Source organism: Microtus oregoni, unplaced genomic scaffold (genome assembly GCF_018167655.1).
Source record: "Microtus oregoni isolate MIOR12 unplaced genomic scaffold, Mior012 000052F_ref0000163, whole genome shotgun sequence".
NCBI classification, from domain to species: Eukaryota; Metazoa; Chordata; class Mammalia; order Rodentia; family Cricetidae; genus Microtus; species Microtus oregoni.
The window spans coordinates 14,163,894-14,235,982 of NW_024543828.1; positions in this window are offsets into that span (position 1 = coordinate 14,163,894).

A 72,089-nucleotide genomic window follows, 5' to 3' on the forward strand; every position below is an offset into this window, starting at 1 on the left:
ATTTGTCATTCTTTTAAACGAGGAAGATGTAGAACTCTCTTCAAAACAATTTTGTGTGCTTCAGAAGTGTTTAAAAAGATCACATTTTTAAAATGGAAAAGTTACTTTTTAACCAGCTGGAATTGCTTAAAAATGACCAGTTTCCTGCCTATTTCAGTATTGTCATTGCGTGTTAAAGGTTCATTATTTGAGGGAAACTGAAAGCATAGAAATGAATAGTATAGAGAGGAAGGGCAGGAGCTTCCTCCATAGAATCATTGTTTCCCAGGCAACAGTTTTCTGAGTCTATAAAAACCATTGCAGAACCTTTGGCTGTTAGCGCAAAAGGAGAAAAATGTGGCTAAGAAACCTTAGCTGTCTTTTTTTTCCTTTGGTATTTTTGAGACAAGCTTTCACTGTATAATGACTCTGGCTATCCTGGAACTAGCTCTGTAAACCAGGCTGGCCTTGAAGTTACTGGGATCCCCCTGTCTCTGCCTCTTGTGTGCTGAGATCAGAGGTGTGTGCCACTGTTGTCCAGCTGCCATCTTTTTTCCCTTTGGGTTTATTTATATTTATTCATTGACATGTGTGTGTGTGTGTGTGTGTGTGTCCATATCATCAGACTTTGGCTCCAAGTGCTTTACATCCCAAGTCATCTTGCGGACCCCCTTTTCCATTGACATTTGATCCCCATAGATAGTAAAATATGATGTGCTAGAAGTCACAGATGACGGTAGATGCTTCTTTGGTAAAAATGCCTCTGTAAACAGCTATAATAAAGAGAAATCAGAAATACACACCCAGCGCCTTAATCAGACGACTTATTCTTGCTGAATCCTATTTGAATAAGCCACTACAGAGGCTCAACAGAAACCCTCCGAGTGCGGCCCCCTTTGAGACTATTGCTGCGAGGGAAGGTCAGAAAAGTGTTGAGAAATACAGGGACGGCTGTCAGAAGCTGCAAATGTTTTCCTCTTTATACACCAAGCCGAGACACTTTTGCACGAAGACGTATTTCTTCACCTTAAGAAGGACAGGGTGTGATAACGAACATTCAGAGAAGAGCATTTTCAAAAATCAAGCCAAAAGATATTTCTGTAAGAGGCTGTAATTCATGAATAATGCCATCTGCTTTTCCAGAGAGAAAACAAATGAAGGCTAATAAGTGTTATTATGCAAGGGGACCACAGGCCTGTTTGTCACCATCTAGTATTACTCCTGACTTTCTGTAGCTCTGGTAGGAGCTGCTAGAGCAGTCTCTCTTACCCAAGCCAAGGACAAAGTAAATGAGCCCTAAATGTTGCATTACTTCAATTCCTGAGGTGTTCTCTTTCCTATATTTTTTTCCTCGTCTCCACATCTAGAATTCTGCCTCGCTCCCCTGGTTTGACTCTCCTGTTTCTCAAGATACTATGAATCGACAATTGGGTGGTTGGGGTTAATTTCCCAATTTGGCAGAATCTTAAATCACCTGGCAGACGAGCCTCCGGACAGGAGTGTGGGGGGATTATTTAGATTACATTAACTGAGGTGAGAAGAGCCACCCACTGTGGGCAGCACAATCCCTGTTGGAGAATTAGTGTTCTTTTCTTTCTGGCTAAAGACACAATGGAAGGAGCTGCTTCAAGCTCCGGAGACTTTAAATTCCTGTTACAGATAATCTTTTTTGTACACTGTGAAGATGTGTCCTTGCCAAGGCGCCTTCTTCTTGGTTTAATAAAGAGCGGAATGGTCAATAGCTAGGCAGGAAGAAGTTAGGCGGGAATTTCTGGGCAGAGAGAGGAGATGAATCTTGGTATGGGAGGGACACCAGAGGACATAGGAAGGAAACAGAAGGTGGAAGAGAAATAACAAGTTCCTAGGGAAAACAAAGATTAATAAAATGATTTAAGTTAAGTGAGTTAACTTAAAGTTAACTTAAATTAAGAGCGAGTGGACCATTTCTAAGCTACAGGCTGAGCCTTTATAATTATTAAAAAATCTCCATGTCATTTTTTGTGAACTGGCAACCCCAAGAAGCCCACTACAATAATGGACCACCTTGAACTGTGAACTCAAATCAAGTTGTCTATCTTCAATTCACTTCCTACCGCTCACTGTCCAGACTCACCCAGTAGACAGATGGAGCTGATGGCAGCCTAGATCAAGACTCAAAATTAGCTTGACATTTGGGCTGATGATTTCAACTGTCAACCCACTTTCAGAGGGAATACTGGGTTCTTTAACCCAGTATTGGCAAGGAGGAAAACTGATACTGCAATCTCAGCATGCATAAAGCTGAAGCAGGAAGACTGTTTTAAGTTCAAGGCCAGTCTGGGTTATACAGTGACTTCAAAGCCTGCTTGGTTATATAGCAAAATCCTGTCTCAAAAAAAAATCAAAAAACAAAAAAAATGTGCAAACAGTATTATCGAGAAAGTAAGAAGGCGCAAAATGGGGAAAATGTCTGCAATTCACTGATCTAATAAGGGTCCAGTATTCTGAATATATAAAGAATTTCTATAGCTCCATAACAAAAGACAGATAATTCCAACTAAAAATGGGCAAATCATAAGCTACAATGACCATTAAACACATGGGGGAACGTGTTCAACATGAATCACTGGGGACGTGCAAATGCAAACTATGGTGAGATACCGCTTCACAGCAACAAGAATGATTAGAAGAAGAAGAAAATAGAACTTAAAGCTTTCATACATTGCTTCTTCGAATATAAAATTGTGCAGTTTCTTTGGCATTTCTTTGAGAAGTTAAAGGTGAAGTTGCCATATGACCCAGTGATCCCAATTCTAGAGACACTGAAAGTACTCTATTAAATTCAAAGTATATGTCTAGAGCTAGAGGGATGCTCAGTTGGTAAAATGCATATCACATAAGTGCAAGGACCTGAATTCAATTCCTGGTGCCACATAAAAAAAAAATCCCTGAATTCAATTCCCAGTGCCCATATAAAGGAATCCCTGAATTCAATTACCAGTGTCACATAAAATATCTGGACTGGAGTGGGGAATCAAGAGATGTCTGAGGCCGGAGGGGGGGGGTGTGGGGGTGGCGCACGCCTTTCATCCCAGCACTTGGGAGGCAGAGGCAGGTGGATCTCTGTAAGTTCGAGACCATTCTGGTCTACAAGAGCTAATGCCAGGGACAGGCTCCAAAGTTACAGAGAAACCCTGTCTCAAAAAAACCAAAAAAAAAAAAGATGACTTCATGGTTAAGAACATGTACTGCTCTTGCTGAGGACCTGGGGTTAGGTTCCTAGCGCTCATGCGATGGCTCACAACCATTCACAATTCCAGTTCCAGGGGGTCAAATGGTCTCTTCTCTCCTCCAGAAGTACCAGGGACACACACATACATGCAAGCAAAATACTTATACATATAAAATAAACAAATTTTTAAATGAAAAGCTGGGCTTGGGGCTGGAGAGATGGCTCAGTGGTTGAAAGCCCTGGCTGTTCTTCCAGAGGTCCTGAGTTCAATTCTCAGCACCCACATGGTGGCTCACAGCCATCTGTAATGAGACCTGGTGCCTCCTTCTGATGTGCAGGCAGGCGTGCTGGTGGAACATTGTATACATAATAATAAATAAATCTGAAAAGACCGTGCTTGGTGGTACATGCTTAGAATCCCAGTGCTGAAGAAGCATAGACAGGCAGATCTCTTATCCTCACTGGCCAAGCGGCCTGGCCTACTCAGTGAATTCCAGGTCAATGAGAGACCCTTTGTCAAGAAATAACCTGACTGGCTTCCAAGGTTGATCTCTGGCTTCCACACACATACACTTCCACAAGTACGCGTGCATATGCATACACTTGTGTGCACGGGCACACACACAACCAGCTGTATAAAAAAGCAGAAGTTCAGAAGAAAATGTGTACATGAACATTTGTAACAGCGTGTTTATAAAGCTAAAAAGCAAAAAGGGCACAAATGTCTGTGGACTGATTAACAAAGCATCATACATTTAGACAATGAAATATTATTTGGCCCTAAAAATAAAAAAAACTTTCTAAAAAATCCACTAAATACTATGCATACAGATCTAATCTAAAGAGGAAAAATAACTTGATCACTTTCATAGATTCAGAAAAAGACTTCGGATCAGTTATTTCCATCAAAAAGAAATAAATATGTTACATTTTTAAAAAAATCCACTAAATAAAGGGATAGAGACAGAAAGTCTACATACTGATGTAAAATATTCAGAATACTCTCCACTGATGTAAAATATTCAGAATAGCCAAGTCCACAAGACAGGAAGAAGCAGGCATCCCGGTCACAGTCAAGTTAGTTAGGGTGATGGCATTTATATGTGAATGTCTCCTGTAGGCTCAGGTGTTTGAACACTTAATCCCCCATCTGGTGGCTCTTCCAGAAGGTTATAGAACATTTAGAAGAATGGGATTAAAGGCGTGCGTCACCACCGCCCGGCGGTGTTTTGTTTTGTAATTAGGAACTTGTAACGGTAATATAACCTTGTGGATAAAATGAAAAAAAAAAAGAACACTAGATTCGAAATATACATCAGAATAAACATTTATACATGAATTTTCAAGCTGGTTATTTATAATAATCAAAAGAGGTAAATAACACAAATGTCTATTACCTTATGAACAGATGAATCAATCATGGTATATCTAGAGCAGTGGTTCTCTACTTTCCTAATGCTGCGACCTTTTAATACAATTCCCCATATTGTGGTGACCCCCCCAACCATAAAATTATTTTCATTGCTACTTCATAACTGTAATTTTGCTACTGTTATGAATTGTAATGTAAATAGCTGTGTTTTCCAATGGCCTTAGGTGATCCCTGTTAGAAGGTCATGGCCCACAGGTGGAGTCCTATTCACCAGTCAAAAGAAATGAAGTCAGCTACATACTATAATATAGATGAACCTTGAAAATATTTTAGCGAAAAGAAAGCAGCCACAAAGACCACATCTTTTATGTATCCATATATATTAATTATCCAGAATAAACTAATTCATAGGAATATAAAACACTTTGGTGGTTGCTAATGGCTAAAAATTAGAAAGAAGTAACTGGGAACTGACTGCCAATGGATCATGGTTATTTCTTCATTTAAGGGGTTTGAAAGCGGCCTAAAAGTGGATGTTGGAAATGGTTTTACAGCCCTGTCAATGTATTAAAAATAATTCTTACTCTTTGAATAGGTAAAATGCATAGCATATTAATTATATTTCAATTAAGCTGCTAAAACTGAAAAAGAAAACATTGAACTATACTCTTCAAATAGGCGAGGCTTATGGCATGTGAAGTATATTTCAACTAGGCTGCTTAAGAAGGAAAAACAATCCCAAATAAATGAAAATAGAGTCTGCGTTCATGGGTTTGGAAATATTTACTAAGACATAAATACTATCCAATGTGATTCACCAACCCCAGTGACTTAAGTGTTCATAGATGGATGGAAAGATAAACAAATTGTTACATATCCATTTGTTGTGTGACAGACTTTTCCTGTGGAGCAGTCAACAAACCTCTCCTCACCCCAGATAGGGAGCCCATGACAGACCAAAGTACAGAAACCACCAAAGTCCAACGTGCTGAACTTAGATTTGGAGTGACTTACAGAAATGCGAGTGAGGGGTCACTTACTCAAAGGCAGCTGCAATATCAAAGTCTACCCCAGCCTGGGGGACATCTCACAAAGCTGGGAACCTAGAACACACTGCACAGCCTGCAGGTGGCTCAGTATGTTGGAGAGTGTCCTTTCCAGGTGACTCAGCTAGTCAGAGCCTTTAGAGGCAGCTCAGTCTCTTCTTGGCATGCAGGTGGCTTGTCTTTGGCTTGTCTGTTTATTCTAGCAGATCTCTGCTGTTTTGGTTGGTCTCTGCTTCTTCTAGGCCACTTGGGTGGTCTATTGCTTCCTTTGAGGTGACTGGGGTTGTCTCAGAGTCTTTGTAGCTTGTGTTATCTGAGAGCCTTCTGCCCACAGTCTTTGCTATTTATATAGTCTTGAACCCAGAGAATCTGGTCAGTTTCAGGAACTTCCCGTAGCTATTTTGAATTGTCTACTTTCCCATCTTAATGAGTTTTTGAGGAATGCTATTTGGTTATAAAAAGGGGTAGAAGGCTTAGATTAGTACCATGTACAGTAGCCTTCAAAACATAATAGTAAATGGAAAAGAACAGCTGTAAGATTAAAAAAAATACTATCTGAAGTAGTCTATTCATAGAGGCAGAAGGTAGACTGGTGGTTGTGAGTAGCTAAGTGACAGGAGATGACTTGTTTAATGAGTATAGACTTTCAGCGTTGTCAGAGGAAAATTTTTGGAGTGTGAAGTTTGGTTGCACAATAGTACAAACATGAGTAACATTGATCAACCGTAAACTTAAGTCCAGGCTTCAATTTTTATGTTTTCTTCTAAAACCCATAGTTAATTTTTCTTGGAAACAATAGAAAAAATGAAACTTCTCTTTTACATCCTAAACAGCAGAATCAGGGACATAATTAGTATCCTGGAGGTGGTCATTCCAAGCTGTAAAGAAATGTAAGCCTGGTATAAATATAATTATAAGTGTTAGCATTAAAGCAGATTTGGGGATGACAATTTGTGATGGCACCTGGGATCTTTCTAACGCTTGACACGTGGAGCCTCATCAGGCCGTCAAACAGCATCGCTCCAATACCCTGCCCATGGGAGAGAGACTGACGCCCCGAGGACTATTCTTGTGTGGCCACAAAGCTGCGAGTCCACAGTGCACTCCTTTCAGTAGTCAGTTGTGTAATAGTGCCTCGGAAGTGGAAGTTTGGGGGCTTTTCTTTTCTTTTTCTTTTTTAGATAAAGTGATTCTGCACAGAGCTGTGTAGAAACAACCAATATCTATATTTTAAAGTAAAAGAGCCCTTAATCATTATTTTATGGTTCTGTATTTTCATGGCAGATGTTGACATTTTACTATTGTTCCAGAATCAAATGTCAAGTTATTCCTGCTCAGAATTTTCCATTTCCATCTTCTAAGAAGTCCATCTGCAGCTGTATTTATAGCGAACTCGCTGCTTGCAAAGTCTCGGCGTCTTAAAGCAGGTTTGTAAATAGGTTTGAAGGAGAACATGTGCGCTCGGGAGACCTGCCTGGGTTAATTAATTCTCTTTTCAGGCATTAGAACTTACACAAATAGGCCAGCTGGAGGTGAATGTTGTCTTTGAAAGTGATAATTATATGCCTTACCAATTGTTTGCCGTCCCCCCTCTCCCTCACTCAGATTCCCCACAATCCATAAAGGAAGTATCAGGAGAGGTTTTTCTCCTCCCGAGAAAATGAGCATGTAGATGAGGTGAGATAATGATTGTGGATAATACAGATAGTTTGAAGGTCTGGATGATGCATACAGATAGCGCCGAAGAGGAGCCTGTGCTTTTGCTAAATATAGCCGAGAGTGCCTGCTATGGCATTGTGAACGCTTCTGTGCTTCGGTTCACATTTACTTTCTTTTATTACTTCTAGCATGCTTTGGTTTCACATAGCCCAATTTTCTTCCAGAGAGTAATGTGATGAATAGCTCTGTGCACCATCCAGCACACTGAAAAGCAAGGAGGGGGATCCTCTTGATGCATCTCCTGCAGGTAGCATGTTGCCCTGGCACCCGCAGGGGGGGAAGGCAGAAAAAACAGGGCGATGCTGGGTGTCCGCTGCACACCATGCCTTTCTCAGACAGAGCTGTCCTCAGCCAGGAGTGACTTCCCAGCGCATCACTGCCAGAAACAGAAAGGCTTGCCATTCTCTCTCCCGTGTGAATTCCAAGATGCCTGGTCTCCCTCAGAGGACCTGGCCAGCTGTGCTCCCTGAAGCAGTGAGCGCCTGGGGAGGGAGACTGGACTGTGTCCCACAGTACAGAACCTAACAGGGAGGGCTCTGCAGGCTTCTCATCCTTGGGTAAGTGGGGGTCCATGGTGGACAGCAAGTTGTAGAATGGACATCCCCACAATAGGATGAGATTGATGAAAAGGCAGGATGGAAAGAAGCTGCCAAGATCCCCTTAAGCCGGGCCCTTTTTTATTTGTTTATTGTCTATACAGTGTTTTGTTGGCATGTATGACAGCACACCAGAAAAAGACAGCAGATCTCATTGTAGATGGTTGTAAGTCACCATGGGGTTGCTGGGAATTGAACTCAGGAACTCTGGAAAAGCAGTCAGTACTCTTAACATCTGAGTCTTCTTTCCAGCCCTCATGTTTCAATTTTAAGGTACAATGAAGGGTCTGGCAGTGGTGGCATATGCTTTTAATCCCAGTACTCGGGAGACAGAGGCACACGGATCTTTGTGAGTTCGAGATCAGCTTGGTCCACAAGAGCTAGTTCCAGGATCAGGCAATGAAGGATAGATGGTCTTATCACAAATCAGATGGCAAACACATTTGATATGCAAAAAGAGAACCCTGCTAAAAGACACTAATACACATCACTACCATCTGACTAATTACTGATAGCAATAGTCTCAATTTACATGAAAGCAATGGTCAGAAAAACAAGAGCTTTGAACACAGAATGTCTCATCACAGCCAAACTGCTTCACAAACACCCACATACACACAACAAAGGAACGGCGACTGCCAGCAGAGTCCGTTTCCAAGTGGCTCACCTGTTAGTCATGCAAAGAGAGCTCCTTACCAACAGTAAGTTCATTAAATTGTATTTGATTGCAGTAGCTGAAGAAACGTGTCCAGAGAAAATTAACGTGGTTAAGACTTTTAGCCTGTTGGCCTGAACAGTTGCCTGAAGAACTGAGACTATTAGGAACGAATGCGTAGTGGGTTTAAAAACAAGACAAATAATATTCAGTGGTTTTCCTTGACTCTTGATGAATTGGCAGATGTTACCAGTACTGTTTAGTTATTGTTTGAAAAGTCAATGCCAACTTTTAAACAACTGGAGAATGAGCTTGTATGAGTGGTGTGTGTGGAAAAAAATCACAGAAGAAAATATTTTAAAAGAAGCTTTGGAGACACTAATAGAACACATTATAAAGTGGAATCAATGAAGATGTGGTACAGCTGATGGCAGCTAAATAACTCTGGAGAAAATAATAAGTTGGCCACATTCCGCTAACTTGTGAAAATCTGAGTTCTTTCAAGCTCACGGTTAGCACTGCCTTATTTGACAGCTGTATTGAGGAAAATCTTTGAATCTCTCATGTTACTGACCCATTGGTATCAGCAATAATCTTCATTCATTCTCATGGGCTTAATTGTCACCATTCATAAATCTGTTATCAGAAGTCAAAGCTGGACATCCTGACTTGCCTTTCCACGGAGCACTTGAAACAGTGACTTAGCAGTGGTCACATTTTATTGCAATGCTTTGAGTTTAGATTCAAAAATCTATTTAACTGTGTAGTCCCACAGCTTCTACCCAAACTTCAATTGGATATGATTAATCTGCAGTGTAATGACATGATACAAGGGAAATAGCACAAGAAGGGTATAATTCTATAGTAGCGTTCCAAGTGAAGGATAGGCTCCATTAAAATCATATTTTTATACCTGTCACCAAGGACTGTGCGGTTCCATCTATATGAAATGTCCACAACAGGTAAATCGATGAGAGAGGAAGTAGGTTGTTGATTACTTAGGGATGGGGAAGTGAACTTGGGAAAAAGAATGATTGGCAATAAGTATGGATTATTTTTCATGATATTACAAATGTTCTACAATTGGTCGTGGTGCACAATTCAATGAGTGTACCCAAAATGATTGACCTGCACAAAAAAGAAGGTTACATGGATCATGGAATGATAATCGGTATCCTTTTTAATATTTGTTAATTTTTTATTTGTTCATGTTTTTGTGCTTGTTAATGTTTGTCCATGTAAATGGACATGTTCAAATCTAATTAAGTAGAGTCTGCCCTTAGGTCAGCAATGATGCAATTATCTGTGACCAAATTTTTTGATACAGAACACTTATTTTGAGCTTCAATTAAATGAAATATTGCTACCATATTACTTGGTAAAATTAGCATGCCTATATTAAAAGCATGTATTCAGAAAAAGAATGAATGTGAGGCGGTGGTGGTGCACGCCTGTAATCTCAGCACTGGGGAAGCAGAGGGAGGTGGAGTTTTGTGAATCTAACGCCACCCTGTTCTGCAAAGCGACTTCCAGGACAGCTAGAGCTGTTATACAGAAAAACCCTTTCTGTAAAAAAAGAGAAATAAAAAAAAGCTGCACTCAGTTATTACTGTATTCTGAATGAAAATTTGTGGAACTGTGTTTTCTCTCTTATATACATACCTATGTACTTATATAATATCTATAAAATATTCTTAATTTTGTGTCTTGGCCCACATTTACAGTATTGCTGGGAAACTGTGGCTATGTCCTCTAAATTCTTCTTCTTATAGTCCTTTGTATTTACAGCCATCTCCTTTAGTCTTTTCTATTTTATAGTTAAAACTTTTAATTGTATTTATTGCTGGGATTCACTATAGCGTAACACATATGTATGGCACACACTGATCAAATCAGAGTAATTAGATTATCTCTCTCCTTTCACCCTTCCTTTATGTTGGAAGCCTTCCATCTCCTCTCTTTTATATCCTCGTAAAATATGTAATAGTTTTTTTTGTGACCTATAGTCAATGTAACTCATTCTTTCTAATTGTATTTTGCTACTTGTTACCCAGACTTCACACATGCCCCACCCCCTTCCCAGCTGCTCCTAATCACTATTCAACATTCAAATAGACCTCTTTTAGTGCCCCTTTGAACAGTTGTGCTGGGCTCTTTCTAAGACTAGGGCAACATGCTCAGACAATGTTTTACTTTTTCTGCAGACAGAACACAGAAAGGAGACAGAGTATCTACTATAGACAACAGGGTACCATCTGTTGGTTTCTGAAAAGTCGTAAAAGCTTGGGATGATTCTTGAAATTCTGCTACTAGGGAGATCTATGAGAAGGACATTGAAGGGACCTAATCTGAGTAGCAAAGAAAAAAAAGCAGATGATTGTAACATTATTCAAAGAAAATATTTTTATATCAAAAATAATATGGAGAAACAAAAAGGAAACCCACAGATTGGGGGCTGGAGAGATGGTGCAGAGGTTAAGAGCACTGGCTGCTTGCTCTTCCAGAGGTCCTGAGTTCAATTCCCAGCAACCATATGGTAGCACACAAACATCTATAATAGGATATGATGCCCTCTTCTGGTGATGAGCAGATATATGTGCAGAACACTTATGCATAAAATGTAAATAAATAAAATTAGAAAAAAAGAAATCTCACAGAAGCCAGGTGGCACACGCCTTTAATCCCAGCACTCAGGAGGCAGAAGCAGGAGGATCCTTGTGAGTTCAAGGCCACCCTGGTTCATAGAGTGAGTTTCAGAATAGCCAGGGCAACAGAGAGGGACCCTATCTCAAAACAACAACAATAACAACAAACCCACAGTAGAAAATGTCTGCAAACTCTATACCTAATGGTTTAATATATAGAAAGCATAAAGAATACCTATAACTCAAAAACTACAAAGAAATCGTTTGATTACAAGTGGACAAAGGTTTTACACAGTCATTTCTCTAAAGAGATGCAAATAGCCCATTAGCATAGAGCACTGTTAGCCACAGATGTACATCAGCTGTCCTGTAAAATACCACTTCATGTCCGTTAGGATGCATACGATTAAAAAGGACAGGAATTCACAAATATTGGCAAGACTGGGGAAACTGTAATTTTCCTCTTGTGCTGGGAGGAACACAGAAATGATTTTATCACAGTGGGGAACAATCTGACATTTTTCTATAAAGCTAAATATAAATTAGCATATGACTCAGCAATTCCGGGTCTAGGTATCTGCCCTGATGAGTTTTTTTGTCAACTTGACACAAGCTAGAGTTATCTGGGAAGAGGAACCTAAATTGAGAAAATGCCTCCATCAGGCTGTCTGTAGGCAAGTCTTTTGGGGGCATTTTCTTACTCGAATACTGACACAGAGGGCCCAGGCCAATGTGAGTAATACCATCCTTTGGCCGATGGGCCTGGGCTGTGTAAGAGAACAGGCTTAGCAAACCCGGGTGGGGGGTGGGGAATGAACAAGCGAGTAAACTGCGTTCCTTTGTGGTCTGTGGTCTGTTTCAGCTCTTGCCTCAAAGAGTCTGCCCTGGATTCCTAATTTGGCTTCTACTGATAATGGGCAATGACTTGCTAGCCAAAGAAACCCTTTCCTCCCAAGTTGCTATTAGCCATGGTGTTTTATCACAGCGGTAGAGATCTAACGAAGATAGGGTCATAGTGTCGATCCGAAATAATTAAAAACAGGGACTCACACAGTCCTCACTTAAGCATTATTCATAGTAGCAAAGAAAAGGAAACAACCCAAGTGTCTACCAATAGGCAAATGCGTAGCGAAGTGTGTACTGTCCATCCATCCAACAGAATTCCATTTAGCCACAAAGGGAACTAAGTTTGCTATATGCTACAGTGTGGCCTGATCCTTGCGAACATAATACTAAGTGAAATAATTCAGACACAAAAGGCGAGAGAGTCCATCTAAATGAAATATCTATAGCACACAAATCTGTCGAGGCAGAAACTACACTAGAGGCTTCTCCAGCACCATGTCTGCCCGCATGCTGCCTTGCTTCCCACCATGACGATAATGGACTAAACCTCTGAACTGTAAGGGAGCAAACGCGATTAAGTGTTTTCCTTTAGAAGAGTTGCCGTGCCCATGGTGTCTTTCCACAGCCAGTATGACAGCCTGAGTTAGGATCCCCAACATCTAGGTCACGAAGCTGGCTGAGGTATTGTCCACCGGGAATCCCAGGGCTGGCAGACCTCCAAAGTTTGCTGAGCAGTCAGCCTGGCCAGTCTGGCTAACTGAGGATACTGGGTTCAGTAAGATGTTGTCTTAAACAAGCACATAAATAAATAGTGATGGAGGATTCCCAAGATTGACTTCTGACCTCCATGCACACACATACAATGTGCCCTGCCATGTGCAAACACACACACACACACACACACACACACACACACACACGAGCTGGAGGAAGCTGGTCCTATTACCCTATGTCAGATGGTGGAGCGATGATTGCTGGGGCTCCCTAGCCCATGGAATGAGGCCTCCCAGACTAAAGGAGGTCTTCCCACCACAATGAACTTAATTTTGATAATTCCTCGCATACATGACCAAAGGCTGACCTAATCTATATATTTCCTCACAGATATATGGAGAGGCTTGTCTCCCACATGCCTCTGGAACCTGTCCAACTGGCGACATTAATCACTACATGGAATTACCCTTTTGTTTGTTTTGGAGATGGGTCTTTTGTAACTCAGACTGCCCTTAAACTCACTGTGTATCTCAGGATGAGTGTGAATTCTAGATCTTCCCTCTGTTATCTTCCAAATTCTGGGGTTACAAACACGCTCTCCTAGGCTTGGTTGCATGCAATTCTGTGGTGGAGGTTGAACCCCAGGTTTTGTGTATGCTACACAAGCACCCCATCAACTGAGCTACACACCCAGCTCTGTATCTGCCTTTTGGGACTGGATTAGGTCACTGAGCTTAATGGCTTCAAGTTTCGTATCTGCTGTAGCCTGGAGAATATCCTATTTCATGCATGTTTCACATTTGCTTTGCATTCGTCTGTGGATGGGTGTTTTCATTGCTCCCACCACTTAGCTGTTATAAATAATGCTGCTATTATATGGCTATGAAACTATTCTGTGGGCTTCTGCTTTCAATTCTTATGGATTTACACTCCGAAGTGGGATTACTGGATCATATGGTAATTTAGTGTTTAATTTTTTTTTCAGACTCTCCATTGAAGCAACACCATTTTGAATTCTCATTAACCTTGTTAGTGTTCCAATTTCTCCATATTTTTGTCAATAAATATTTTTAAATTGGGATTTTATTCTTGTGTGCATATGAACGTTTGTGTGAATGTGTGCGTGTGCACGCACGTGCGCACTTGTGTGGAAGCCAGAGAACAACCTTGGATGTCATCTTCAGGAGGGGAATCTGATTGGCTAAATTGGCTGGCCCGTGAGCTCCAAAGAGCCTCCTGTCTCTGCCTCCCCAGCAGGGGGATTACAAATATGTGTCACTACACTTGGCATTTTTATATGGGTTCTGGGGATTGAACTCAGGTCTTTGTTGGACTGACTGATGTTGGCAGAGGTTTCTAGTCCCACAGCCGTTCAGTCCCAAAGAAACATACAGAGGTCTACATTAATTATAAACTGGTGGGCCTATTAACTCAGGTTTCTTATTAACCCTTATATCTTACATTAACCCATGATTCTTCTCTGTGTTAGCCATGTGGCTTGGTACCTTTTATCAGTGTGGCATTTTCAATTTGTGTCCTCTCCGTCTGGGTGATGACTGCAGACTGAGCCTTTCCTCTTCTTAGAATTCTTCTGTTCTCATCATCCCACTTCTACTTTCTGCCTGGCAACTGGCCAATCAGCGTTTTATTAATAAGTGGCAAATCTTTACAGGGTACACGACCATTGTCCCTCAGCAGACTGAGCCATCTCTCATATATATATTTTTAAGGCAGCCATCTCAGTGGGTATGAGATAATAATTCACTGTGGTTTTGATTTGCATTCTCCTTTCTCTTGATTACAGGATTGCCATTTCTCCAAGAGGTGAATTCATTTAGCTGTTTTTCTGTCACACAGACACACTAACACTGATCAGAAACACCAGCCTCTATCCTGATACACAGAAGCATGCATACATGTGATGCAGCTAGGCATGCTTTTGAGGGATATTCTCGAGTATATCATTTGAGGCAGGAAGACCATCCAAAGTCTGGGTTATCCCCTCTGGTGGCATTCCACATCAAAAGTCATGAACCAAGGAAGCTTTTGCTTTTTGCTCTCTTGCCCTTACTCTTTCTAGCCAGTTCATCTGTCCTGTTGGTTGCTGAGATATTCCTTTGTTGGTATTAGAACCTACTTCTTCAGGATTCCCGGGTAGATTGAAGAAGACCAGCAGCTCTCTAGGACTTCCCTGGGACTCTGGCATCAGACTGGGGACTGCTGAGACATCCAGTCTCCTGGACTGAACAATTACCAGATCCTTGGCCTTTCCATCAGGAGAAGTCATTGTTGAGTTATTCAGACCACAGCCTGGAAGCATATTAATAAATAGGCTTCTAATAAGTCTCCCTTTAATAGATATTAATTTAATACATGTTTTACATAATACAATTTAAGTTCTTATATAAAATAATATAATTTAAAATATATCCATTCTATCAGTTCTATTCCTCTAGAGAGGCTGGACTAATACTAATACAGATGGATATGGTGGCATGTGCCTATTATCCTAGCACAGGGGAGGAACGGAGCAGAGAATCCTATATTGGTGACCTCCAGGTTCAGTGAGAGACCCTGCCACAAAAATAAGGAGGTAATAGAGGAATACTTCAATCTCTGGTCTCCACGCATCTATGCATTTCCGCACACATAATGCACACACAAGAACACATACATGCATACCCATACAAGAGGAGAGAGAGTTTTGCCTCCCTTAGGGAAGTGCGGGGAGGCTCCGTAGTGGCAGTCTTGTTGTTGGGACACAGTGAACAGCCTTCTGCCCCGAGAAGCAGCAGAAACAAATGAATAGGCAGTTTTACTGTTGTGCTCACAGGAGCTCGGGTTTCACAGGGTTTCACAGAGGCTGCTCTGTGCCTCTGGCGTGGTAGAATTCTTTTCTCGTTTCATCAGCACGGCAGTGTTCGCGCCTCTATTGATGCAGGGGGCTCAGGGTGCCCAATGTCTCTTGTCTGTTTTGTTTTCCAGGGCAAAGGATGTCGTGGTTCATAAAAGAAAAAGATCAAAGAATCCAGACTTGCTTGTTGAGAGGGAGGTTGGTCTAAAGGGCAAAAGAGTAGAGTGCCCTGCTGGGGACCTCTGGTGTCGGTCCACGGTGTGGCAGATGAGAAGTGAAAACCCAGCTGCCCCGCTTCACATTAACTCTTTCTTCACAGGATTTGGCCCCTTTGAGCCCCATTGTACAACTTGGTCGTGGGCTACCCTGTTTAGAGAGAAGAGTTCTGCCAGCTGCTTCACACAACTCTTGACACCGTCCTTTCCGTTTCCGTCTCTTATTATATGCAAAAAAAAAATCGGATAGCACGGGAATGGGGAGTGCCTGAAACTTGCCTGAATCAATAGGACGGGGACTTCACAGACGGAGACATTTTCCCCTTCTGTGCTTTTGTCGCTCTACTTTGGTGTTTGTAGTATGTAGCCCCAGCTGTCCTCGAATTCTCTATGCAGCTAATCATGGCCTTGAACAACGGGGATCTACCTGCCTCTACTTCCCGAGTGTTTCAGTTACAGGCAGGAGCCGCCACGCCTGTCCACAGAAGAAGACATTTTGAGACAGTGCACGAGCACACCTATCCCAGTTGGCATGTGGCACATAGGAAATATGCTATAGAGCTTTCAATAACAATACCTTCTTTCCAGGATCCCCTCCATCCTTTGCTGTAAGGTTTGGACTCCTTGGCTTCCCCTTTGAGAGGTAGAAAAAGCACAGCTGTATTAGTGTTTTTGCAGAGTTGGGGACTGGAAATCCTGTCAGATTTTCCATTTTTCTTACAGCATGATCTATTGCCAAAAGAAAGATTCTTGCAGCAACTGCAAGGGAGGTGGACCAAGAGTGATACATACCTTGCTTCCCGTGATGGAAGGTAGCCCCCGAGGAAAACTAAACAGAGGTAGTGGTAAAGGAATGTTGCTGCCCTCTGAAGTTCAGAACCTCTTTTTGAAGACTCAGATGCCCTGCACCTGTGGACTTTGAGAACATTTTCCTTTCTGGATTAGAAAAAAAAATATTAGAGGAGCCTTGGTGGTGAGGTTCTGTAATCCCTGCTACTCCGGAGTCTGAGGCAGGAGGATTGAAAGTTCAAGGGCTGACTGGTTTGCTGAATAAGACCCTGTCACAAAAGAAAAAATGTCAGAAGAAGGCTAGTCATTAAAAAAAAAAAGAGTATGAAGTTCTGTTGTTTGCAGGAAAATGGCTACAACTGGAACTAATTATATTAAGCAAGTGAAGTCAGTCCCACAGGGACAAATGGTGCATACTTTCACTCCTTTGTGGACCCTAGACTTTATACATACACAAAATCATATATTTACCAGTGACTTGAAAGTAGAAGCCAGACTGTCTGGGGAGCAAAGGAGACTAAAGGGAGTGGGAACTAGAGATAAGGGGATGGTAGTGGGGTATGAGGAGTTATGCTTAAAGCACAGTCTGTACCTGGACCACAATGACCTCGTGCAACTCAATATAATAATAATAATAAAAAACAGGGATGAGGGTGTAGTCGCTGAAAAAGTCCTTGTCTATCATGTGCCCTGGATTCAAACCCAGCAGTGGAATAAAACAAAGTACCAAACAATAAACATCAAATTAGTAAGTTTTTGTAATGAATAACTTAAAGATAGTTTTAGGTACAGAAGTTGTGAGGATGACACAGAACATGCTTGTATATCCTCTATTGAGTATTCACTGATTTCCTCTCCTGGGTCTTCTTTCTGTTCGAGGATCCCATCTAGGCTCCCACCTGTGTTTATCTGCTGGTTGCTACAACAAATGCCATAGAGTGGAAGGCTTGAACAACAGAACTCTTATATTTTACTACATTTCTGGTATGTATAAATCCGAGATCAAAGTATTGATGTTTTATTTCTTCTGAAGCATCCAAGACTGGTGAATGTATGTCTCCTCTGTGTCCTCATAGGGGCTTTTTCCTGCATTTGGCAATTCTCTCTCTCTCTGTTTATCAAGACGAGAGTTTCTCTGTGTGGTCCTAGCTGCCTTGAACTCAATCTGTAGACCAGGTAAATCCTCCTGCCTCTGCCGTTCGAGTGCTGGGATGTCCTTATAGTAAGGACAATAGTCCTGTTAGAGTAATACACACTAATCTCGTTTAAATTCAACCACCTCTTTTAATGATCCGTACACTAAGATTACATTGGGGACAATAATTCTAAGCCCAGATTTTCATCTGAATATTGTGGAAATCAGATTTTAACACTTGAGTCAAACCTGAAGCAAAATTCTTCTCTAGCTAAGCACCCGAGAAGCCAGATAGACTTTACACTTAAAAGTTGCAGTGGTCGAATGAGCGTAGGCTTGGCCTTCCAATTCAAAAGTGAGAAATTAGAAAGAAGAAAGCAATTGCAATCAAGTCCAAAACAAACATTATGGGTTGTTTTGTGTGTGTGTGTGTGTGTGTGTCGTGTGTGCGTGCGTGCATGTGGCATGACTTGAGCATGGATGTCAGAGGAGGACATTGTTGTCAGAGGAAGACATGGGTGTCAGAGGAGGACAACCCGCAGAAGGGGATCAGCTCTTTCCTTCCACCATGTAGATTATGAGGATCAAACTCAGCTTGTCAGGCTTGGCAGCGAGTGCCTTTACCTTATCTCACTGGCCTTCTTATTAATATTTGATGACCCTCTATTTCATTTGCATCATGGCTGAACTCATTTTCAGTTACACCAATAATGTATTCTCACTTTCCTCTACATGCTCACTCGTATTAGTTATCATTTGTGCTTTGGATGACAATTATTCTAAGGTGGTGCCTCACCGTAGCATTTTAATTCACATTTCCCTAGTTATTAGTCATAATTGAGTATTTCTCCAGATATCTAATTTAAATGTCTAGGGCTTTTTTTATTAGTAGGGCATATTAGTTACAGAGAATTATGAGCTACAACATGACAGTTTCATACATGCACAAATCATGTGTTGATCATGTGCACCCCTCATTACTGTGTTGACTTCTCTTTCCTTCCTCGCTGGTTCCCTTTCTTCTAATAATTCTTCTTCTAGGCCCAAAGTGTAATTATATTTGTTTTTTAAAATTTCATGTGCTGGGCGGTGGTGGCCCATGCCTTTAATTCCAGCACTCGGGAGGCAGAGGCGGCAGAATCTCTGTGAGTTCAAGGCCAGCCTGGTCTACAGAGTGAGTTCCAGGATAGTCAGGGCTACAGATAGAAGCCCCCTCTCAAAAAACCTAAATAAATTAATAAAATTCCATGTATGAGAGAAAATGTACATGGTTTATCTCGCCAAGTTTTGTGTGTTCTTTCTCATCTGTGGATTCTGGATTCTAGCTTCTGAGTTTTATATGCATTCATTTATGTGTGACACAGTGTGCGTATAGGCCGTGAAACTAGAAAGGAGACCAGGAGAGTGGGGAGAGGTTTTAAGGAAGGCGGGTATGGAGAGTGATAAAGCACATGAAATAATCAAATACAAGGGGCCTAGAGAGATGGCTCAGTGGTTAAGAGCATTGCCTGCTCTTCCAGAGGTCCTGAGTTCAATTCCCAGCAACCACATGGTGGCTCACAACCATCTGTAATGAGGTCTGGTGCCCTCTTCTGGCCTGCAGGCATACATGTAAACAGAATATTGTATACATTATAAATAAATAAATATTTTTAAAAAATAATAATCAAGTTGATCTTGTATCCTGCCACATTACTAAAGGTGTTTATCAGCTGTAGGAGTTCTTTGGTAGAGTTTTTGGGGTCGCTTATGTATACTATCATATCATCTGCAAATAACGAGAACCTGGAAACAACCTAGATGCCCTTCAATGGAAGAATGGATGAAGAAAATATGGAATATATACATATTAGAGTACTACTCAGCAATAAAAGACAAGGACTTCTTGAATTTTGCATGCAAATGGATGGAAATAGAAAACACTATCCTGAGTGAGGTAAGCCAGACCCAAAAAGAGGAACATGGGATGTACTCACTCATATTTGGTTTCTAGCCATAAACCAAGGACATTGAGCCTATAATTAGTGATCCTAGAGAAGCCAAATAAGGAGAACCCAAAGAAAAACATATAGGCATCCTCCTGAATATTAACCTTCAGCAAGCGAGGAAAGGAGACAGAGACAGAGACCCACATTGGAGCACAGGACTGAAATCTCAAGGTCCAAATCAGGAGCAGAAGGAGAGAGAGCACGAGCAAGGAACTCAGGACCGCGAGGGGTGCACCCACACACTGAGACAATGGGGATGTTCTACTGGGAACTCACCAAGACCAGCTGGCTTGGGTCTGGAAAAGCCTGGGATAAATCCGGACTAGCTGAACATAGCGGACAATGAGGAATACTGAGAACTCAAGAACAATGGCAATGGGTTTCTGATCCTACTGCACGCACTGGCTTTGTGGGAGCCTAGGCAGTTTGGATGCTCAACTTACTAGACCTGGATGGAGGTGGGGGTTCCTTGGACTTCCCACAGGACAGGGAACCCTGATTGCTTTTCGGGCTGAGGGGGGGACTTAATTGGGGGAGGGGGAGGGAAATGGGAGGCAGTGGCGGGGAAGAGACAGAAATCTTTAATAAATAAATAAATTGGGGGCTGGAGAGATGGCTCAGTGGTTAAGAGCATTGCCTGCTCTTCCAAAGGTCCTGAGTTCAATTCCCAGCAACCACATGGTGGCTCACAACCATCTGTAAAGTGGTCTGGCGCCCTCTTCTGGCCTTCAGGCATACAGACAGAATATTGTATACATAATAAATAAATAAAATATTAAAAAATAAATAAAATAATTAATTAAAAAATAATAATCAAATAGAAGAAGGAGTGCTGGAGGCCAAAAGATACAAGTGGGGTTTAGCAGCGAGTTATGGGTAGGAGCCAGGAAGGAAGATCAACCAAAACAAAGTATATATGAAAATAGCACAAAGAAATTTATTTCTTCGTATGCCGTCTTGGTCACTTTTTCCATGCTTTGATAAAATACTCGGGCAAAAACAATGTAAGGGAAAGAGGGCTTACGTTGTCTTGTAGTTTGAAGTTACGGTCTGTCATGGCAGGAAACGTTACAGCAACAAGAACATGAGGCAGTTGGGCACATTGCATCCACAGTCAAGAAGGAGCAAGAAGTGAGGACTTTTGCTTAGCTCCCTTTCTCGCTATCCCAGGGAATTATGCCTCCCACAGTGAGGGAGTTCTCCCACGTCAACTAACTTCATCTAGAGACTATCCCACAGGCATGTCCAGCTGTTTCCTGGATGATTCTAGATCTCATTAACTGAGATTAATCCATAACATTAACTTAAATAAATAAATAAATAAATAAATTAGATCGGGAAATGTTAATAACTATTAAAGCTGAATTAAACAACGGACTTTCTGCAAATGGGTTATTGTGTTTCATGTGATCGTCTCCAGTTTCATCCATTTTCCTGTAATGACGTAATTTTAGTCATTTTCATGGCTGACTAAATCTCCATTTTGGGTGTGATGTGTCTGGTTCACTTGTTAATTTATTGACTGGATCACTGGTTTTTCTGGTGATGCATCTTTTAGGGTGTGTGTTTGTGTGTGTACACGCATGTATGCACTGTACTAATTCTGGACATCAATACTCTGTTAGCAGAATAACTGATAAAGATTTTTTCCAGTTCTGGATGCTGTCTCTTTGCTTTGTTAACTGCTTCCTTTGCTGTGCAGAAACCTTGGAATTCAATGCAATCCCGTTTACCAATTCTTGCTATTTTTTCCTAGGCTGTGGGAGTCCTTTGTTGAAAGTCTTTGCCCATTCCTATACAGAGCAGGGCCTTTCTTATGTTTTCCTCTGGTAGTTTCAAAGTGTCAAGTTTTACATTTGAAGGTCTTTGATCCATTTTGAATTGATTTATTATTACATTTACTTATTTTCTGTGAGGAGGCACGCATGTGGAGGACAATTTTGGGAACTGGTTCTTTCCTTTTATCTTGTGGGTTCTACGGATAAAACTCAGATTTTTGGGCTTGGTGGCATCGCCTTTACCTCCTGAGCTATTTCACTAGCCCTTTATTTTTGTACTAGGAGACAGTTTTATTCTGTGTGTGAAAATCCATCTTTCTAAACACCATTTGTTAAGTAGGTTTTGGCACCTTTTCAAAAATTACGTGACTGTAGTTGCATGGATTTGTTTCTAGATTCTCTGTTCTATTTGTGTGTGTGTGTGTGTGTGTGTGTGTGTGTGTGTGTAGGTCAGAACAATGTTATTTCACTACTATGTCTCTACAGTGTAGTTTCAAGTCTGAGATTTTGATACCCTGTATTGCTCTGTGTGACGGCAAATCTTGGTTGTAACTTGACCTACCTGGGAAGAGGGAACTTCCACTGAAGAGTTGCCTCTGTCAAATTGCTCTGTGGGCATGTTTATGGGATTGTCTTGATTGTTGATTGGTGTGGGAGTGTTCAGTACTACCCCTGGGCACATGATCCTGGTTAGGGTAAGAAAACAAATGTATCAAGCCATGGGAAGCAAGCCAGTAAGAAGCAACTCCTTCGTGGCATGATCTTTGTTTCAGTTCCTGATTCCACGGTCCAGCTTGAGTTCCTGTCCTGGCTTCCATTGATGATGAACTGTAACAAAACCCTTGCCTCTGCAAATGAATCAGTGTTTTATCATGGCAACAGAAAGCACACCAGGGCACTTTTGACTTTTATGGCATGAATCTTAGCAGGTTTTTCTTGTTCACTCAGCACAGTTTCCAAATCATCCACATTATTGTATGTATGTTCTGTTCCCTTCTTACTGCTGAGCTGTATTTCACTGAATGGTGCTACAGGTTTTTTTTTTTAAATCGAGTTTTCTGTTGCTTGACATTTAGCTATTCTCGTCATTATTAGAAATAAAGCTTTTATGAACATTAATATACAAGACTTTTGGGCATGTGTGCTGGCTAGTTTTTATGTTAACTTGACACGAGCTAGAGTCATCTGAGAGGAGGGAGCCTCGGCTGAGAAAATGCCTCCATCAGAACAGGTTATACACAAGCCTGTAGTGCGTTTTCGTAATATTGATTAATAGAGAAGGCCCAGCTCATTGTGGGCCATTCCATCACTGGAATGATGGTCCTGGCTTCTCTAAGAAAGCAGGCTGAGCAAGCCATGTGGAGCAAGCCTGTAAGCAGCACCCCTCCATGGCCTCTGCATCAGCTCCTGACTCCAGGATCCTGCCCTGCTTCCCTCGTTGCTTTTGATGATGAACTGTGATACAGAAGCGTGAATGAAACGAAACCTTTCCTCCCTCCCCAGCTTACTTTTGGTCATGGTGTTTCATCACAGCAATGCTAACGGATAAACCCTAAGATGCAGAGTGGAAGGAAGGGCATCTGTTTGTAGATTTGCACTAGAACCTTTAGCAAGTCTATGCTGAGCTAAGATCATGTGTGGGAAAAATTATGTTCACAAAGCAGTGTCTGGGGCTAGCACTGAACTAGGATCTGGTACTGTCACAACCGGGGGGTGGGGCAGGGAGAAGGAGAGATGGTCAGAGGCTGGAATCCTGACCTTGCCTTAAGCTATGCTTATTCCACCATCCTTCTTTTCGTTTCTTTATGGGCACTGGACTTAGTGACCCATGAGTTTCAAGGCAAAAAGCAAACCACCAGTTACCTTTTCTACATCTAATATACATTTTTTAAACCCAAGATCCTGGAAGCTTAAGACACATCTCGTTCTAGTTTCCAAGTTCCCTAGATTAGTGATCTAATCATGGCCATGTACTTATAGAAGCGAAAAACAGTTGAAATTAAGCAACCTCTGGAGAGTCTGGTTGCCTCGGAACCACTTCTCAGTCTTATCTAGCCAGGCTGGAGTCGACTGGGTAATCCCTAGAGACCATTTGCATGGCAAGCCTATGCGGCTGGCTGGGCTCCAGCTAATTGGCCGTGGCTAGCTAGCGCTTGCTTCAGACCGTGTTTACTTCATCCCCATGTCTCTGGATAGCATTCCTCGGACTTTGCTCCTGGATTTATTCCAAGCAGGTATCTCCTGTTCTTAATGAGTTCCAGGGAAGGAGCTTCATTCCACGGTCTCCTTTGACAGCTTATATTACGGTGCTTTATGATATTGTCAAGAAGTGCCTTTCTCGGGCTGGAGAGATGGCTCAGAGGTTAAGAGAACTGACTGCTGTTCCAGAGGTCCTGAGTTCAATTCCCAGCAACCACATGATGGCTCACACCCATCTATAATGAGATCTGGTGCCCAGAACACTATATATGTAAAATAAATAAATTTAAAAAAAAAGAAGTGCCTTTCTCTTTCCACCACACCTCATTTCCTCCTTTTCTGAATTAGTGAAAAGAGAGATGAGGCGGCCACTGCCTTCTCCCATGGTAGCCCTTACGGCCTATGGAGGTAGTTTAGTTTGTTAGCTCTCAAACTTTTCTTTCAGAAAGATTAGAGAATATATTGCCATGTGTTTCCTTCCTGGGACACCACTAAGGGTGAATGAATCAAGCCCCTTGACAGCTCAAATGACTCCGGGGTACTTGTCCCAGCTGGACTGTTACCATGCAGACATTTTATCTTTTCCTGGTTTGTATTCAATTAACACTTTTTTTCACGAGACAGAGGGAGGCACCTAATATTTTTCCTTGATGACTGGGCAAAGCACATTATTCTGATCCTAACCAGGCTGGTCCTGCCTAATGTCCAGTTCTCTGGACAATGTGGGAGCCTTAATTCTGAAACCCTACCACTACCGCCTGTTTGTAATATGGCCACCTCTGGTCTGTGGCTTACATCGATAATGGATTCTCATTCTTTTTGCGGGGGGTTGGGGCAAAGGCATCTTTTAGATTATTAGATGAGAAGGAATTAGATACACCTCCAGGACTAGCCTATGTAAAACTGATTAGCCGCGTGTTGGTGTATTGGATCTTCACGTATGTGGGAGATATCATATATTTAGTTATGAGTACCACTAGGTATTTTCAATTTGGAAGAACAGCTCAGAATAATGATTAATGGCATTGTTACCAGCATTGAACACATCTGAGTTCGTGTGCCGGTACTGTATTGTGTATTTTTTCCATAATTTCAGAGGGATAAATTGACTTTTCTTCGTGCTTTCCTTTTTCTCATATGTAAAACCAGTGTGGCTATAACATTACCTATCTGACTGAATAAACAAATTGTGGTAGATCCATACAGTGGAATACTACTCATCAATAAAAGAAGGAGACGAGAATAGCAAATTTCATGTTAAATATGGTTCACCATAATTTAAAACTATGGAAGAAACCAAAGTCATTGACTCAAAAATTTTAAATGAGAGGACTGAAAGTTCTGTGAATTATCTCTCAATGAAGCTGTTGTAAGAGCTGGGATGTTGATATATATAACTGCTTGGATGGATCCCAAACTAATTAGGTTGAGTGAAAGAAGCCAGGCAAAAGTGAGTATGTGCCATATGATTCCATTTATACAAAACTCTAGAAAATGCACACTAATCTATGGTGATGGAAAGCAGATCAGCAGTTGTTGGAGGAGGGGGGTGGGAGGGAAGGGAGGCTGGGAATGGTCAGGAAGGAGAGATTGCAGAGAAAGGCAAGGAAACTCTTAGAGATGATAGGCATGTTAATTATCTTGATTGTGGTAATAGTTTCATGGGTGCATACATATGTCAAAGCTCGTCAAATTTAAACTTTAACTATATGCAGTTTATTATATGTCAATTATATCTTAAAATGCTCATTTGAAAAATAGTCAGTTTTTATATGGCAGATAAGAGGTTGAAACGAGACACCGAAAGAAAATGATCTGGCACATGGTAAGTGCTCAATAAATTGTTCCATTAAAAAGCGGTCATCAGCTAGGAGGTAGGGTAGAGCGGGAACTCAGTAGGTGGAGTGCTGCTATAAGCAAGCACAAAGTTCTGTATTCGTTCCCCGGCATTGTATGAACTGGGCATGACGGCGCTCACCTGGAATTCTAGAACTGGGGAGGTAAAGGCAGGAATATCAAAGTCATTCTTTGCTATACACCAAGTTTGAATCCATCCAGAGATACGAGAAAACTATCTCAGAGAAAAAAATCAGTGTGGGCAGAGTCATGAAGGAAATAGGATCATGTGAAAATCACTCACGCACTGAGCCTAGTTTGCTTGAGTGTTCACCTAATCTTAGTGGCCACCAGAATAATGAGCTTCTTCCTCTGTCAGGCAACACTGCAGATTTTCGCAGTTCTCACGGCAGCCAGCTTTCCTGGACCGGTACCGTAATCACCTGACATAGCAGGTTTAGATGGCCTCATGCCAAGCAGTCTTTGCCTTCTCCCCAGACAAGGCCTAAAGGAGTCATCAAGAGGAAGTGACCTGCCAGCCTGCTTTGTGTTGCGGTAACAGAATACCTGAGATGCCTGGCTAATATATAAAGAACAGACAAGTGTTCCTCACTGTCATGGAGAATGGGAAGTTCAAGACCAAGACTCAGGAGCTCTGGTGTCTGACGGAGAGTACCGCCAGGTCATCAAGATGGTGCTTTGAGTGCTGAATCCTCCAGAGGAAGAGAGAACACTGTTCCCTGTGCAACAGAACAGCAGAAGTGCCAAGAGACATAACCTGCTCTGGAGAACCGTATTGAGACATTAAATCCACCACCAGGGAAGAGACCTAACCATTTCTTAATACTTTTTACAAAGGCAATTAAATAGCAAAGTGACTGTTGGGCAAACAGGTACTCAAACCATACCAGAGACCCACCACAGAAAATCAAGCCTAGACCAACTCAACAGAAGCCTGAATCTACCACCCTCATGCTAATTTTCCATAGTTCACACATGGATGAATTTACCCATTCATTTCCTTATGGTTTCCATTGCTCAAAAGAGCAGTCCCAGGTTAGTTGTATTCCCTGCTTAGCCTCTCCCAAGGTTGGCACCATGGTGTTGGTTTGACCAAGGAAAGATCTGCTTCTAAGCTTCATTGTTAATAGAATTCATTTCTTTGTGCGTCATTTCTTAAGGACCCCATACTCAGGTGCCAACATACCATTTCCTTCTCTTTTTGTTTGTTTGATTTTTTGAGTCAGGATTTCTCTGTGTAGCTCTGGCTGTCCTGGAACTCACTCTGTAGACCAGGCTGGCCTCAAACTCACACAGATCCACCTGCCTCTGCCTCCTGAGTGCTGGGCTTATGCTCGGCACCATTTGCTTCTTTAAGATCAGTAGCAAGTATGTTCTTCACGTCAGGAAAAGCCTATATTCTTTTTCAGAGACTCTTGTCTAATTCAGTAACCCCACTCCCAAACTCCTTTAACTCCACGTCAAGTCCTTTGGGGACTTGAATTACATCGCCATGTCTTTACAATCTAACCATTGGACAACATTGCATTGTTAGCACAAGCCCAGAGATACAGGGAAGCTTAAAGCATTTGTGTGAGGAGCAAGACAAAGAAGTGGTAATCTTTTTTTTTTTTTACAGGATGGCTTTTTTTTAATTGATTTTTAATGAGCACTACATTTTTCTCTGCCCCCCCCTCCCCTTCCCTTCAACCCTCCCCCAAGGTCCCTATGCTCTCAATTTACTCAGGAGATCTTGTCTTTTTCTACTTCCCATGTAGATAAGATCTAAGGAAGTGGTAATCTTGAGGTGACCTTAGAATCTAGCCTTTGATGCTTTTCTGTGACATGGTGGGCATATTAGGAGCATACATGCCCGTCTCTTTGACTTACATGTTTTCTTTCACAATAAAGACTTGAGAGTATAAACGAGTCTCTATGAATGTGTGCCTGCTAAAAGAGGCACTATGTTTTATGGCAAGTTGATACCTTGACCAATTAGGAGGCTCACAGCTTTCTTTCGAGAAAGATGTCTATATGTACATTCATGTGACTAAGAAGAATATTTACAATATTTTTTAACTCCATCTGCCTCATAGATAAGAGTAGCACTAAAACATGACAATATACATTAAAAAAAATAGCTGGGGTGATCACACTTGCCTTAGCATTTAGGCAGAGGTCAGCCTAGGCTACCTGGGGAGACCTTGTCTCAACAAAAGAAAAAGAGATTGTAGAAAAGGAATAAAGGAAGAAAAGAGGGAAAGAAAGGAAGAGAAGGCCAAGGGATACAGTTAAGAGAGCTGGAAGAATGCATCCTGCAAGGGTAGTGCTAATCTCTCCACTTCTGATGTGCACTTGAACCAGGGGGCTGATCAGGCCCATGTCTGCCTCCCTTCTGAGTATACATCTCCCACATCTCCCACAGCCTTCCTACAGCAGTTCATCACTCCGGGTAGTCAGACAAGAGCTCTGGACCACTTCGTCCTCTCAAAACATATTAACAAAGCTTTGTGAAATGACTCCCAATGGCTCCCCAAATTGAAGCACCTCAATATCCACCAACTGGTGAATGACTAAATCAAATAGCCAAACAATAGAATATATTTAATCATAGGAAGGCATAAGGTATCGATTTCTCACCATACATGAACCTTAAACGCATGCATGATGAAATGTGAAAGAAGCTAATCTCAAAAGATCGCGAGGAAGATATGCTAATCCCTGGAGGTGGGAAATAAAGACTGGTGGTTATCTAGAATAGGAGAGGCCATAGGGGATGGAAGGGGAGCAGTCCTGGGTACTGGTGATACACACTGTAAAATTAGAAAGGAGTCATGGTTTCACCGCTCTGTAAATATAGTAAAATCCCTGAATTATATACTTGAAAAGGGTGAATTTTATGGTATGTGGATTATATTTCAATAGGCCTATTATTTAAAAATATCAATCAACCAAGACATACTTATTAACTCCTCTGTGTTTGATAGAGGGCAGGAATCCCTAAAGCTGTTATCTAATACACAGCCGTGCGAGTAGAGGGAGCCAGTGCCCATCCAGAGGAAATGCCTTGAATTCTTGTTGATATTTTATGAGTGTGGATGAAAGAAGGAAGGACAAAAGACATGTTGGGATAAAATTTCCTCCAGAATATAGAGTTTCTTGTAGCCTAAAAACTTTACTATTCAAACTGTAGCACGAGCGCCTCCTGGGAGCGTGTTGGCAATGCAGAATCACGAGTTCCTCCACGAAGCACGGAATCACAATCTACATTTTAACAAGATTCGCAGGTGTTTGGCAGGCACATTACAGCGTGAGAGGCACTAGCCTGAAGGTTAGTGAGATGACTTCATGACACTTTAATTTGCCCTTTAATCAGTCTGTAGGTAAGGTGGTAGCAGCATATTTAATATTGCATTATGCTGAATATTCTCTGTATAAAGTCACTGTAGACATAATCCCAGTCTTTAAAAGTGAAAGTGAGTCTATTTTAATCTAATTTCTGCTCGTGTTTTAATCGGCTACTTTTCCACAGCCTTTGGTAAAATTCTGTCGCACATTCTTTTCAGTGATAATGTTGTAGTGATAGTTTGTTGTTATGTAACAATGTTTTTTCTTTTCACTTAAAGAAGATACACTATGCTTGGAATTCCAAAAGTGTGTACAAAGATAATCTTGAATTTTTGTTATTTTGTCTCTCCCACCCCCTGAGGACTGAACCCAGGGCCTTGTGTTTGCTAGGCAATCGCTCTACCACTGAGCTAAATCCCCAATCCCTAATCTTGAATTTTTAAGTTAAACTTAGTTGTAAAGAAACCTATTTAATGTATTGTTTATTTAGTATGTCAAATATGTAAATTACACTACTCAGTTAAAAACTGTATGCTTTTAGCCTAGTGGTGGTGGCACACTCCTTTAATCCCAGGCAGATACAGGCAGATCTCTGTAAGTTCAAAGCCAACCTGATCTACAGAGCAAGTTCCAGAACAGCCAGAGTTGTTACACAGAGAAATCATGTCTTGAAAAACAACAACAACAACAACAAACCTGTATGCTTTCAAAGCATTGTTGTGACCTTGTTAAATTGCATGAAATTGCTTTAATGGGATTTCTCATTCATTTATGTAAACATTAAGATAAAAAGACTGACCAGTTTCATAAAATAAAATGGCTAGGTACATTAATTTGAGCAATATTTGATAAGTCTGTTACATTTATTTGGGGAGCATATTACAAACCCTGAGAACATTTGGAGCTCTCACTAATGTATGCATTTTGCAAAATCCAGATAATTCTCTCCTTGCCTTCTCAAAGCAATATCACATCTTTTAAATACCCATTTGGATGATAAAATGGCTTCTCGAGTTTTCTCTATTGCCAGGGATTTTATTTTGCGGTGCAATTGCAGGCTCTCTCAAGTGTGAGCATCTGGCCATTAATAATTGCCAAGTAGGCCAGAACCTGTGCTCATTTCCTTCCCAAGTCACTGTGGCAGAAAGAGGATGTGGGTGATTTGTAGTATAGTCTAGGTACCCTTCATTAGCAAGGTTTGTGTGTTTCTACATAACTTTCATGGTCACTTCATTGATTGATCACCGACTGTGGGAGCTCCCAGAGCCCAAGTCTGAAAAGCTTTTCTCTTAAGAGGCGGTCTGTGCCTCTACATCTGCAGATAGCCATGGGACATTGGTTTCTCAGGAAAACTCGTCCCATCAGATGGCAGCTGAATGGAAGAGGTCCAGGTGTAAATGTTACTTCTTGTATTGGCCCAAGGCTTCAAATACACAAACGAAAACTTCTTTGGCTGTCTACTGAATTTTTTGTTTGTTTGTTTTAGTTTTTAGAGACAGGGTTTCTCTGTAGCTTTGGAGCCTGTCCTAGAACTAGTTCTTGTAGACCAGGCTGGCCTCGAACTCACAGAGATCCGCCTGCCTTTGCCTCCCAAGTGCTGGGATTAAAGGCATGGGCCACCACGGCCCGGCTCGGCTGTCTACGGTAAAGGAAATGCTCTTGCCTGGTTTCAGGGCTCAGGCCCTAGGTACGGCTTCTTATCTATTATCTTCTGGTTAACCAATGTTTGGGGTCTTATTTTTACTGTCGTTTTTTGAAGCACTGCAGATTGAACATAAGGAGTCATTGACTGACACATGCTACATAGGAGCTCTACCACTGAGCTACAGGACCCTCTATTTTGAGACAGGGCCTCGCCGAATTACCCAAGCTGATCTTGAACTTACTCTGTAGTGCAGGCATGCCTTGAAACTATGATGCCTTTGCTTCATCGGTAGCTGGCACTACAGACTTGTGCTACCATGCCTGGATTTTCGTTTTCTCATATCTGTATGTCTTGTGTGCTTCTTTTTTCAAATATGTTTTGTCCTTCAAAACTTCCATTTTTTTAATATATGAAAATATTTTCAAATATGTTTTCTTCCCTTTCTTTCCACATACCTTCGAAATCTATTACAATAGTCATCTACCTGTTGCTATACTCAGAGTATGATTTGTGGAAGATAAGGTGGCTGGGGTGATCATAAGTAGAATGGCCTCCGTACGCTCATCTGTTTGAATACTTGGTCCTCAGTTGGTAAAACTGTTTGGAAAGAGTTGGGTGATGTGACCTTGTTAGAAGAGAGGTGTATCACTGGGCGTGGGCTTGGGGTTTCAGGAGTCTCACCCCATATTCCCAATGTGATTCTCTGTCACCTACTTGTGGATTAAGCTGGTAGCTCTCTGCTGTCCCTGCTGCCAGACCTTTGTTTCACCATTATGGTCTCTTACCTTCTGAAGCTGTAAGCCCAATTAAATCCTTTCTTTCATGAGTTACCTTGGCCATGGTATTTTGTCACAAAAATAGGTAAGTAATAAGACAAAGACCTTTAACAAGTTTCAAGAGGTTGCAAGTGGGGGCAGGTAGAAGCTATGGCAGTTGTGTTGTTTAGAACATTCGATCTGGGTACTATGACTTAGAGAAGTGTAGCTGCCTGTCTTTATAGTTAATATAGTCTTCAGCTACTTAAGCGTCAGAATTTCATTGACTTATGTGTATTTCCTCATGTTTAATGTCTTTGAAATTGGGATGAGCCTTGATGCTTTCATGATGTGGTTGTCACATACGTATATATGGGTGAACTGAGGAAGACATTCACTTGGCTCTCTTGGGAGGATCAAGAACAAAGATTTGCAGAATAAGTAAAATGGTCTCAGAGTCACTGAAATTTTTTTGGTTTTTCAAGACAGGGTTTCTCTGTAACAGTCCTAGCTGTCCTAGAACTAGCTTGTGTAAACCAGGCTGGCCGCAAACTCAGGGAGATTCTCTTACCTCTGCCTCCTGAGTGCTGGGATTGAAGTTGTGCGCCACCACTGCCCAGCCCAGTCACTGAAACTTTGTATTTGGTATTCTTATAAAAGATCTCAGTGCATTTTCCCATTCAGCCCCTGCTCTTCCCATTTTCTATGAATACTAAAACATTTACTGTCTTTCCTTTTGTACTTTGTCTTCTTTTATTTTTATTGATTAAATTTGCCATTTGAAAATTTCACACATACCTACACATATACATATAGATATAAAATGCATTCTAATTATTCCTACACCCTCTCTCTTACCTCCTTCCCTTCTCCTCTCAACATATCCACTTCCCGTATTCATGTATTTTTGTTTTATGATTCTCTGAGTTTAACCAGAGTCATTGGTGTGACCATTGGTTTCGAACTCTCCATTGGAGCCTGGTGGACTTGATGGTGAGGACACAACTGAAGACAGTGACTGTCTCTGCGTGCCCCCCACCCCGGCCAATCCATAGTACCTAGCTGGAAGGGGTAAGGTCCAGTTGAGACAGGGTCTCCTTAGGTAGCAGCACCCCTGGCCTTCTCCTACCATCCCTAAAAGTACTATCACCTCTCTGAGGAATGAGTCCTAATAGCTCACTTTGAATTTCCATATGATTTAATTCCATGTATTCTGATTGATGTTTTTGTAAATTTCTGTTCAGATATGCCTTATTCCATTATCTAGGCTATCGGTTTTTTTTAATATTTATTTATTTATTTATTTATTTATTTATTTATTATGTATACAATGTTCTGTCTGTGTGTGTGCCTGACCCCATTACAGATGGTAGTGAGCCACCATGTGGTTGCTGGGAATTGAACTCAGGACCTTTGGAAGAGTAGGCAATGCTCTTAACCTCTGAGCCATCTCTCCAGCCCCCTAGGCTATCATTTTTTATTCACACATATCTCTCATAATCAACTGCCTTTAGTAATTAAATACTGGGGACAGGTGGTGCTTCTGTTTCTCCCATGCCGGCTTCTCTCAATGGCATTGCAGTAGATAAATTTGGTTTCTTTCTGAGAATAACATTTGGATAATAATAAACTCACAGCAGGTACCACAAGTGTTCTCTTCTGTTTCCAAAGTGGCGCTGCCTGTACCTTTACAGCCTTCAAGACTGAAACAGATTGAAAAAATCTATTGTCATCTACTTATTCTTGGAGTTAAGCGTTGGCACCCCTACTCCACTCTCCCCTACTCCACTCACCCCTACACTACTCTCCCCTACTCCACTCTCCCCTACTCCACTCACCCCTACACTACTCTCCCCTACTCCACTCTCCCCTACTCCACTCTCCCCTCCTCCACTCAGCCCTACTCCACTCTCCCCTACTCCCCTCTCCCCTACTCCACTCACCCCTACTCCACTCTCCCCTACTCAACTCTCCCCTATTCCACTCAGCCCTACTCCACTCTCCTCTACTCCACTCAGCCCTACTCCACTCTCCCCTACTCCCCTCTCCCCTCCTCCACTCTCCCCTACTCCACTCTCCCCTCCTCCACTCTCCCCTCCTCCACTCTCCCCTACTCCACTCAGCCCTACTCCACTCTCCCCTACTTCACTCTCCCCTACTCCACTCTCCCCTACACTACTCTCCCCTACTCCACTCTCCCCTATTCCACTCTCCCCTATTCCACTCACCCCTACTCCACTCTCCCCTATTCCACTCACCCCTACTCCACTCACCCCTACTCCACTCTCCCCTATTCCACTCAGCCCTACTCCACTCTCCTCTACTCCACTCACCCCTACACTACTCTCCCCTACTCCACTCTCCCCTACTCCACTCTCCCCTATTCCACTCACCCCTACACTTCTCTCCCCTACTCCACTCTCCCCTACTCCACTCACCCCTACTCCACTCACCCCTACTCCACTCACCCCTACTCCACTCTCCCCTACTCCACTCTCCCCTACTCCACTCACCCCTACTCCACTCACCCCTATTCCACTCAGCCCTATTCCACTCTCCCCTACTCCACTCTCCCCTACTCCACTCTCCCCTCCTCCAATCTCCCCTCCTCCACTCTCCCCTCCTCCACTCTCCCCTCCTCCACTCTCCCCTCCTCCACTCTCCCCTCCTCCACTCTCCCCTATTCCACTCAGCCCTACTCCACTATCCCCTACTCCACTCTTCCCTACTCCACTCACCCCTACTCCACTCTCCCCTATTCCACTCAGCCCTACTCCACTCTCCTCTACTCCACTCACCCCTACACTACTCTCCCCTACTCCACTCTCCCCTAATCCACTGTCCCCTCCTCCACTCTCCCCTACTCCACTCTTCCCTAGTTCACTCTCCCCTCCTCCACTCTCCCCTCCTCCACTCTCCCCTACTCCACTCTCCCCTATTCCACTCTCCCCTACTCCACTCTCCCCTATTCCACTCTTCCCTACTCCACTCTCCCCTACTCCACTCTCCCCTATTCCACTCACCCCTACTCTACTCACCCCTACTCCACTCTCCCCTACTCCACTCACCCCTACTCCACTCTCCCCTATTCCACTCAGCCCTACTCCACTCTCCTCTACTCCACTCACCCCTACACTACTCTCCCCTACTCCACTCTTTCCTACTCCACTCTCCCCTATTCCACTCAGCCCTACTCCACTCTCCCCTACTCCACTCTCCCCTACTCTACTCTCCCCTATTCCACTCACCCCTACACTACTCTCTCCTACTCTACTCTCCCCTACTCCACTCACCCCTACTCCACTCACCCCTACTCCACTCTCCCCTACTCCACTCTCCCCTACTCCACTCACCCCTACTCCACTCTCCCCTATTCCACTCTCCCCTCTGTAAGCTCTCCTATGAAGCACTTAGTACAAGCTAGAGAGAAGAAAATACCCTTAATTGCCTTCCTCAATATTTCTCTCTTCATCTTTCCATGTTCTAGTCTAAGATTCATACTCACATTGGGCAATGGTGGCGCACACCTTTAGTCCCAGCCCTCAGGGGGCAAAGGCAGGTGGATCTCTTTAAGTTCGAGGCCAGCCTGGTCTATGAAGCGAGTTCCAGGACAGCAAGAACTGTTAAGCAAAGAAACCCTTTCTCAAAAATCAAAACAAAACACCACCAACAAAAAAGATTAGTACTCACAGAATTTTATATTCAGTTTATATTACATTTTACACTAAAATATAAAGTATAATGTATGTACCCTCATGCCATTATGTGTTTCTTTATGATTACCTTTCTTATTAGTTATATAACAATCCATAGAGTATTGATTTACATAGATAACATTTTTAAACTATTTGTACATTTAAGTGTGTATAGTAATCATTATTTTTAAAACGTATTTTATTTTATCTTATATGTATGGATATTTTTGCCTGCTATATGTAAGTGAACCATATGCATTCAGGACTCACAGAGGCTAGGAAAGGGCACTGGATTCCATGAAACCAAGAATGATAGATGATAGTGAGCCAATATGTGGTGACTGGGAACCAAACCCCAGTCCTCTGGAAGAGCAGCACGTGTTCTTAGCTGCTGAGCCATCTCTGCTGCCCTACAGTTTTTGCTATTGCTTGTAATACTTTTCATATACTGCTGAGATAAAAATAAACATTAATGCATATAACTTTAAAATACTTATTCTTATCATAAATTATCAAGAGGATTTGGTTAATGAGCTAAAGAGTGTATTTACTGTATAAACTGTTTTCTTTTTTGTGGTTTATGTGATTATACATGTTTTTATGTTATGCGCATGTGCATGTGGAGGGATTGTCAAATGCTGCTGTGGGACAATGGTCTTAATGGCCTTGTACTCTGTAAAGATTTGTCACTTGTACTGTTTTAATAAAATGCTGATTGGCCAGTAGCCAGGCAAGAAGTATAGGCAGGTGACCAGAATAGGAGAATTCTGCAGTTGTCACCCGGATGCAGAGGACACAAGATTCAAATGCCTCACTGATAAAAGGTAGCAAGCCACGTGGCTAACACAGACAAGAATTATGGGTTAATGTAAGATATAAGAGTTCATAAGAAGCCTGAGCTAATAGGCCAACCAGTTTCTAATTAATGTAGACCTCTGTGTGTTTCTTTGGGACTGAATGCTGCAGGATTGGGAGGGACAGAAACTTTCATCAACAAAGTACCTTCCTTAACCTCTGTCCCTCAGTTTTTGGGAGTGTCTCTTACTGACACTAGAGGACACCAGTTCAGCTAGGCTGGCTCGTCAGTGAGCTGCAGGCATCTGCCTGTCCTTCAGCACTGGTACCACAGAAACATCCTGCCATACCTAGTTTTTTTTTTTTTACATGGATGCTGTAGATTCAAACTTGAATTCTCATGCCTATACAGCAAACAGTTTACTAATTGAGAATATCTCCAGCCTCCTTTTACTTCTATTCACTTCCCTCCTCCAATTTTATAGTGCTGGGTATGGAATCCAAGGCCTTGCACACACTAAGCAAACACTGTTTCATTGACCTTAAGCCCTAACCCTGTACGATTGTTTCCTGTAGTGAACATCTCTTTGAAGTTGTCATTTGACATTTAAATGCCACATCCACTATAACTACTGTCCACCAATCTAGACAGTCTATTCCTTTGCCAGGCTTAAGCTATTCAGCATGTGGTGATCACAAAAGCTGAACTGGCGATGCTTCAGTTAGCTGGAGCCTGGGACTTCTTTTCCATGGTGATAGAAAGCAGCATGATCTTTTTCCCTAGGATGTACAAGAGGAAATAGATAGCCTTGTTGCTTTGGCAACCATTTTACAATAATGAGGGATGGCAGCCTGAAGATGAATGCAATATGAGTGGCAGACAGAGCTGAACATTTTACATAGAAGCAGAGCTGCAGCCTTCCTTAGACAGTGCTTTGAACCCTACTTACCCATGAAAGCTTATTTACGTTCTTCAAAACAATCCCCTTTGTTTAAACCAGGCATGGTGGCGCACACCTTTAATCCCACCACCACTTGGGAGGCAGAGGCAGGTGAATCTCTATGGGATTGAGGCCAACTTGTTCTACAGAGTGAGTTCCAAGACAGCCAGGACTACACTGAGAAATCCTGTATTGAAAAAGAAAAAAAAATCCCTTTTGCTTAACTCAATTTGAATTAGGCATTCTGTTATGAACAGAAGCATGCTATATTAGATTTTTTATCACAGTGAAGAAAATACCCCAGAAAACAACTTGAAAGGATGAAAGATCTATGTTTGGTTCACATTTTCAGGGATTGCAGGCTAGAGTCACTTGGTTTCATTGTTTCTGGGACCACGATGATGCAGATTATCAGTGGGGGGGAGGCGGTCATGGAGAGATTTGCAACCTTGTCATGTTATCTGGTGGTGGCTAATTTACAGAAAGTGTGATAGCCCTGCGCCTGGATTGCCGCTGTCCCCATGCTCTTTATTTGGAGTGGGATGGACCTCTTTCTTCTAAATCCATTTAGGTTTTTTTTAAGTTTATTTTTGTTTATTGTCAGAGTGTGAGGAAGTGTATACAACAGCACACATGTAGGGGTCAGAAGACAACTTGTGGGAGTTGCTTCTCTCTTCCTGCCATGTGCACTCCAGGGATTGAGCTCATATTGTCAGGCTTGCCAGTAGTATTACCCTCTGTGCTATCTCAGTGGTCCCTGGATGGGCCTCTTCTGTAGCCTTACAAGACAAGTTCTGTGATATTATGCTCACTGAGCCAGGCAATTTTGTGAAAAGTTCTATTTGTCTTATGGAATTTTTAAATTACCTTTAACATTTATTAATTTTTTTGTGTGTATGAAGGTTTTTCACGCATGTATGCATGTGCGCCACAGGCACACCTAGTACCCACGGAAGTCAGAAGAAGGCATCAGATCTCTTATGACTGGAATTGTAAATAGTTGTGGACTGCTGTGTGAGTGCTGGGAATTGAACCTGAGTTCTTTGTAAGAGCAGTCAGCTCTCTTACCTATTGAGCTTTCTCTCCAGCCCCCAGCTTATGGAAATTTTTAAAGCAATCTTGGTAGGTGGTTTTTTTTTGTCTGATACTCTTTGCTGTTACTGTTGTTTTGAGAAAAGTTCTTGAAATATAGCCCTAGATGGTCTAGAGAGTACCATATGGACAAGACTGACTGTGAACTCCCAGTGATTCTCCCGTCTCTGCCTACTGAGTACTAGGATTGCAGGCATGCACAAAGTAACCTGCAGACTTGCTCTTTTACAGTGGTGGAGACTAAGTGCAGGTTGTTGTGCATGGGAGGCCAGAGCTCTACCACCAACCTCCACCCCTAGTCCTTGCACTCATAGCTTTGATTGGCTACAGTTGTCTGCTTAGGAACTTGGTGGAGAGTAGGGATGGAAGCTGAAAATGAAGGGCAAAACAACTACTTAGAAGGCTGGTTTTGGTAGCACACTTCTTAATCCCAGCACTACAGAAACAGAGACAGACTTTGTGAGTTCGAATCTACCTTGGCTTATATGGCTAGCTGCAGACCAGCCAGGGCTATAGATTAAGACCTTGTCTCAAAACAAAACAAAACCCAATCCAAAAAGCAAAATACAAACATTAAAAGGGTTCCAGGATGAGACTCAAAGACAGAGCATTGGGATGTAGTGATGTTGTTATTAGGAAGTCTGGTCAACGATGTCAAAGTAGTACAAAGTAAGGTAAATGAAGATTTTATTATTTTTTTTACAAACATATGAGTCACTGATGAAGTTGGACTCAGCCAAAAAACTAATTAGGGCATAGTCAGTGATCTGAGAGAATTCCTGTTGGCGTGGCTCTGAGCTGAGCAGTTTGGATTTCTCGCAAACAACAGTTGTGGCAGAACAGCTGTTACTTCGCATCTGAGACTCTCTACAGAGCAAACCCTGCCTCCCAGCCCTGGCTATTTTTCATTAGCAAAGCTGGACTTCCTGGAAGAGCAAGCAATCACCAGTGCTGGGGTGGAGAAGGGTACTGAGCCTTGACGGGGGAGATGCTTCAAAGCAGCTTGTGAAAGGGCATTCTGTAGGGAGGGGGTGTTTGAAGAGGCTATAGGAAGAGTCAAAGAAGAAGGCAAGAGGGGAGGGCATCAGCAGCCCAACTGCCTGTGACAACAGGATAAGCAAATAGATCCATGCAGAAAAAGCCACTGCAGTATTGTAGAGGAAGCTGAGCTCAATAACGTCAAATCCTGGCGGGTAGCATATCAGCCGCCTCATTTAAACAGCAGGTGTGCGAGGCGACTCATTTTACAGATAAGTAAACTAAGGCACAGAACTAAAGTACTAAGATAGTGAATGGCAGAGCCAAAACTCAAGTGTAGAAGGTTTGAGGTTACATGCACACTCTCAAGCACTATACTGCATGCATTATCTTTTCGAGCAGCATCTGGGAGAGTGCTTTTCCCCTTGTATGCATGTATGCATGCATGCATGTATGTATTTCGTTTTTAGTTTTTCGAGGCAGGGTTTCTCTGTGTAGCTCTGACTGTCCTGGAACTCGTTCTATGGTGCGGGAGAATTATCTGTATTCTATCAATCACATATTTTAATAAAACACTGATTGGGCAGGCAGGAAGTATAGGCAGAAAAACCAGACAGGAAGGAGAGGTGGAAAAAAGAGAACAGGAGTATTCTGGGAAGCAGGAAGCTCCCGCTCCAACTCTGGCCCAGACCACTGAGAGGCAACATGTGACCTGCCTGGCTGAGAAAGGTACCAAACCATGTGGTTAGCATAAATAAGAACAATGGGTTAATATAAGCTACAAGAGTTAACAAGAAGCCTGAGCTAATGGGCCAATCAGTTTATAACCTATGTAGACCTGTGTGTGATTTTCTCTGGGACTAACCGCTTAGGGGACCAGGCAGGACAGAAACCCCAACAAGCCCAGCCCTCATGTTACAGTTCTATAGACCAGGCTGGCCTCAAACTCACAGAGATCCATCTGCCTCTGCCTCCTGAGTGCTAGGAGTAAAGACCTGGGCCACCACCACCTGACATTCAAGCAGGCTTTGGACAAGAGCACAGAGCCCACAGTCCTTTCTTGTTATTGCATTATTCTGTTCTTCTGTGTTTCATATACAAAAAGGTCTTTTGTGATATCCTTGGAATTCCTCCTTGACCTGAGTCTAATTTTGCTCTTTTTAAAAAGACTGTTCAGTAGAGAACAATTGTTATCTCTGTGTTCCTGAGCTCCTTTTCCAATCCAGCCCTGATTACTAGGCCAGTGCGTACTTTTGATGCTCTCTGTGTGGTGCTTGTCAGCACCTATTAACCTAGCAGGAGCCGGGAGAGCACAGGGGGAGATAACGTAGGATGATTTAATGAGCTTCTGCCTGTGAAGAAAGGGCTTCTTTGGTTTAAATACATCACCCATTCCATGGTCCCTTCTAAACTAGATGAGGTAAGATGGAAACATTGACTAAGAGTTTTCTAAAAACAGCAGCACAAAGGCAAATAAGTAAACACAGCACCAGATGAAACTAGAAGGTTTAGCTGATGCTTGCTTTTCAGAGGCCCAACTCATTGTCGGTTCCCACCTATTTCCGCAGCGTACTATTATCTTCACAACCCACCACTGCAGAAGACAAGAAGTTCTGAGTCCTTAGATGGCTGAGTCCCGGACAGGCAAACTTCAAGAATGACAATCATTTGTTTTCTTGCTCATTTAAAACCCACCTTCTTTGTTTTATTTACCTGACTTTATGAGCAAGTGGCTGGTAATCTGGACTAACTGCTGGTTTCCAAGGACATTCTAGTCATGCTTTACCCCATCATTGTGGCCTTTATCTGGAGCCAAAATTTGAGAATAATGTTAGAAAATAGCACAACATCATAGTCGTGTGAAACACACACATGGCGAGAAAGAGGCTTTGGTGACATCTTTCAAGTAGCTTCTAGTTTCATTTCTTTTCATTTTCCATTTCCTTTTCTTTGTCCTTTGCGGTAAGACCTCATGTGTCCTAGGCTAGCCTTAGTTGTCAGTCAGTAGTCAGGGATAACCTTGGGCTTCTGTTCCTTCCACCTCTACCACCCGAGCACTGGGCTTACAATTATGTGGCGCTGGGGATCAAACCCAGGGCTTAGTGCATGCTAGGCAGGCACTCTGCTGCCTGAATTCGATTCAGAACCCTGTCCTTTCTAGTAGACCTAGTGACTATGCCTTTCCTGGGAATAGCATCCCTAGTTAGAGACGGGCCAAAGCACTGATTGGACCTATACTTAGTATTATGCTGAAAGATTGCCTTTAGGCCAAAGCACTCTGTGTTCAGGATCTATCTATTTTATTGTCAAGTTTGTTCCTTGACTTCAGACCTTGTTAAATTGTATTGGCTAGTGTTTGTGCTAATTTTAATAATTACACATATTTGTGTGTGTGTGTGTGTGTGTGTGTGTGTGTGTAGAAGTACTTGTGGAGGTCAAAGAACTACTTTCAGGAATCCTCTCTTTCTACAAATGGGATCTGGAGATTGAATTGAGGTCCTTAGGCAGGACATGTCTTTACCTGGTAACCCACTGGAGCTAAAATTTTGATGTATGAACTTTTCTTTTGTTTTGCCGCCATTGGGCCTTGAAGCTGTCACCATATCTGTCTCAAGTAGCGAACTAGGTAGATCCTATATTTTTCTCTGATTTCTTCTTTGAAGGTTTGAAATTAGTTATCCTTAGTTTTAGGGACCTTGTGTGTCAAGTCCCTCAATTTATTTCTCAGTTATTAATTTATTCAGATTTTCTACTTGCAGCATGAATTTTATATTTTGTAAAATAAAGCATCCACTGCAGTGTATTTGAATAAATTTATTAGCATACAATTGTGGCTAGCATTTCCTTCCTATTAAAATTGTTCTTTATACTGGCTGCTACATCTTCTTTCCCAGTTCTAATTTTATGTGTGTTTTTCTTACATAGGTTTTCTGGAGTTTAATCTATTTTATTAGCCCTTTCAAACAACCAGCTCTTGAATTTATTTATTAATTCTACTGTTTTTACATCCTCTGGTTTATTTACTTTTGCTTTTATCTTTATTATTTCCTTTCTCCTACTTTCCTGTGCAATTTTTTTGCTCTTTTCGAAAAACTGCTAAGTTCAATGTCGAGCTTGACTTGCCGGCCTTAAATTTTAATAAGGAGAGTAAAGAGCACCCCATTGTGAAAACCTGCCACCTTTTTCTGAGCTACTTGGATTTTAGAGAAAGTGGAAGGTAGTCCAAAAGCAGGCAGAGCATGGCCTAGAATGTTCCTCCACAATAAGCCCCTGGAGACAGCATTTTTCCGAGTGTTTCTCCACAGAGGGGCAGTAGGGAGTCAGAAGTGCTTGGAAACAGTGCGCGCCTTTTATGCTGGGCCTCCTCTCCGAAGCTGCTGCTGCTGCCATGGCCTGGAATTCTTACTCCCCTGTGTTTAGTTTTTCTGAGGCTTGCTTTCCTTCCTGTTCTCCATAGTTTAGCAAATCCAGCTACCTAGACTGTGATTTTAGCTGAGCTAAATTTGCCCGCGTCCTTCCAGGGCTGAAACCGAAGCCCGTGAATTTTCAACCCAAGCTCGGATGGCGGTGTTGTCGTTGTCACTGCTGTTCCCTGTTCTCATCAGACTCACAAGTTTGGGGATGTGAGGCTCCGATCGTCTCATGGCCCCAGGAGGAGTTGATGGAGCGGACTTGCATGCTGAAACTGTTTCCGAGCTGTGTGGGGAGGAAGAGGAGGAGGGGGGGGGATGGTAAAATATGAGGGTCGGCTGCAAAGGAGAGGACTCCCAGGAGAAGAGAAAGCCTGGAAGACCCATGCTTCTCTCCCCCCAAAGCCCCACTTCTGAGCATCCCCTATGGAAAATGGATTTCCCTCCGTACTGACTTTATCTCATAAATCAATAGGGGGCAGAAGTCCGGGTCCTCAGCGTCCCTACATTCCGTGAGGCCCTTTGTGCTCTGACAGGCTCTCAGACTATCCTTCACTTCCTGACATACCCTCCCCCCACTTTGTACTCCCTAGCCCCCCTGCCTGGAACATAACTTCTTTTGACTTTTCTCATGGTTGGCCTTCTCATCATGAAGTTCTTGCTGTCTTTTCTACCACTTTGGTCTCTGAGCAAAGGAATTGCCCATTCTTTCAAGAAATCTTGCCTGATCATGTTTGCCTAGGAAAACACTGCTCCTCTGGACTCCAAGGTAATTTGCTGTTCTTTTTAGCATGTGTGTGCTGTGGGAATCAAAGCCAGGGTCTCATGCAGCTAAGTACACACTCTACTACTGATCCAAGGCCCCAACCCTGTGAACTAGTCTTGATTTTAGTTTCTTTTTTTTTAATATTAATTTTAAATTATTTTTTCCTTTTTTTTAATTAAATTTGTGCATGTAATTGAGCGTGGTTAAACTTTCCCTTAATACCAGCACTTAGGAAGCAGAAGCAAGTGGATCTCTGTGAATTCGAGGCTGGCCTCATCTATAGAGCCAGTTCCAGGACATCCAGGGCTACACAGAGAGATCTAGTCTCAAGACAGAACACATACACACACACACATATGCAAAGACAAAGGAAAAATTGAGCATGGTTAGTGGTGGTGGATGCCCTACAGCTCTTGTGGAGGTCAGGGACACGTCACCAGGCTTAAGGGCAAGTACCTTTACCCACTGAGCCATCTCACCAGCCCCCTGTGATCTGATCTCATTGTTTTTTCCTTTTTTTAACTTTTATTTTTTACTCCCCCCCAATAGAAAATATGTTTTACTTATATGTCTCCTTTACTTAGTTGTAAGCTATGCTATTTTAGGTTTTGTTTTATTGCCTTGATCACTGTTTTATTCTCAAGTCCCTAAAACAGTGTTTAACACAGAGCGTATACTCAATAAAACTGTTGTGAAAGAATGATGAATCAATATGTCAATCACTGTGGTGGGTGCTTGTGGTCCAAACCCACTGGAAACTCATAGTTCCGTAAGAGTAACAGGCAGATAAAGAATACAAGGCAGCGCTGTGGATGTTGTCCTGATACTCCCACAGGACTGGTTTTAAGCCCTATCTCTACCATTCACTAGTTACACGTGTTTGGGTGATTGCTCTGCTTCCCGGTGGCCCAGTTTCCCCATTGTGAAAGGAGAATAATCTTAATCGGTAGTACTGCGCACAGGAGCATAGGGAACATCGTGTGGGCCAGTATGTGGGCACCACGTCCAGGAAATGCTTCCTCTTCCTGAGTCCCTGCTGCTATCTGTGGAGTATGTTGCAACTCCAAACTATTTTGTTCCTGCCACTTGGCTTTTGCAGAGGCTGCTCTGAGGGAGAGCGGCTCGTGCCTAGAAGCATCTGCAGCAAGATTTGTTAAAAGGAAGCCAATTCAGATAGATCAGTCAGGCCTGGCTGGTGGAGCCAGAAAGTGTTTTTCTAAGTAGGATGCAGCCTTTTACTTTTCTGTTCCAATTTACTAAACCAGGAAGGTTGAGGCAAATTAATTTAGGCCTTTAAAGGCTGATGAATGCAGAGGCACTCATTGCTAATATTTCAATCAAGTGTCAAGACAGAATTGATTAGCAGAGAATTCAGAAGCTTCTAGCTGATGGAAGAAGCTATTTTCTTCATTTCTTCTAATGTAAGACATCATTTTAATTTTTTGTTTATTTGACCCCAGCTAATGCCGTGCTGCTAATGCTTTAAGGGAAACAGTCCTGGTTTGCATGGTGCCATTTTGTGTTAATTTGAGAGAAATGTATTTTTAATGCATTTGTCATTGTCTCGGCTTGCCTTCATAATTGCGGGACTAATTAAACATATACTTGTAAGCAATCAGTGTCAGAACGGAAAGGGATTGTAGGGCTTATTCAGGTGAACCCTTCATTCCACAGAAAAGAAACAGACCTAGGGCTTATTCAGGTGAACCCTTCATTCCACAGAAAAGAAACAGACCTTGCGTTTTGCTTGAGAAGCTACGGTTTGAAGGGAGCAGTATTTACGAAGTTTTGAGGGTAACAGCAAAGCTGCCGGGCCTGCTCCCAATCAAGCCTGCACCTTCCTAGGCTCCTTTCCCTTTTCATTCTTTTCCTGTTCCCATTTCATTAATTCAAAAAATGAATCAAGTCCTGACTCACACACTTGCTTTGTTAGGTTTGTTAGGATTTGCTCCCTGCACACACACGCGCCCACAGGTTTATCATCTGGAAGTCTAGGAGAAAAACAGACCTTTTTTTTTTTTTCACGGAGAAGTCGTTCTGGCTATTGAGGGAGCTTAGGAACTTGCTGACCCCAGAGTGGGTGGGGTGAAGCATGGGAGAGGGCTGTCATCAACAGCGTGTGGGAAGGAATCTTACTCTTCCGTCAAAACTAGGGAGCTGAATCGCAAGTAGAAGAATGTCCTGCACGTGGGGGTGGAGGAAGCTGAGGACAGAAGAGAGACCATGAACGTGATATGGTCATAGAAAGAAAGATACATGCCCCCGCATGGAAAAACTTTAAATACAGCTTGTAAGACCCAAAAGACCACAGAGTACGGCTCCATTTATTTGAAAAGTCCACAAAAATGGAAAATAGCCAGGCAGTGGTGGCACATGCCTTTAATCCCAGCATTCGGGAGGCAGAGGCAGGCGGATCTCTGTGAGTTCGAGACCAGCCTGGTCTACAGAGCTAGTTCCAGGACAGGCTCCAAAGCCACAGAGAAACCCTGTCTTGAAAAAACCAAAACAAAACAAAAAAAATGGAAAATAAAATCAGTGGCTACCTGGGGCAAGGGAGGCATGGAGCTTCTGGTGTACTGAACACCATTGCATTGTGTGCAGTTCAAAAGAATAAGGTATGGTGTACAAACTGTAAGCTAGAAGGGTCACTAAGCCCAGTGTTTATAGAGCATTATTCTAACTAATATGAATATTATGTCATTTTCTTTTTTTTAATATTTATTTATTTATTATGTATACAATATTCTGTCTGTGTGTATGCCTGCAGGCCAGAAGAGGGCACCAGACCCCACTACAGATGGTTGTGAGTGAGCCACCATGTGGTTGCTGGGAATTTGAACTCGGGACCTTTGGAAGAGCAGGCAATGCTCTTAACCTCTGAGCCATCTCTCCAGCCCCATGTCATTTTCAAAATGACCCTACAAAATAAATATTGTAAATATTGCATTTTACTGATTTAAAAAACCGAGGCACAAGGTATTTCATTATCACTAACCAGGAAATCTGGGATTTAGAGGCCAGTCAGTTTCCTTTGACTCTTACCATTCCAGTCTAGTAGGAAAGCAAGATTTGATCCGAAGGCCTTTGGAGATCTTGTTAAAGTTGTTTTTTTCCTTCTTGGACACTTTTTTTTTTGGTTTTTCGAGACAGGGTTTCTCTGTGGCTTTGGAGCCTGTCCTGGCACTAGCTCTTGTAGACCAGGCTGGTCTCGAACTCACAGAGATCCGCCTGCCTCTGCCTCTCGAGTGCTGGGATTAAAGGCGTGCACCACCACCGCCCAGCTTCTTGGACACTTTTGAAGTGTTGCAAACAGAAGTGATGAGACAAGATTTGCAGTGGAAAAGGTCAGTTATGGGATCCATATGAAAGACAGTAACTGCGCTAAGGAGCCGTCCTGTGGGTGTGACTGCAATGGGACACGAGGAGGAGGGAAGGTGGGATGTAGTCATGGAGAGAGATGAGTCACAAGAAACTTGCTCTTTTACGTTTCTGCACTGCTATCACTACCTGAGTTTTCTACTTGAGTTTCTCTCTGCCTACACAAGTCACTTTCTCGAGCCTTTTTCTCAGTTCTGGTTTAAGTATTGGACAATACTGTGCAAAATACTGGTAGGACATCAGTGATTTTAACAACAACAACAGCACACATGATCACTAATGAGTACCAGACAATAAGCAAATAGACAATAATATAGTGCAAAGTGGATAGTAGACTCCTTGGAAAACATGCGTGAAGTCCTGGGTTCAAACCTCAGGTTTGGTGGTATATGCCTGCAATCTCAGAACTTGGGAAGAGGAGACCGGAGGACCAGGAAATTGAGGTCAGCATCAGCTTGAGGCCGGCTGAAGCTATATGAGAGCCTAGCCTATCTTTAAAGCAAGTAAGGTGGAGGAAGGAACTGAATAGCTAACCCCAGAAACAGATTTAAGAACAGGAAAAGCAACTCACGCTGTACAAAGCTGAAGGAGGAGCCTACCCCAGAATTTCTCATCACTGCCTCTGTTTTTTAAAATGTATTTTGTTAATGTGTGTGTGTGTGTGTCAGTGTGTGTGTCAATGTGTGTACGCCGTGTGTATAGTTGTCCTTATAGACCAGTAGGGGACATCAAGATCCTCTAAAACTAGAATTACAGGCTGTTGTGAGCCATCTGATATGCGTGCTGGAAACCAAACTCTGGTCCTCAGCAAGAGCTTCTCGGTAGCCCTACCAGCTTTTCAAAAAAAAAGTATTACATGTCTTTATGTAGTGTGTATGTATGTGTTCATGTGCATACACAGGTTCATGTTCATGTGCAAATGGATTGTTCGTGTGACACAGAACATATGGAAAGGTCAGAGGACCACTTTTGAGAGTTGGCTCTCCCTTCTATCACGTGGAGCCCAGGGCTGAACTCAGGTCATCAGACTTAGTGGTAAGCACCTTTACTTGCTGACCCAACTCTCCAACCCATCGCCAGATCTTTTTATTTGCACTTGAAAGAATTCCTCACGGAAGTTTTGGACTGCTGTTTCTCTGCATATTTATAAGACCTATCAGATTTCTTTTTCTATAGTCCTTGGGTGAGGATACCAGAAAAGGGACGAATATTCTGACGTGTATACGAGAGGTAGTTTTAGATCCTTCAAAATGACACATGTTGAAAAACAATATCGTGTCTAGCTTTGCGAGTTTCAAAATGCAGTCTCATCTGTGGCTTGATTCATGCCCCCCCCATTACATAGAAAAGGAAATTGAGGCTCCGAGACTGACTTGCTGAAGATTGCATCTCAGCTTAATGGTTGGGCTGGGATTTGAATTCGAATCTTTAGCCAGCAGAACATCTACACATTGCCACGTAATTACTGTGTTTTTGATTCTTATGCTCATGAACATATCTGGATTATTCTTGTGTGGGGACATGGGGTGGGGAGGAGAAGAGCGGACAAGCGTAGGTTGGGGTAATGATTAACTCTTCATTGGGGAAAAATGGGCCCTGTTAATGTTTTTGGATTGAATGAAAGAGTTTTCAGGGCAAGGGCCAAGTAGTGATTAGATCTTTTTCCTTCCAAGTAATCCCCATTCAAGGCTGCTTACATTGGAATCCGGAGGGGGAGGGACTGTGAAGCAACAAACGCTGTGTCTCCCAGCTAGTCAGATTCTTTGAATTAGAGAATGGGGATGGTACTTGTGAGAAGGTTTGCATCTGCTACTTAAGTATATGTAGTGATGGGGGTGGTGAAAAAAAGTGACCATAAAAGCAATGCATCCCAAAGGTTGCAGGCATGGGAATGATCCTGTTTGCAACCCTCTTCCCTCCCCGTTTCTGGTCACTCTTTACTTAGACTTCATTTCAAGCAATCCTGAAATGTTTATTTCATGTCCTTCCTGCCTTTCTGTGACATTTCTTACCACCATGATAATGTGGACTGCTGTCCACTCCACTCAGAATGCCTTATTTGCACATATCCATCAGAATCTATGGAGCTCTTGCTTGGTATCTGAAGCTAAATTAAATGTTTCAAATGTGGTACCTTGTTTAAGGCTTGATTCAAGGTTCTGAGGTAGCTACGGTTACCCTCATTTATACATTCATGAACTGGGGGTACAGGAAAGAGGACTTGGTATTTGAATCAAATGTTTCTGATTCGAGAGTGCAGCCTCTAATGTTTGTTTGGGTGCTCTGAGAAGAACTCAAAATGGGACTCCCTATAGGATCGCTGCTGGGTAGGAAAATGGAGAGGAAGCCCGAGAGGGCGCTGGGATGGAAAGAAATCTGACCCTCAGAAAAGCAGAAAGAAAGAGAGTTTGGGTGAGACCCTGTTCGACTGTCATGTAGTCTCAGAAAAGTTTTGGAAGGCCAAGTCCGTGGGCCAGAGTCCAAATCTCCTCACAGCAGGCCTGCCTTAGTTCCCCGCTGTGTTCAGTCCTTGGCTAGAAGCTGTACTCAGGCGGTGCAGTCTTGTGCAAACACAGGAAATGTGCTCCTGAAATCAGCGAGGAGAGGCAAAAAGATGCTGACAGACATCCTGCTATGCACACAGGACCGTCGCCGCATCACAGAAAAAAAATGGGGTTCCAAAACTCTAAACTGCTGTTGGAGTTGCGCTCTGTTGGAGTTGGAGGCCTACAAGGTGCCTTCTCAGGGCCGCTTCAGTGTTTCCCTTGTTGCCATCTGCCAGTAAGCCTCCGATTTCCGCTTTCCTCCCATACCCCTTCCATTAGAGGCCCCTCCCCTCCCGCTCACACAGTCCATTATAGCCGCATGTGGACTTGCCCGGGTCCCCGGATTGATTTGGAGAAACTGGAAGATGGGAGCTATGCCTGACTTTTTTGTAACACTTGCACCTATCTTAGGAACTGGCACCTAACGTTGATTAGATGAATGAAGGCAAGAGGAGGCTCATGATGAGATTTAGGAACTCGTGTAAGCGGATGACAGGCTGGGGTCTACTTCCTTTAGAATTATTTGCTCTATCTAGTGTTTTTTTCCATACCCCTATGCTTAACATCTACCCTCACAGTGAATTCCTTCCTTGATATTTATACTTGAAACTCCTTAGTGGCTCTGATTCAACATGTCCATGTTAAAATGGATGTCTTCCCCAAATCTGATTTTCTTTTTGTGGTGCTGAGTCTGTGAAAGGTCTTCTAATTTATCGTAATCGTTGAAACTAGAAAATCAGGCATCGTTCGAGGCCAGCCTGATCTACAAGAGCTAGTTCCGGGACAGGCACCAAAGCTATAGAGAAACCCTGTCTCAAAAAACAAAAACAAACAAAAAAAAAACCAAACAAAACAAAAAAGAAAAGAAAGAAAAGAAAAAGAAAATTGGGCATCAAGTGCTTTCTTTCCCTCTAACATGTTTGAACCACTAACTCCAAAAGAGTGTACTTTTCCTAATAGCTTCCAAGCCTTCCTCCTTGGCCATGTCCCCATGGTCATAGTCGGGACACCAGCTCCCATCACTTCTAGGTAAGCACAGGCGTTTCCCACATGAACACCCTGTTTCTAGCCTCGCCACGCAGGCCTTTCAGATTTCTACTCTGGCTGCTGCCACGGGGAAATTCCTAACATACATATGAGGATATTGGCCTCTGACTTGAAATCCTTCAAGGATTTCTGGTGATCCTCTTGATAAAGTCCAAACTTCTTATCAATGCCCACATGACTTTCCTAACCTGGACCTTGCTTGCTTTTCCAAACTCACTTCCCTTCACGTACACATACCTTTGACTCTTAAGCATTTCTCAACTGGAATTGGTGCCCTGACCCCTCTGCCTCTGGAAAATGTCTGGCAATGTCTCTCCCTAGACACTTCTGATTGCTACACCTCTGGAGAGGAAAGGCTACTGGCATTTGCTGAGTAGAATTCATGGGTACTGCTACAAAATACACTATGCTACAATACAGCCTCTGACAACAAATTATGATCCCGACTAACAGGCCAGCGGTATCTGTACCAACTGTCTAATCGTGCTTGAAAGCCTTATGTTAGTTTTACCTGTCTGTGCCTAAAATATGCTTGGAATGTCTGTCTCCTCCCCACCCCCCCTTTTTTTTCATCTGACTGGCTCCCACGTGCCCTGAATAACTAACTCTCTTGGATTCTGATCTCTTCTGTGAAGCCTTCCATGACACTCTTTCTAAATTAGATGTCCCTGCGTGCCTTTCAAGACTTCTGATCTCCTATCACTTATCGGATAGCATTGCAATTATTTTGTTGTCTGTTTCTTGCAGAGCCTGGTTTCATTAACATCAGAGACATTGAATTTTGCGTTGTATTCCTTGTACTTAACGCATGGCATCTGTTTCGTAAATGTTCATTACATGTCCCACTCCTTAGACCCAAAGGGGAGTAGAAGTTGCTTCCCATTACTCTTACTTTGGATCTGTTTTTACAGAGGTTCCTCAACTATTTTTGTAATGTTGGACCACTCAATGAATTTGGAGTTGATCTACGATATTTTAGTTGGCTATCACTATGTTCCCGGCAGTAATCTGGGTACCAGGAAATCAGCACTGAGTAAGCAGGCATAGTCTCTGCCTCAAAGAACTTGGAAGAATAAGTAACAAGTTCTACTCACTGCACTGAAATTGAGTTAGTATAAGTAGCTCATCTTGGGATCTCAGTTAAGAGTCTGGAAAGAAAACCTATTAGAAAGTTAGATTGCTCCCTTGTCTGATTTGACTTGCTTGCAGTAAATTGACCAGCATGCAAATCCTTGGTGTAAGAGGCATGTTCTCTCCCTGAACAATCCAAGGTGGCTCTATTTCTGGCCTTTACTCTCCAGCCATAAGAAAGACTCAAACTGCAAATTAGAAAGAAGGCTACTGATCTAAAAAGCAAGAAACCAAGTGACCACTGAGTTCCTTAATTAACTCTGTATAAATAAAACAAAAACAGGAGCTGGATGGTGGTACACTCCTTTAATCCCAGCACTCAGGAGGCAGAGGCAGGTGGACCTCTGTGGATTCAAGGCCAGCCTGGTCTACATAATGAGTTCCAGGACAGCCAGGGCTCTTACACAGGAAAACTAACTCTGTCTTTGGAAAAAAAACAACCAAAGGAAAAAAAAGCCAGATTCCCCCTTTCAGCGGTTGCCCCACATCTCCGGAGCAGGGACAGCAGTTGAACGAAAAGCTCACGCCTGCAGAGTCAACATTTACAGACACAGGTAACATTAACTATGTGTCAAGCAAAGGTTGGATCTGTTCTCTTCCCCTTTCCAAGACTCTCTGAAATTCCAAATGTGAATGGATAAATCTCTGCATCTTCTAAAGGTGATCCTATATTATTTATACAGCTTACCCAAGGAGCTTTAGATTGAACTAATACCAGGGAAAGGCTCATTTTTGACCATATTGGTAATAATGCCATAGGATGGATAAATTACAGGGAGATAATTGAGAGGGAGTGTTCTTCAGATGCCCAGAGAAATTTGCAGCCAAGATAGCCCTAGGAATTAAGGTAGACTCTTTCAGAAGTAGAGGATTCCATTCAGTTAATCTGTTCATTTCATTGAGCACGTACTGTGTGTCAGTGACGTAGGTTCTGGAGATACAGCAGTAGAGCAGGTTCACTGAGGCATGGTCCCAATCTAACGGCAACACCCAATGGAGATGAGACACTCTTGGGTGAATACGTAAAGAATGAAGGGAAATGGCTTTCCGTGGGTGTGAGAGTGTCTACTGTGGTTGTAGTGTGCTCCCCGAGGAAGGACTAATGAATAGAGATGTGAGATTTCCTTCCAGATCCTGTAACTTTGATGGGGCGGTGTAATAGATGGATACAGCAAATCATTGAAGAAACCATTCTGACCCTTAGGTGCTGTTTGAGTTTTACCCTAAATACCTAGTTTTGCCTTTCAGGATTTTAAGGCTATAAATAGAGTCACTCTGGCTCCTGGGGTTCATAATTAAGCTCCTCTGTTTGCATGTTCAGATCTTGAGGGTGCCCCTTGGGCATTTGGAGAGCATTTAGCCCACTCAGCAGCCTCTGTAACAGAAGCCAAAGTGGCAGCAGGAGTGCGTTCCATAAAAGCAGTTCTATTCCTAGAGCTCATAATTAGAATGTGTTAACTACATCCTCTTTGCATCTGGTACACAGCAATCCAAGGGGGACAGAGGAGAAATGGAAATGGGATCCATAAAAATGGTCTTCTCTCCGTAAAGGTGAGAAGTTGGTCTTGCTTCTCTTTTGCCCACTGGAAATCAGAATATTTTCTGCCTGGGTATTAGAGACACCTGTGGGAACCGAGATACTCTCAGAGTGAGGCATTACTTGCAAAACATGTAGCACAGTTCCTGGGGTAACCTGAAAGATCATGCAGGATAGCCACCATCATTACCCTCATCATTCTAATCATCTTCATCATCATTGTCATCATGGTGTTAGTAACGTTGTCTTGGAGTGTGAGTCCAGGGGTCAGGTATGTAATCTGCGTGTGTCACTAATTAGCTATCGGCTTTGTTAAGACTCGGATGATTCACAGAATAACAAACTTCGTCTTTGGTGCTATGGCTTAAGGAGAGGGGAGGAAGGAATCACGAGCGAAGCATATCGGAGCTAAGATGGGAAGAATTCTGCTGCATGGTGTTACTGGATATTCAGATCCGCTCTTCTCTTTGCGGTGACACCGGAGGCTGACCTTTATGGATTGTATTAATGAGCTCCCTTGCCTCCTGACTTCTAGTTGTGTTTGGCACCAACTGTAGATGGGAGGGTGGGAGGGGAGTCAAGCTCGCGTATTTATTTATTCCCCAGGCTGTCTAATGATAGGCTGAGTATTGGTAGCAGCTGTGCCCCTTGACTGAAGCCCACAGGTCTTATGAAGCTACACTCTTCATGCTGTTCCCCTCCCTTGCCCTTCAAGTCTTGGAACATAGTGACTCCCTGCATAACCATCGCCAAAGTGTTACCTTTCCTCTTGTGGTGTTCCTACTCGTTACCCACATTTAAATAAATGTCTCCGGTATGAAATCCTTCGCAGGTTCCTCAGCTTGAGTGTAGCACAGTGCCCGGCACATGGTCGGTACCAAGTACAAATTCATGGAGTGAATAAATTGTTGAGTTTAGATGAAGATAGCCAAGTGATCCAAATTACGTAGGTAAAGGGGTATAAGTTAGACCATCAGGAGTTCTGGTAGATAGGGGAGCAGGGTAGGATTTGGGGATAGCAGGCCCTGATCTTCAGAAAAAGGCTGGCAAGACTGAATGGAGATGGTAATTAAAATCCTGGCTAGCCAATGACTGGGTTTCAAGGTAGGTCCTGAGGAGACGTATAGAAGGCTGGACAAAAGGTTCAAAGGCTCAAGGTTCACCTCGGTCACTGGAATTCTAAGTTAGAAAGAGTATCTGTTAACCTGAGGTTTTGGAGCTATCGAACAGGGGTGAAGGACTTTAATTTTAATTGGCTAGCATAGTTTAATGATTTTGTTATGTTTTATTTATTTTTGCTTTATGTGCATTTATATCTTGCCTGCGTGTATGTTTGTGCGAGGGTGCTGGACACTCTGGAGGTAGAGTTACTGGCAGTTGTAAGCGTCTATGTGGCTGCTGGGAATTGAATCCTGGTCCTCTGGAAGAACAGCCAGTGCCCTTAACCACTGAGCCATCTCTTCAACCCCCTAGTTTAAGGATACTTAGGATTCATTTGTCGATTCTGATTTTGACAGTAATCAAACAATCTTTAGGACCTAACTTAGTTTCCCCATCTTCCATCTCTATGTGGAGAATAAAGTTCTTAAAAGCTATAATTTTCTGTTTTGTTTTTGTTTTTTATTTGTTAGGTTTTTTTCCCCCAAGACAGAGTTTCTCTGTGTAGTCCTGACTATCCTGGAACTTGCTCTGTAGACCAGGCTGGCCTCGCACTAAGAATATCTGCCTGCCTCTGCCTCCTGAGTGCTGGGATTAAAGATGTGCACCACCTCATCCTGGCAAGAGCTGCTATTTTCAACATAAAACAATGACTAAGTGATCACAGGGAGAGGCATTAAGAACAGGAACACTAGAATCCAATGGACTATTATGAAAGTCTTGACTTGAGTGGGTTGTGGTTTTGGATACCTGTAATTCCAGCACATGGAAGAAAGAAGCAGGAAGACTAGGGAGTTCAAGGCCAGCCTTGTCTGTGTAGTCTTTTTGGACTTCATGATTAAAGAAAAGAAAACAGTAGAGTACTGGGAAGCAGTTCGGGTGGGGAAGTGCATCCCTAGTGTTCACAGAGTCCTGCATTTGGTCCCCAGCACCACACAAACTAGTTGTGATGGTATATATCTATGGTCCCAGAACCTGGGAGGTGGAAGCATGAGGATCAAAAGTTCAAAGTCCTCCTTGACTATAAAGTGTGTTCAAGACCAGTCTTGGCAACGTGAGACCTTGTCTCAAAAAATAAACATCCAACAAAACAAAAAACAAAGCCAAACAAATAAACACACAAAAAACAAAAATAGAACCATTCCTAGAAAGGAAGGAAGGAATGACGGAAGAAAGAGAGAAAGAATTCTAGATTTGACTAGTTTGGTCAAATAATAAACTTGCTTTTTAAAAACGAAAGTGGTTATAAAACATTTCTCACCATGTCATTATGAGTGTGAAAATGAGATGACTCACATAAAGCATTTAGACCATTTCTTGCCATGTAGTGAATGCATAGTAAACATATTTTAGTTTACTGCATATATAGAGTACTTGTCTTTCAGATTCATCATGGCTCAATCCTCCTGGAGTGATTAGCCCTAGAGAAACATGTAAAAGAAGTTTCTAAATTGGCAAAATCGAGGAGATATACAAGTAGCAACATCTGCGCGCCCCTACCACAGGCTTTACCTCCCTCATTTCTGAGCTGATCATTAGTGTTGCCAAGGGAGAACAGTTCCCTCTCCTCTGGGCTGCGCTAGCCTTTGGCCCATTCTTTTGCATCAGCGTGTGTCTATTTCTCCTCTGGATGATGCACCGCGTAGAGCAGAGCACAAGAATAGAGGGCTCAGGAATGCTTGTTGACATTTTGTCTTTCAGTTTGCACATACCCTCCCAGGACCTCAGTGTCTTCTGAAGAATAAATTAGTCACTTCATTCAGGATGTCCAAGCACCTGTGTTTCTCTTCTGGTCCCAGTCCTTATTCCTTCCATTCCTGGACACCTGCCTCCTGCTCTGAACAAGTGTTCAAAAGCAAATATGGCAGAAATAAATACCATTCAAACAGCGCCTACCCTGCAGGGAGCCCATAAAAGGAGAAGGTCCTTCTAAATTGGAGATCTGTTTATTTTGCAATTAGCAAAAGGTCAGAAGGCCTGGCACAGAATCCGAGTGTGACTCTGCTGTGTTAGCAAGAATTGTGAGGTCTGAAAGTTATTGCTAGGGATTTGGAATCTTTATTATGAATTCCAGGAAGCCAAGTTTTCTGGACAATATGTGAATTGTGGCAAAGTATTCTGCCATCCTTTGACCCAAAGTGAGTTCCGTCGTAGTGATATAACAAGGTCAATAGGTCATGGGAGTTCCACCGGGTTACCTTGAAATGACCCCCTTTGAGGATGTAACAGAGCGAGCTTTCAACCTGTGATTTAGGAGCTGGGAATTTACAGTTCTCTTTCTTCTGCAGGGCTCTAAATTGGCTTGACATTTGTTTAGCTGTTGCTCTTTTGGCCCCAGAGAATTATGGGATATCATCTATTCAAAGGAGGGAAAAGGCGTTATTGAGTACTTAACTGTGTGCAGGTTCTGAGCAAGGGGAACGAAGACACAACAATGAGTAAAGAGTGCCCTGCTCCCAAGGCCCCTACAAGCCAGCGGCAGGTGCTGACCTGAGGACAGAGAAATGCAGCAAGCTGTTTTGGGGGACACAGACTATATGCAGAGGGCACAGAGAAACCTTGGAGGGAGGAGTTACCCACAGCGGCCAGGGGGAAAGATTTCATAATTAAGATGACATGTTTCAATTGTAGAAATCAAAGAATTTGCTTGAGTGGGGAAAGTTTTCTCAGATTCACTCACACTTACGTTGGCACAGAACCATGGCACCTTTATTTCCTGTAAACTTCTCCTATTTGTATGGCCTTGTACTTTGGACTTCTGTTTTGTGGACTTCATGAAAGGGTCAGATCTGATTGATTATTTCCTGATTGATTATTTAAGGTCGTTGAAGTATAGGATCAAATTGTTCATTGTGACATGAATTACAGCAGCCAAGTTCTGGAAACAGTCTAGGTGTCCACTGTGGGGTGAATGGGGGAAAACACAATGAGATTATGGCCTTTACAGGAAAAGGGACAGAACTGGGAATCATCTTGTTAGGTAAAACAAGGAAAACTCGGAAAGACAAATATCACTTTTTATTCATATGAGGAGTTTTAAATGTTTCTTAAAAGACATGGAAAGTAGAAAATAGGAAACGTAGAAAACGTCATCACGAAACCCATCACTTCACAATTAATATGTGCTAGTTAAAAATAGGAGCGTTCATTGCAAATTCACTGAATTTGTCCGGCAGCTGAAGGGTTTCTGCTTATCTCTCCCTCAGTTAGTACATAAATATGTTTGGCTGCTTGGACAATGAAACTTATCTGTTACTTATGACATGTGTCTCATCTCAGTATGGAAACTTCTAGCTAGGCTTTCCTTTTTTTACCTTTTCCAGTGCTGGGAGCAGATCCCAGCATTTGTACATGCCATACAAGTGCTCCATAACTCAGTGGCGTCTTCAGCCCTCTCACGGGCTTGTAAAGCTTACTCCACGAGGCACATGCTACTGGGCAAAAAAGCATTTGTCTCCAAAACTCAGTTCAGAACAGTTTCCTCTCGGCATCACTTCGGGAGACTCCTTTTCTATCTTTCCTTTATTGTGATCCAGGCAAGCCCCTGTAACCATAGCCTTGACGTACCTCCATGGATGAGAAACAGAAGCCCAGCAGCACGTCTGTTCTGTCATTTATTCTAGAGATTCTCAGGATCCTTCTTGATAGCAAGAGATGATTCCTCTAATGAGGAAAGGAAGAACACCTATCACTTGGTGTGACGACTATGCATTTGTACATATGTGTATCAATCTATGTACATGAAGCTAGAGACTCCCTCGTGGCCTCTACAGCTGCCATCCAGAGTACTTTAACTGCTGCATATACACTAGAATCCCCGGATGATGGCCTTCCATGGAGCTTTATAGCTGGTGTGCTCTTTACTTAATTAGAAAAATTTACTGTCATTTAAATGTTCTCCTTCTACATGTCGCTCAAATAGCATGTCATTTGCTTTTATTTGAGCATGTGGGAAATAGTTTGATGATATTGGAAAGAAATACTGAAAAGTTTCACATCAACTAAAGAATGAAATATGAACTGGAATCACCGTGTTGCACATTGCACTCCACAAATTATTCATGTCATATCTGAGCATTTTTATTCTTTGAGCGTTATCTATTTTTTCTCCCTCTTGGCTCCCAGTAATTTTGGTTCTACTCTCTGCTTCTTGGAGTTAGACTATGTTAGGTCACATACGTAAGCAAGACTATACAATATTTATCTTTTTATTTCCCTTAACACACTCTTTTCCAGGTGTATTTATGCTATTGCAAATGGGAAGACTTTTGTTCCTTTTTATAGCTGAATAATATTCCATCAGCCTTATAGATGTCACATTTTCTTACCTCTTCACCCACTGAGGGCCACTTAGTCATTTTCGTATCTAGACCGTTTGAGTAATGCAGCGGTGAACACAGGGGAGCAGATTCCTTTTGATAGACTGATTTATTTACAAGGTACTTCTGAATTATCCCATTCACGAGTATTTATGCTGCGGGGCCAACAAATCAATGAAAGCAAATTAAATTTAACATTAGCTTAATAATGACTTTCATGAAACTAAAAGAGTTCGTCTAACAAAAAATAGTAAAACTGCTTGACACTAAACCAGAAAGTCATTGTACGTTCTCTCAATGCAACTTCATAGTGAGGGCCAAGGTAAACTGTAAGCCCAGAGAAATTGTCACCTATTTATCCTCACAGTAAAAGATGTCAGAGAAAGGGGAGGGAAGGAAGAAGGGATCCCCATTTGTCTTCACCATTTGCTAACTTCAAAATCGACACCAGCAAACCCCCCATCAGCTTGGACTAATGGGGGCAGGCAGCCCACTCTGAATTAGTGACAGGTTGGAATTCTGGAATGTTTTAAAACATGCCCTTTTATTAGTTGAAGTCTATGTGTACCATAACTCACACTAACTGCTCACAGTGGTTCCCAAGAGAGAGCCTCAGAGACTTGCTTTCATGAATAGATAAGGCCCATTTGTTATTAGCAGTATCCATTGACTCATAAACAATGTGCTAAAATCCTTAGAAATGGTTTGCTCTGTTAAGACAGAAATGCATCAGTGATGTGGTTTAAAGAATTCTGCCCAGGAAAACTCCTCATGGCAAGGATAAAGGCATTTCTCTCTGGAATCTCACAGAGTAGGTGGCACCCCCTGGGACTGAAGTCTGACAGCACAGGTAAGGCGAAGCAAAAGGAGTTCACCCAGCTGTCTGCTGAGAAATGCATAAATGGCTAGGTGGTGGTGGCGCACGCCTTTCATTCCAGCACTCGGGAGGCAGAGGCAGGTGGATCTCTGTGAGTTTGAGGCTAGCCTGGTCTACAGATTGAGTTCCAGGACAGCCAGGGCTGCACAGAGAAACCCTGTCTTAGAAAATAAACCAAAAACAAAAAAAGAGAGAAAAAGAAAAGAAATGCATAAATGTGGAAATAGAAGAAATACTTCTGCTCTCACTCAGCCTCCATACTTGTAGCCAGAAGTCAGTTAGTGCTAATGTAGACAATGCTTTTCCTTGACTGTATTACTTCACGGATGGACCACTCCTCTAGCGTCTAAGTGTAGGTTTACCCATCAATATCCTCTGACTCAAAAGCTGGGCTTTGGAGCTCAGGTCTGTTGTCCCAGCACTAGAGAGGCAGTTACAGGGAATCACCATGAGGTAAGTTCAAGACCCATTTGGTCTATATAGGAAGCTCCAGGCCAACTAGGACACACGATGAGACTCTGTCTCAAAAGATATATGCTTGTGTGTGTGGTGTGTATGTATGTGTGCACCGCTCTAATCTTTTACTTGGGTATGGATGCAGGAAGTTTATGCCTGTCTTCTCTCCTCCTCCATTGCTTTTTCTCTCATCTTGGAGCCTGTAATGAAAAAAGGAAAGTTAGCTAGAGAAGGCTCTTGCCCCTTTAGTATCAATTGTCTGCTTCTACAGAAATGGGAAGGATCCTACTCCTTGGGCCTGGAGAGTTGGCTCACTGGTAAAGAGCACTTGTTGCTCTTGCAAAAGACCTGGCTTTGGTTCCCAACATCCACATGGTGGCCCAAAACCATCTATAACTCCAGTTCTAGGGAACCTGACTCCCTTTTCTTGAACTTCCTGGGCATCAGACATGCATTCACTACACAGGAACACATGTAGGCAAAGATACACTCATGTACAAATAAATCTGATTTAAAAACAGTCACATATCCTAAAGCAAAAAAAAATCCTAGTCCTTCAAGGCACAAAAAAAAAATGTTGGGACATGTGGCTTCCAGTCGTACCCACTGTCCTCTCCCTCCACCCCAAAACACATTGACCTTTGCTCTGTTAAGGAATGTCAATAACCCACCGACTCTCCAGATCTAGGTGGAATGTTTGTGTTGTCTTGCCTTTCTGGCCTTGACATGCCTGGCCACATCATGAGGGGTCTGTAGCACAATGTAAACTCCAGCAAATGCTTTCTGTTTGCTCATCTTTGTGCAATTCTCACAAGAGAGTTTTAATGGACATTGAAAATTTTAACAGTAGCAAAATACAGCGAAAGAGTTGCAAATTCATGCTAACCACTTGGGAAGGTACAGCACTGTGCATTTGTGTTAAGTGCTGCTTTGGTGGGATGGCGGGGAGCACAGCCACCTTTCAAGTACAGGCATGCGAGTTTCACAACCAATAGTTTAATCTTGCAAAAATGAAGCACTCTATTAGATTGCAACCCCCATTCTTTCTTCTTTTCAGTCACCAGTAACCTCCATTTTACTCTCTCTTTCTCTCTCTCAATTTGACTACTCTAGGTTCATCAGGGAAATGGAATCCTGCAGTGTTTGCTTTTTGTGTGACTGGTTTATTTCATCCAGCATAATGTCCTCCAGGTCCATTGATGCTATAACATCAGAATCTTCCTCCAAATCTATTTATTTGTGTGTGTGTGTGTGTGTGTGTGTGTGTGCACGTGCGTGTGTGTGTGTGCATGTGTGTGCATATGTGTGTGTTCCTCATGCCTGTGTGCACCGTGGTAGATATGTGAAGGTCAGAGAACCATGTGTAGGAGTCAGTTCTCTCCTTCCACCACGGATCATTAGGCTTGGTCGCAAGCACCTTTCCCTACGCAACCGCTTTGCTAGCCCCCAAATTTTCTTCATTTTAAAAACTGAGTAAATATTGCATGGTACATATTTTGGATTGCTTTTCTACTTATCTGCCAATAGACTATTGAGTTTCTTATATGTTGTGACCTTTTTGAACAGTCGCCTTTAAATACCTGGTGCACTTTCTGTTTTTAGTTCTCTTGACCATATGTACAGAGGGCAATTGCTGACATTTTAATTCTGCTTTTAATGATTGAATGTTTTCACAAAGAAGACCGGGACTGAGAGAGAGACTAAATGTGTTACTGGTTGTGGGAAAAACTCCCATGTCCCCAACTATCTAATGAGTGACTACCGGGTGCTTAGTTCTTCTACCTGATAGGACTTCAACCCCTGAGTGTCCTGTTTTCTTCTCACTAGAATGTGACATCTGCTGAGATGGAGACTTTGTCTGTTACTTTGTCTTTGCTCTGGGATTCCCAGAAGCTCCTAGAAGACTGTCTGGCATTCATTCATTCCCTTGTTTAGCAAACCATTATCGAGGACCTACTGAGAAGCAGGTCTATACTGATCCTGAAAGGATCCAGGAAGTCAGTTAAGAAACTGCTGTTTTCTGTCTGTTTGACTCACAGACTGAGTTGACAAAAGGAAGCAATAAGGTCTTTCTCAATCATTGTGTGTCTTATCAGCTAAACATTGGTGGCCCCTTTGCTTGTAAAGGGCACAGGGGTAAATTTCGGCCTGGGAGAGATCAGTAAAGGCAGACATTTGCTCTGCGGGATCTTGGATAAAAAACTGCTGGGTAACACTGCAGTCCTTTTCAGTTAGGACAGTGGAAAGCGCTGCCTGATTAGTGAAATCTACTGCTTAACAGGCTGCAATCAAATTTTGCCTGAAAACTTTTTTTAAAAAAAAAATATTTTGCTTTTTCACTTTTTTTTTTTTTAATTTGCCTGAAATCTCAGTGAGAAGGCAGGACAGGACGCTATTCCCAAGCAGTGCCTGCAGATGAGAGGCCGTAAGAAACCAACTTAAGTATTTTCCAGACCCAGTTGATCTCCATTCAGCAAGGCAGCCTTATATTTACAGAATAGTCTTGGAGCTCTCTGTGCTTCCCAAACCTGCACACCCATTTAACAACACTCACCTAAGTCCCCTCTTTAAAACTAACATGAGATATGCTATTGAAGAAATTTAGCAGGCTAGGGCCCTGGCAGGGAACTCTCTAGGGTGCCATCTAGTTAAACCCTCAAAGGCAATTTGCAGTCCCTTGCTGGTTCCCAATATGCCATGCTGCTTCTGCCTTTTGTGAGCCCAGAGATTTGCTTGTCTTTCAAACCATCACTGCTTCCTCCACTTCTCAGGGCTCTTTCCACCTTGAGCCCAGCCTAGGCAGCTTCTCTTGCTGTCACCCTAAACAACGCTGAGACCACAAAGGGATAAAGTCACAACGGTGGAGAACAGCTATACACTTCACAAGGTTCTTGTAATCAATGTCCTCAGCTTTTCCTTGAAGGTCCCCAGAAGCCCCCGAGCTTTCCTGTTCTCTTTTATCTGTGAGGGTGGCACTCCTTGCTTATAGGATAAGGCTACACTAATTAGCCTAGCATTCGAGGCCCTCTATAAGCAGACTAAGGTCTACTGCTCCATTATTATCTCCCACTCCTTTGCCAGTCTACACAAACTGTCTGCTCCCGGCAAATGGTCTACTAATTGTTCCTCCCCCCCACCCCAAAACTATTTTCGTTCCTGTTTCCTGGTCTTTGTTCACATTAATTCCCCCAGGCTTCCTACCCTTTCTTTGGGGCTTGGAGTCTTACCTTTTGTGACCACCCCAGGCCCTTGGAGCAGAATTGCTCCCTTCCTCGGAATTCCAATAATCCTTCTAGTCTGCAGCCACTTCTCTGGATTTAAGACATAAAGGTACATGTGTGTGCATGTGGGCCTAAAGGCAGACAATTCTTTACATCTCTGAGCTTTATGCCGTGCCATGCACTCAGTAGGTACTCAGCAAACATTTAGTTTTAATGATGTCACGTTCTTGAAGCCTGTTATTTCTTTCTCTAGGTAATATTTACTGATGTGAATGAAGTGTTGCTGAGACTTGCTCATGTTTTTTCAAAAGATGGGGATGAGATGACTCAGTGGCAAGATCTCTTAGCGTCTCGAAAATACTTGCACTATCCTAGCAACACATGTGTAACAAGGGTGAAGGAGCCAGACCGGGCTTAAGATGAAAGAAGGGAAGATTTGTAGGACCTTAAGCAAGTCTCGCCTCTCTCTCTCTCTCTCTCTCTCTCTCTTTCTTTCCCTCCTTGTCTCTTTCTCTCTCTCCCTCCCTCTTTCTGTTTCTTTCCCTCTCCCTCTCTCTCCCCTCCCCCTCCTATCTGTAGCCCACCCCTCCCCCCTTCCCTCTTCTGTCAAGGTGATTAAACACCGGAATCTGCTACAGGGGGAGATTATTGAGAAAATTTGGAGAGGTAGACAATTTATTCATTCATTCAAAGGAAAACTGAGAAAGTGGGGGGAGGGAAAGTTTAAGTATGAGCGATTTGGCATTGATCCATATAAAACAGAGGGAAGTGGATAAATACGTGTTTCTCTCTCTCTCTCTCTCTCTCTCTCTCTCTCTCTCTCTCTCTCCCTGCACTTTTTGGTTTCTCCACTCTCCCCCTACCAGGACAACCACCAGCCTTGTGGTGGGTGGGGCTCTTTCAGTGTGTTGTAGAGCCATCAAGGAGGCCAGTAAAACATTTTCAAAAGGGTGCAGATGTTTTTCCTTGTGAAGAAAGGATTGGAGCAGTTACTGAGTGACTGGTTTTCTGTTAATGTGAATGTATCTTCAGCGGCAAGAAGACTCAAACAGGCCGACGGGCTTAGCTCAGATGTACTTCACCCGAAGGGACGCAGGGGTGAGGGGTGGGGAAGAACCCACTAGCTCATTGGTAGTAGAGAAAAAAATAGACTCACAAGGGGAAGGACAGGGTGTAAAAGAACAAAAAGAAGTAGTAAAAGTCACCAGAGGAAAAACAAGCGTTAGGGACACAGCAACTGTGCAGGGAGCAAGTATAGAAATTTTGTTATTTTTCTTGGAGAAAACTGTAGAAAATATGGCATAAAACACTTCAGTTCCAAGATGGATGGTGGTGGCACACATCTTTAATCTCAGCACTGGGGCAGAGGCAAGCAGAACTCTGAGTTCGAGGCCAGTTTGATCTAAAATGTGAGTTCCTGGACAGCCAAGCGCTATTTCATAGAGAAACCCTATCTCACCCCCCCCCCCACACACACAAATAAAGGCCAAAAAACCCCTCAGTTCCAGAACCACTTAATATCACACTGCTCATTTATAAAATAATTTTAGGAGCTAGGCTTGGTGTCATATACCTGGAGCCCTGACTCCTCAGGAATTTGAGAACTAGAGGAGCTTAAATGCAGGAATTCCAGGCCAGCCTGGCTGCACAGTGAATCTCTGTTTTTTTTTAATTCAATTAAAAACTATTTTCAAAAGCTTTGTATACATCTACCAGGAGGACTCTGTACTTTCAACAAGTGCCTCTGGGGAGTCTTCCAATCAAGCGGGCTCAGAAAGTGCTTTCCTGTAACGAGAATGACTTTTGCTTTTGGTACTAGAAACAGCACAAAATGATTTTGCTTGCAAGACAATTCCTACAGAAGAAAGAAGGGAGGAGTAGAAATACTGAAAATTGGAATTTAAGATGAATGAAATTTCACTTCCCAAATCATTTAAGATTGTAGTTGAGTCACTCAAATGCATGGTGTGTTTTCTGTCTGCTTGGAAATGGAGAAGCACCCATGCATGCATATGCATGTTTACGCTTTTAACACAATGATCACATGGGGGTGGGGGAAGCTACTGTTGTTGCCTCTGCTTTCCAGATGATGGAATTGATGGTCACATTAGTTAAGCTAGGAAAAGCTAGATCTGAAATCCAAGTATCAACCTGGCTGCATTTCCCCCTCACAAACACCGAACTAAAACAATAAACGAAGAAACAATGACAAAACACAAAAATGTCACTAAAGGAAGACATTTTCAGAACGGGGAAGCAGAGACAGCAAATGCTAAGCTGGACCGAAGTCCCATTCCTTGTTTTCAAGTGGGCCCCAGTGCTCGCTTCTGCGGCAGACACTCTTAAACTGGAATGATGATGAGATTAGCCCCTGTGCGAGAAGGACATGCAAATTCGTGAAGCCATCTGTAATTTTCTTTTCTGTTCAAACAAATCTGTGAGAAAATATATGTGGAGTGCAGGCTGGGGAACATAACAAGCGGGAGGCTGAGGCTCTGCATTCTGTTCCCAGCATGCACACACACACACACACACACACACACACACACACACACACTCACACAGAGACAGACAGACAGACACACAGAGACACACACATAGACACACACAGAGAGACACACACACACAGATACACACACAGATACACACAGAGAGACACACATAGACACACACAGAGAGACACACACACAGATACACACAGAGAGACACACACAGACACATACACACAGACACACAGAGACACACATAGATACATACACATACACAGACACACACACAGACACATACAGACACACACACACAGTTTAAGAAAGGAGTCACAAATTTGTCTCTGCTTTCCACAGCAAAAGCAAAAAAGATAATATGTTGGATTCAGGGAACCATATGATAAAAGCAAAACCTCTTTTTAGGCAAAGCAATAATTTCTGGTAGAATTTGTTTAGACAGATGTCTTTTGTGGATCATTAAAATCGAAAGTTTTTTTCTTTTTTCCAAAGGACTTCACTGTTTACTATTTTGTTTTAAAAATGAGAAAGCAAATGTTTTTAAAAAGAAAATCCCTTAAACGTGGATTATAATATTATCCCCTTGGACATATGTTTTGTAGTTTGCACTTTTAAAACAGCCATTTTCTTTTTTTTAAAAAAAAGCCCTAGATTTTAGAGTTTCTGTCTTTTGAGATTTTACAGAAAAGAATGGCTATCCCTGTGGCTTGGATGCCTGTAGGCAAGAACTGGCTTAAGGCGGCCCCTTCCAACTCTGCTGCTCTGAGCTGTGCAAACACTTCTACCTGGGGCAGCTTAACCAGTCTTAAACCCAAAGACTTAGCCACAGCATGGCCAGGAAAGCTTCCATTGTAGGGATCCTTTCTGATAAAATAAATGTTTGAGAAACACACACATGCACAATAAAATTAAAGGTCCACAACATTTGGGATTAAGACACACCCAAGAAAGACATTCCTGGAAACAAAAGTGGCTCTTAGGAAACGCTTGTCACTTGGGATGGAGCTCCATCACTTAAGCTCCGCTCATTTGAACTAGGAGCCTGCGCTGAAGTCCTTTGTGCCTCAGCTGTCAAATAAATCTTTTTTTCCTTTCTATTTTCTTTTTCTTTTCAGAGCTGAGGACCGAACTCAGGGCCCTGCACTTGCTAGGCAAGAGCTCTACCACTGAGCTAAATCCCCAACTCCACAAAGAAATCTTTTCTAGGGGAGCCTTCAGCACTACCTCAGGGGCGATCTTAAGTCTAATGTGAAAAATGTAGGTGGTTGACACAGTCTAATACACTTTAGACAAAGCATTGGAGGTACAATTAAAATTCTCCTTGGGAGGAGGACCCCTCAGCAAGTTTTCCCCCTTAAATCATTCCTTAGTAATGTAACCCAAGGAAAGAACACTTTCGTTTTGTTTGGAAGTAGGGATGAGAAGAATAAACTGAGGAAGGTATTCCTATGCTCCAACTCATCCAAAGGGACTTACTTAGTGTATACAGTGAAGTGAAACCCGTAAAAGGCTAGCATCAGGTTAGCACCACTGTTTGCCTTTAAGACATGGGAGGTGGAGATCAGGCACCATTTTTTTTTTTTTTACCTGTTGCATTCTGAATCGTTGGTTTTTGGGTTGGTGTGGCATGTCCAAAAACAAGGCGCATTAGAGGTTTCTTTAAGGAAGGGCTGACTGGGTTGCTTGTCTGTACAAAGAGAGGCATGACGATTCCCCTGTCAACTCAAAGACTTCATCCTTATGGTGGAAGTTGTCACTCTCTGGAGAGCTGCTCTAACAGGTTTTCCCCCTTTATAAACACAGTCCAGCCGCTTTGGCCTTATCTGCTTGATTCGAAAATAGCTCATCAATTTAATAGCATTCAGGTTGTTTATGCACGCACAAGGGCCTTTGAAAAGAACCCTTTTCATGTCGCCAAACAGGCATTTTGAAATCAACTAATTGGATGGTTGTCTGAATTCAACTCGTTGTTTTAAAAATAACCAGTTGTTCCACTGAATTACATTTTTTTACCCCCAAGCCAATTGGTGTGTGTAGACAGAGTTTGAGTCAATCCAGATGGCTGGCTGCATTTTTGACTTGAACTGACTGGATGTTTTGTGGTCAGATATATACAGCTCTTGATAGCCACTGGGGAAATGGGGTAGAAGGGAAGGAAGGTGTAGGAAAGTTAGGAGAAATTATATCAACAAAAGTTTCCATCTTGAGTGCTGTGGATTGCAGACATTTTCTGCAATCAATCCTCTCTCCCCCTCCAAACACATGCATGCTTGCGCACGTGCACACACACACAAAGCACACACGCACGCATACACACACACACATACACACACACACGCATGCATGCACACACACATAGTTAAGAAAACAGAAATAAAGTAATAACATCCCTCCCAGCTGGCTCTGCTCACGGCTGTGGGTCCTTTCTTTCTTTCTTTCTTTCTTTCTTTCTTTCTTTCTTTCTCTCCATGAATTTCTTCACTGCTTGGGTGGCCTACGGCGGGATTCTGGCAACTGGGCTACATCGCTTTAGCTCCCTCTCGGGCTGACTTTTCCTTCCTGTGGGGAGTGCTCCTTTGAGGGGCTCAGGCAGGAAGAAGAGGGCTGCAGTCAAACCTGTACCCCTTAATGCCAAGCATGAGGCTGGACTCTGACCCATAGAACCGCTTTTCTAGGCACAGCTGGGGATTTCCTTAAGGGACATGACTGGCTCTCCCTACCCAGACATGACAGCTAGGTTTTGAGAAATTTCAAGGTTTGTAGCATTAGGAGTCCCCATAATTAGCTGTCATATTCTGATGGCTAGATGCTTTCAAAAGCTATTTCTTGTGGACTTCTCATTCAGTTTTCTTCATTTTACCTTACAGGATGAAAATCAGGAGGAAGACAGAACAGAGACGACCTCCTCCCTAAACCACTTACACTTAAGTTTTTTACTAACAAGGAAGAAAGAATTCTGTAAATGCTAGAATTGAAACTGTGAGGAGGGCAACTTCCAAAATGTCTGCCACTTTTTTGGCCCTCAACAAATTCTGACTGAAGTGTCTGACCCAAACTCTGTACCTTTTCTGTGTGTGCAAAGGTCATTGTTTTGGGTGAAGCAAACAGCACAAGAAATATTATTTTACTGCCCCCAACTTTTCTCTCTCACCTAGTAAATCTCAAATTGGCATGTTTTTCATGTCATTTGTCCTGCCTGCCTCTTTAAGGTGAGTATTGATTCCCTCAAGCTTTCCAAAGACATCTGGATAACATTCAAATGCTTTTGCCTATGACATTTAAGTTTTAAAGCACTGCCACATGGGCTGGTTGGGGTTCTTTCTTTCTCTCCCTTCTGTTTTAGACTTAAGGGATAGTTCAGTCGTCACCGCTGACCCGTTAAGTCACCTTGGGACCATTGCTTTATTTATCTGAATTACGCAGGCTTTTTCATCAATATTATTGGGCAATAATCCATGCCTATCTGGTCTGTCTCAGTGGGCTGTTGGAAAGGGCACTGTGAATAACTCTAAGAGAGTGCTTTGTTAGGAGTGTGGAGTCCTAAGTAGGAGACGGTTTAACTGGTATAGCGAGGTAGTTCTGAAAACATGGCCCTTCCTTCAGATCGGAGTTTCATGTTAGGCGCTCAAATCACACACTATGAATGAATATATTGATTTTTTCTTTGCTGCCGTGGGAATCTAATTCACGGCTACATGCACAGTAGGTGAGTTCTCTATTGCTGAGTCTCTATCACTGAGTTACATTCCCTGCCCCTGCATTAGTTTTGAGAAGAAAAAAAAAAGGTGCCACTTTATTAGTATAAAGAAAAGAAGTCCTGACAGGGTTGATTTTTTTAAATCCCTATGATATGGTGAATGTGTTAAAGTGTACCAGTCACAGTTTTTTATTCTGAGGTGAGCAATGGAGATCCTTTCTCTAGGCTTCTGAATCGTGGCCAGGCTTCAGGTAGAAGAACGATTGTGTTCACAGAAAGATACGCTGCTGATCTTTCACCTTAGGGTCAAGAACTGCACATTTCTGTGAAAATCCACCAAAGGACAATAGGCAATTCCATCATTCATTCTTTGATCTTTCTCTTCAACGGGCTCAGCGTTTTCCATCCTTGAGTGATATAGGGCATTTGATAAGCCCCATATGGCTTACCAGCACACCGAGTCCTGCTTCGCATTATCATCTTGTCTGGCTGCTTGCATGTGATTAAATGACCTTTTTTTTGCCATAGGAGGAGCAGTTACACTGAGGAAAGGTGAACTTTTCCATCCATATGTGGAATAAATGCTATCCCTCCACACATAGAATATTAACTGAAATCCTGGCATTGTTTCCAGTTGTCAAAAACTATCATTGGCCTTTTTCCTCTGCAGAAGAGTCACTGCACTGCCTAGCCTTAAGCAGAAGAAAAGGAAAGTAAACATGACACGATATTTCCATAAAGCAGTAAATTCGAAATGCTACGAGAACATGCGAATACGACTGTGAAGTTTAAAACTGAGCTAAATCTGGCTGCGAGCTCAAGATTGAAGCTTTCGTTCCCCCAGAAGTGAATTTGAGCTCCTGTAGTTACATCCAGGAAACACGAGCCATTACTAAGGCTTGGAATTGAGACTAAGGCCAAAATACGGGCTGGAAATGTAATTGGAATTGGGGAGGCCAAACAACAGAAGTTCAACCCTGGGAACTGGAAAGGCAGATCAGTGTCTGAGAATCCCTGCGTGTGCTGCTGCTGAACCCAGTTTAGCCCGCTCTCATGCCCTCTGCAGAGCTATTTTGAAAGGGAAACTGGACAGTTGGAGGAGACCCTCTGGTGAGAATGTACTTCTTCAAACTGATAAATCTGAAAACCCTTCCTGATTTGATGCTCCCTGAAACTGCCACCGAGGCAAACCTGGCAGTGAACGCTCAAGGAAAAATGCAATTCTCAGTTATGCATTATTACCCTGGTGGCTAAAAACACATACGGCTGAGAAACATGAGGACATGAATTTGGCCGAAATCTCTGTACCACCAAGGCTTTACTACATGATAACTGCTCAAGAACTCTGGGTCAGAAATGAGTAATGAAAATAATAAGAATAGTAAGAATATGAAAATAAACCGAGCTTGGATGCTTTTCAAAGTTCTAGCCTACCACATGGTGGTCCACAACCATCTGTATTGAGGTCTGGTGCCCTCTTCTGGCTAACTCAGTAAAAAATAAATAAATATTTAAAAAAAAAAAGATTTTAAATAAAAAAAAAAAAAAAGTTCTAGCCTTAAACCTTAACGTGAAGAATGAAAAACGTGTTATACACGTTAACCTGCTTATCTTCAGTCTTAGACAAACTAGGTTCATTCCTGTTTTTTGATTAAACCTCTGGGATTAACAAGAGGACATTGGATCCTGTGGAATTGGAATTAGAAGAGGTTGTGAACCACCCAGTGTGAGTGCTGGGAATTGAACTCTGGTCCTTGCTAGAGCAGTAGGTGCTGTTCTTAATTGCTGAGCCATCTCTCCAGACCCTTAAAAGAAATTCTCCTCTCAAGCATGGACAAACAACTATATGCAACTAGCAATGCTGAGAGTGGGAGAAATAGTCTTCCCCAGGGAAGAGCACGCCAATTGGTTGTCCAGCGCCAAATGGTCAGCCTTGCAAATGTACACATCCAAGTAATAGTATAGAAACAAAACTGAGTAGGTTGTATTTACGTATCTAGCAGAGTGTGGTGTGTGTGTGTGTGTGTGTGTGTGTAACAACAATTAAAGAAAAAGATGCCATGAATTTGAAAGAGAAAAAGGGTGATACATGGGAAAGTTTGGGGGTGATGGGGAGGGGGAATGATGCAATTATGTTGCAATCTCAGAAAATATAAAATTATTAAAAATTAATTTTTAGGGTGAGCAATAAGGAATGGATTCCACGGTGGCGTAGTCATAATATGTGTTATTATTCTTTGTTCTTATTCATTCCCCCTTCTCCCTGTCCTTCACTCGTCACACCTAGTGAAGCTCTTGAAAGGTTATGTTGTATACTTTAGAAAGAAGCTGGAAGGATTTTAGAGCAGACACAAGTACAGCTGCCACCTATATTCCCCTTTGTGCTGCCCTGGGTCCGAGCTTTCACATGAATTTGTGTGTCTTCCATTAAGTGAGCAAGGTTCAGTTTTCTTTATTGTGGCAAGCACTGCTCTCTTAACAAAATTGTAAGTGGACAATACACCAGTGCTAAATATACGTCCAATGTTGTATGACAGAGCTCCAGAGTTTGTTTATCTTGGTTCACTAAAACTACCCCGTTTCCCTTTCTTCTTAGCCCTTGGCAACTATAGTTCTATTCGGAGAATCTATGCATATTAGACTATTTTAGATGTCTTATGCAAGTGCAATCATGTGATATTTCTCCTGTATTAGTCTTTATTTTGTGTAGCACAATGTCCTTAAGGTTCATCTCTGTTGTCACAGGCAACACTGTTTCTTTTTTTCTTTATCATGTATATGTTATTCTTCATACATTCATCAGTAGATGTTACTCTATGTTGTTTCCATAACTTTTCCCCTAAGAAAAATGATGAAATAAACATGGGAGTGCCTATACAGCTTTAGAATCCAGCTTTTCTGAAAAATAAAATGTGTGCTGTGTGCATATGTACATGTCAGTGTGTGTGTGTGTGTGTGTGTGTGTGTGTGTGTGTGTGTGTAACTGCAGCTCGGATGGAATCCTCTGTCTTCAGGCTCCAGGTACTGGGATTCAAAGTGCATGCCGCAGGCCTGGAGAATTCTTTCGGATAAACAAGCACACATGGGTGAGGGCTCTAGCTCTATTTTTAGTTGCTCCAAGAACTTCCATACTGTTTTTCAGAGCTGCTGCACCAACAGCAGGGTACAAGTTTCCAACTTCTAACTCCTGCTATCTTTAGAAAGTCAGGTTTTTAA